Source organism: Epinephelus fuscoguttatus, linkage group LG9 (genome assembly GCF_011397635.1).
Source record: "Epinephelus fuscoguttatus linkage group LG9, E.fuscoguttatus.final_Chr_v1".
Taxonomy (NCBI): domain Eukaryota; kingdom Metazoa; phylum Chordata; class Actinopteri; order Perciformes; family Serranidae; genus Epinephelus; species Epinephelus fuscoguttatus.
This window is the reverse complement of record NC_064760.1, coordinates 26,868,257-26,929,204: the sequence shown is the minus strand read 5'-3', so window position 1 is coordinate 26,929,204 and position 60,948 is coordinate 26,868,257. Positions and strand designations below refer to the sequence as shown.

The 60,948-nt window shown below is 40.4% G+C and overlaps 3 protein-coding genes across 3 annotated transcripts; 1 reads left to right on the top strand and 2 right to left on the bottom strand.

Annotated features, from left to right (window-relative positions):
• Positions 1-768: 768 nt before the first annotated feature.
• On the bottom strand, positions 769-3,381 carry LOC125894659 (uncharacterized). The gene is made up of 4 exons (XM_049586218.1): positions 3,217-3,381; positions 2,942-3,007; positions 2,708-2,773; positions 769-2,463 (listed from the first exon to the last, which is right to left on the bottom strand). The coding sequence occupies exons 1-4, from the start codon at positions 3,352-3,354 to the stop codon at positions 1,351-1,353; spliced, it is 1,383 nt and encodes a 460-aa protein (XP_049442175.1). The 5' UTR covers positions 3,355-3,381; the 3' UTR covers positions 769-1,350.
• Positions 3,382-6,321: 2,940 nt separating this feature from the next.
• On the top strand, positions 6,322-23,203 carry LOC125894657 (NACHT, LRR and PYD domains-containing protein 1 homolog). Its single transcript, XM_049586217.1, has 11 exons — positions 6,322-6,336; positions 6,934-6,966; positions 15,232-15,484; positions 15,717-15,759; positions 18,086-18,210; positions 18,462-18,676; positions 18,772-19,022; positions 19,139-19,267; positions 20,094-20,226; positions 20,377-20,415; positions 22,292-23,203. Exons 2-11 carry the CDS (start codon positions 6,936-6,938, stop codon positions 22,570-22,572), a joined length of 1,500 nt encoding a protein of 499 aa, XP_049442174.1. The 5' UTR covers positions 6,322-6,336; positions 6,934-6,935; the 3' UTR covers positions 22,573-23,203.
• Positions 23,204-27,560: 4,357 nt separating this feature from the next.
• LOC125894920 (alpha-1A adrenergic receptor-like) lies at positions 27,561-43,006 on the bottom strand. Its single transcript, XM_049586612.1, has 2 exons — positions 40,647-43,006; positions 27,561-28,726 (listed from the first exon to the last, which is right to left on the bottom strand). The coding sequence occupies exons 1-2, from the start codon at positions 41,608-41,610 to the stop codon at positions 28,161-28,163; spliced, it is 1,530 nt and encodes a 509-aa protein (XP_049442569.1). The 5' UTR covers positions 41,611-43,006; the 3' UTR covers positions 27,561-28,160.
• Positions 43,007-60,948: the final 17,942 nt, after the last annotated feature.

The window sequence follows — 60,948 nt, the reverse complement described above, 5'->3', positions numbered from 1 at the left end:
CAGTTTAGTGTTTATATGAGCCGTATTTATTCAGTTTGGGAAATCTCACAATCTCTACTTAAGCAATAACGTTAGTTCAAGTTGGCTGCTGACTCAACAGGGACTAGAAATCCTCTGTTGCTACGTCGTTACTAAGGCTTGGTCTACTTGCTGGAGTAATAAACTAGACTTCATTACGTATTGGAGTCCACTGACGTGACTGATTGTGTTCCAGTTATTAGTCAGACCCCTTGTGTTTCCAGGGAAACGGAAATAACACTAGCAAAAAGTTAAGTATTTTGAGAGCAAATTTACCCAAAATATTAAGATATTTTGATTTATATCTTTTAATCTGTTAGTAACTTGTTGTATAAATCGCAATATTACACTTGAGGATGTGCTTTACCTCATTATTGTCACGACAGTGATGCGGCAAGCATCGCGGTAAAGCACGCCCTCTAGTGTAATATTGCTTAATTCCCTCAGCTGAGAATCTGACACATATGACGCTATTTTCAAAGGAGATGATCAGTGAGAGGCGCTTTTTAGACGATTTCAAGATGAAACTCAGAACATAATCTGGTCCGGACCAGGTTATGTTCGCAGCATAAATTACCATGGTGATCTAGCCATCTTAAAAGAGAGCTAACCTACTACTCTCGCTTTGTAGTACACTCCTCAGTTATCTTCTCAGAGATACATGATACAGATACAATAGTAATGTATGTAATGTATACAGATACAGATATAATAAAACACTTGACAGTTGTCATTTTACTGCACCGAGTATTTTTTACTTTTAATAGCCTACTAAAGTACATTTTTCTCATAATACTTATACTTTTACTTAAGGAGCTGTAATATATTTGTACAGTATTGATGTTATAACTCAAGTTAATATTTACATTTAATTTTACATTTCTTACACTTTCAATGTACATTTCAGATGGTTACTATAGTTGTTTATAATGTATGAAACGAACAGACTACAACTTTATACTCCATTTTCTTCAAATGTGGCAGTCATGGCACACATTGATGAAAGTTCCATAACCTTAGGAATCACAGGGTAACTTGTTCTGTGGTTCAAGCTGAATATTTGACCAAAGAAATTACATTTAGTGTAGTGGAAAACAGTTACGCATCAATACATAGAGCCCTAAAGAGTGTTATTCACTGTATCATCACTGTATCAAACATCTATATGTTGGCAAGAGGCCTCACTGCCAGAAAAAGGGACCCGCTTTAACTGTTGCAGTCCTTAAGAAGCACAACAAAACATCAATATTCGTTTCACAGCATTTAAGAATACTTTTGAAAGTACACTGTAATTGAGGCCACTGTTAATTATCTGTCCCTGTTATGCTGGGGTCACACATTGACAAGTTTATCAAAAACAAACTGCTGTGTTCTCTGAAACAACGTTTTGCCATTATTGTTGTCATTTTGAAGAGGGTTAATGGTATAATTCAGTTCTTGCAAATCTCTGTCATTTAATGGGGAAAATCCTCTTTGAGAGTTTGGTGAGGAGCGAAAAACTACCTCTGCTGTTGGGAGTTCTGGGTTGTGAAGACGAAGCAAATAAGTGTCCAGAGTAAAAAGCTGAACTGGTGTTCTATTTCCTTCAGATGACATAGAGTGATTGTTATATCCAGCTTTGAATTCCTCCAAAGTGCGGTTGATTCTGGGTAGAAAGACATAATGGAGACAAAATAGGTCTGTTGCATTTTCTAAGTCTAGGATACTCAGTGATTCCAGTTCATAAAAAATAGGTGCATAAACATGGCTGCAGTTTTTGTTCAAGTCTCGGTTGAAACGCTCAATCCTCTGGTTGTGCACAGAGCTTCCTGTTAAGACAGAGCCTTCACCCCTGCTCGCATGCATGTCCTCCCAGATCTGAGCGTTCTCTCCTCCATGATCAGTCCTGATGTGCAGTGGTCTACCAAACTGTCCAACAGCTGCGGTAAAGAGGTCTTTCACAGTTTCAGCTCGATTATTGTTGGAGCAGTGAAGAAACATCAACATCCTACTGTAGCTGTCTATTGCACCATGAACAACCAATTTCCACCTAATCAACTTATGATTTCCATCCACATGCCATATGAAATTTGGATGTGGGACAGAATATACTCGCCGAGCTATTGCTGTTCTTCTCCTGGCTAGGACACCAACTGGGTCCACCCTTCGCAGTGAATCTCTTAAACGTTGTCTTTGAACCACAATGTTTTGGGAGCGCAGATGCCCCATAAGCATCACTTCTCCAACATTTGGGTGTTCAGTTTTTATTTGTGACACTTTAAGATCCAATTGTTGATCACTGATGCTGATAAATTTTGATGTTGGGATATTATAGTCTTGCAATAACTTGTAGAAAGTTGGCCTCGAGATTGAAAGAATAGACGCAGCTTCAGTAAATGTGGTCTTCAGTGAAAGAACATGTTCAAGTTCCCCTTTAGAAATGTGATGCCTTCCTTGGTAGCCATCCTAGAACACAGCACAGAATATGACATTGAGCATGTTTCTATAACAAAGATGGGTCATTCAAGAGAGAGAATTCTAGACACTATAACAGATGAGCATTCACATCTACTCATTATCTTTCTGACTAAAGACAATATATAGATTGTACTGTATGTTAATTTAAGGAACGTTTAAATTAATAAAATGGACAATCAAAAGATAGTATCAACTCAAAAAAATATGAACATGAATATTAATGAATACTTACTGACTGACAGGTCACTGGGGCGAAGTCTGTTGCTGGTATAGATGTGGTCGCGCTGGTGCTGGAGCCCTGGGGAGTTTTAAAATAGAAATAAAATACCAAAGACGTTATTAACTTGTAACATGTTGGTGTTGTGTGTAATATGCCACCATGATCGGAATTAAAATCGAAATATTACACCACACAGATTAAAAACAAACAAACAGCTAGCTAGGTTACATGAGTATGAAAGTATACCGAGCGGTATGATGTCCCGGTGGAGGTGGCGGGTGTGGCTGCTCCAGGTGTATTGCTGGTGGAAGCCTGAAGAGACATTTACAAAATATTAGCGACATTTTCTTTAGTGTGTTTTAACGTTATTATGTCCAGCGGTCAAAGGAAACGAAACAAATGTGCTATGCATGATGTGCACTGATGCTAGTAGCAAATCTCTACTGTGCTAACGTTAGCTAGTTTAGTTAAGTTAGCCTTGGTAAGAACCTAATGCTATGCGAGTTGGAAAACAAACTTACCGAGTGTTGTGGAGGCTCTACGGCGGATACTGTCGCTGTCGATGCACTGCTAAAATTCTGTATTGCCGCCAGAACGGCCCGTCCAATGTTTTCAGCTAAATCGGACATGTCGACATGTTGGCAAGCAGCAAGGAGCATGGAGAAAGTGGCCGACAGTGGGTGGGTGGGGGCGGGGGTAGGATAGTGCTGGCCAAAACATCTCGATCGGTCCCTTGTGGCTGCCTGTAGTACAGGTCATAAGTCCCACACCCTCCATAGAAGGGACACTAACAACTCAAAGTACACGTCAAATAAAATTTCTCCAAACATGTTTCTTGTTATTTTAGGTAGTTATTATCACGCTAATGTATGTTCAAGTGTTCATTTCCCCCGATAAGTTGGTTTTAATTCGTTATTTGATTCTATAAACACAGTGTGACATCTCGAGCTTTTATTTTGGTACTTCCGGTGCCGACAGTGTGAATTTGCATATTAGCTAAATATTTAGTTTCACCCAGAACATTTAGATTTAACATTTAACATTTAGATTTAGATTTAATATTTAGATTTAACATTTAGATTTAGATTTAAATTTAATATTTAGATTTAACATTTAGATTTAGATTTAGATTTAATATTTAGATTTAACATTTAGATTTAAATTTAGATTTAATATTTAGATTTAACATTTAGATTTAGCATTTAGATTTAGCATTTAGATTTAGATTTAATATTTAGATTTAGATTTAGCATTTAGATTTAACATTTAGATTTAGATTTAATATTTAGATTTAACATTTAACATTTAGGTGCCACATTTAGTATTTAGATTTAACTATTTAATATATTTCTGAGTTAACAAATATTGCTGTAAATGTGGTAAAAGGTGACGTTAAATAATTCACAACACTTTTTTAAACATTGTTTGAAGCTAAATGTGGCAAAATGTTGATGTTATTTTCAGCGTGAGCCACTTTACAAACGGCACCCCATATAACACGCATAGCAAGATATGTCTCATACAAGCTGATATTTGCGCATTAGTTTCTGTTATGGGTAAGTAGCATTAGTTATTTAATACTGGCAGAACAACTGGTAGCTTCGTTATAACCTAATACGTGATGGCAAACTTAATGTTGTGATGTAAACACAGCCTTAGACATGGTTAGCTGTCGTTGGCTAACGCTGGTCGCTCACCAAGACACCTGCCCAGTTCTCCACTGGTTCTCCTCACACCACAGCTCTGTTTCTCTCCTGTGGCCGTTATTTCTCCTCACCCTGATCTGTTCCTGGTCTCTTGGACGCCTAGCAGGCTCATAATTATAAGACTGTGGGCCGTCATATGCATATGAATGTACATTTTCAACCTCTTCAGTCTCAAAACTAGTACTGGCATCCATGTTTATTAATAGGTTCGTTCGAGATGAGCCAGGCCTGCGCAGATTCGATCACCGGCGATCGGCGCACAGTTTTTAGAGCCAGGCGCTGCAGTTGCTCTCCACCGACTGCACCGCCTGGCTCTCACCTGATCTAACAGCTGATTGGTTCAGATGTCAACTCAACAAGATGACGTTTTAGATACAGAGTCTACTGTATATTAACACTGGACTTTTTAATTATTGAAGTATTTAGCAACACAGAGACTTGTGGTCAGTGGGATGTAAGGATTCTTAAAATAACATCAGATATGAAGCCCTGACTGTATCTGACTGAGCCTTAATGAAAGCTGTTGTCTTGTATTTTTTTTCCCTCTGAAAGTATTAACCTTATAGTCAAGCACTGTTTATTTAGCCTGTGTAGTTGAGGGGACAGGTCAAACTGATATGATGCTGATTTACAGGAGAGTTCATGTCAAATGGAAGATAAACCATAAACATAATAAACCATAAACATAAACTACAGATCACCTGTAAAGCATTTTAATAAATGAATCTATCATAATTAAAACAACTGGAGACTGAAAACAAACTGATATATGGGTCTGATCACTTTTTTAATGAATTGACATCATGCCAGACAGGATGTTAGTGTGTCTGTGACTTCCTGTACGGACTGAAGGCTGCTGGAAGCTGTCAGGAAATTGAAACTGTGGCCGCCTGCTCTCGTCTACTTTCCAGGCGAGGCACAGTTCATCTCGAACGAGCCTATTAATGTTACACTCAATCAAACTAACTAACTTCCGGTTAGTGGGTTTTAAGATGAGGAAGCAAAATTCTCTCACAAAAACGACCCCAAATGTCACTGTAGTGCCTATATGTTTTGTTTTGTTTTTTAAAATCAAGTTTCTACATCATTTTCCTTCACATTTATTCACCATGGTCTCCAACCTGCAAGTTGGGCTTTAAATAAGGATAAGGATATTTGAGCAAGAGGGTCAAAGTTCAAAGTGCAATGCTGACCAAGTAGTACGCCCCACCTGCATGCATCCTCCATGCAACAGTATGTACGTTGGGTACGTCCCATGTCCCTTAAAATTACTGCTAACCACCTAACCTAGCCACCTTACCTAACTGTTTAGTCTCTCCCACTTAGGAAAACATGCAAGGAGTCAGGAGTTAGGAGTGAGGAGCGAGGATTGCTGATTAAGGCCCAATCCCAAACCGGCCCCTATCCCCTCGCCCTATTCACTCCCCCTCTGTTTGTGCGGTCACGCTGAGCTTCGCCATACTAAGGGCCTTCCCAAACAATTATCGTTGAGTGCGAGTGGACTGCTCAGCCTTTAGATAGCGAGTGTGCATCAGTGCAGACTTCTGATGAGCCCAGCAGGAAGTGCAACATCACAATGGAGGAAACAACGTACAAATGTAAGAGTTCCGTCTTTCTACTTTGTAAAATATTTTAGATCAAACACACACATTTGTTTTCCTCACCCTGACTTTACAGTCTCAAACAAACTCACAGAATGTTTGGTGTCAAAAGATGAAAACCTCCACGTCCATATGCTTAAATAAACTATTTAAAACTGTCTAAAAAAAGTCCTCATCCCATTCTCATGATTTAAATAATAATAATAATAATAATAATAATAATAATAATAATAATAATTCTGTGTTCACAGGGACAGAAGAAAAGACAAAGCAGTTAATTGATCTACGGATTAAAAATGAGAGTCTCTTCACTAAAAAGAGGAATGGGATGGAGGTAAGATTGCCCAGATGAATTAATCTGTAAATGTGTAAACTGTGTCTAGAAAATATGAACAAGTTAATTACTTTGATTACACTGCACTGTATCTCTTATCTGACTTATCCAAGTTTATTTTTAATGTATCTCACTTTAATTAATATTTAAATATTTTTTTTTTTATAGCCTGTTGCTCTATTTTGCTTTCACAAAGCGTCTGTCGGTATCCATGGTTACATCTGCTTCCTTCTTCCGGTAGAGTGGCGAGGGCGTCCCATCTGTTTGGCTTCTCTTTCATACACTTCCCCTTAATCAAGAGTGCCCTGCACAGCTGCGAGTGTATCTTGATTTGGAGTGACACTCGGTAGTGAAGTGGTAGTGGGTAGGGAGTAGTTTGGGATTGAGCCTACGAGACATGAGACGGCCTTAAAGATGGCGGACCTCGAACGACTTCCGGTTCAAGTAAGGCGTTAGCAGTATAAAATGAAGGGACTTGGGGCGTATCCCCTGTCGTCAGTTACAACTGCAGCATGCACTGAAAGGAAAGAGAAAAAGAACGTGATTAGGAAGGCAGCTGTCAACATTTTTTTTAAAACATTTTTCTCATTTTGGCAGCCATGGGAGCATCGTCTTCCTATCGCGGAACGGGTGAGTCTCTTTTGTTGTTGTTCTCTTGAGACGTTATTTGACTGATGAAACTGACTGCACTGTTTGCACTGTAGTTGTGGGTTGCACACATTAAACATCATCAAAACATCACACCTGTTCCGTTTGTTTTGTCCTGCCGCTGGTCCCTTTTACCCAGACGGCTTAGAGGCGAGACAACTCTGCCCCCCCCCCATTCTGCAATTTTACCTTTTATAAAAAAAAAAATGGCGAGGCGGAATAATGGCGTAATATGCCCGCCTTGAACAGGTAGTGTTAAAGGGGCTATTGTTTTACCTCCTAATGATGTGTCAAGTGTAGCACTGACATACTTGCAAAGGTGAATGTTAAGAGGCATTCTTTTATATTGTGTACTCAATTTGCTATGTGACTGTTGTGTGACTGCTGTTTACTGAGGGGCAGTATTTTGTGTTCATCACAGTGAGGCGCAAGTCTACAGTATGCTGCGTCATCACATTTTTTTGTTTAGGCCATGCCATACAGGCTAAAGATTATTACTGCCTCCGTCAGATTATTCCCCGAGTTCAGTGCTGGTGAGACTGCGGATCTCAACAGTGAATAATGTTAGCTGGTTTGACTGCTGCAGAAATGATGTTGGCTCTGTGCTTGAAACCACCACATGCGCTCACAACCTTAAACCTGCAGCTGTGTGGCTGTAGTCATGGCCAGCTTGGCTACTCAGCACTATATAAAGTAATAGTGATTAGCTCCACCTTCACCAGCTGCAGCATTAAAGTGATATACACATCAATGCAACAATAATTTTAATTAAGTTATGTAATAGATATAATTTTGAAATGGTCCATTCTGCATAATGAGTACTTTTACTTTTGGTACTTTAAAGGAGCTATATGTAAGAAATATAAAGCAAATAGTCGTAAAATCCTCCTAATATGTCACAGAGACTAAGGAATAATGTTCATATAACATACTGATCTCATCGACAACAATAGTACAGCCAGAATATATAATATATAACAATAGAATTTAAAAAAAAAATTTACAGTCTGCAAATCATGTTTATGTTTTGAATTTGTGTTTTGGCCTGTTGCGCCACCCACCGCCGTCTACCAGTCACGCAGTCAGTAGAGTCTCAGCATCAGTTACAGTTACGACTGAGCTACAGCAGCACGGCAAGCAGCATTAGCAGGTCCCGGTACATAGCATTAGCAGCCGGCTCCTCCTCAGCTGTATCCCGGCAGCAGCGTCAGCAGTGTCCCGGTCCATAGCATTAGCAGCCGGCTCCTCCTCAGCTGTATCCTGGCAGCAGCGTTAGCAGCATGGCAAGCAGCATTAGCAGTGTCCCAGTCAAGCCCCAACCTCCGGGGGAGACGAGTGAGACCAATGTGGAAGTGCCAAAAACTGCAGTTCACTGACTGTCCACTTGAGGCTGGCTCCGGAAGTGAGTCAATTCCCATAGACCCCCGTGTTAAAATGCCCAACTTTAGAGCAGAAATAAACATGTTTACAGCCTGGTACAAAAAATGGTTTTGGTCTCTATAGTTAAGTTCCCCTTTCATGACAACTCTGGGGGTGAACTTTTTTCTAACTCTTCCGTTTAAATGTTATTAAGGTTTGAAATTGCGCATAATTAAGGGCGTGGTCACTTTGACTGACAGGTCGCACCATCACGGGTGGCTAACTAGCATGCTAACTAGCCGCTGGCTCTGCTGCAGAGCTGAGCCTCGACTCGGCCGTCTGCTCGGCGTCATCTCAGCCAATTCGTGCCCATGTTCAAGGCATTGAACCTGTACTCTCAGCCGTGTTTGCGCCTTCGGATAATTTTTCAGGCAAATATTGGAGTAATATGGCTTGCTGTTCGACTAATTATACCAACAGACCGTCCAAGAAGTCTGTGCTCCAGGTTTTCGGTAAGTGAAATTCTGAAATTCTAGTATTATTTTATTTATGTTTATATGTTAGCACTAATTAGCGGGTATCGGTGTCTGTGGTCACTATGGTCACCACCTAGCTTGTCAGCAGCGTGTATCGGTGTTTGCGGTCACCACCTAGCTTGTCAGCTTATTATTATATTATTAAGTCTTTATTTAATACATGTAAAATCACGTTGATACCGGAGGTCTCATTTTCAAATGCGACCTGTATCACAGCAGCAACATCCACATCAAGTTACAGAGCCACAGACAATATGATACAACACAAGCTTAGCTCGTTAACTAGCTAACCAGCCAGCTAACGGTTAGCCTTCGAGCAAGACGCCAGTCCGTGGATGTATCGAAGTCAGAGCCTGACAGAGAAGTGTTAGGATTTAGGCATTTAGGGGGAGAATATTTTGAACAAAAGGCTGAGGCTGTGTGAGGTTTGAAAATAAAGGTCCACCACGTTAGTTAGCTAACCTGTTGCAATGTTAACGTTGTCATATGAGCAGTGTAACGTTAACGTAACATTAAGGCTATACTTGTGTATGTGAATTAAAAAGTGGCGAACTGTGTGAAATTACAATAAGGTGTGTAACGTAATTGGGAAAAAAAACTAATGTGACATTTGACTGTCACATATAAAATATTAAGAAGATTAGTGTATGATATAGGCCTGTGCTTACACAACAATAGGTAATGCACAGACAGAATATGAGGACTGTGTTTTGCTAAAAAAAATTGATTATGATCTGTTAAACATTGAAGTAAGTTAAGTTGTATTGTTTGCATGTAATGGAGTCTGTTAAGTAGGTAACCTAACACATATATTACTTTTAATATCTATTTGTCTGTGTAAAGTTTTCCTCTAGGTGACCCAGACAGACTGGACCAGTGGACACTCAACACGAGGAGACAGAACTGGACTCCAAACAAGACTTCCCATCTGTGCAGTGAACACTTTGAGAGTCATCACTTCAGCACTGACTCCAGGATAAAGATACCTTTTTTCATACAGTACCTCACAAAGAGTCAAGAAACTTATTAGTTTGAAATGATGAATTATTGTCCATAATACATTTAAATGCATTACATAAATTACTAATTGTCATACATTACTAAGTACTCGATTAGGGCACAGCTTGCTCTGTACTATTCCTGATAAGGTGAAATTACTGACACACCAGTGCAGTTTAGTGTTCCCCTGATGCAAAAGGCCAAATGAAGATTTTATTAATCAAGGAACATGACATGTATTTACCAACTTTAACATTTTAGTGCCTTTTATGCAAAGACCCTTTATCAAAGTGAGAATTACTACCTTTTTCCCCACACACAGTCTGTGAAGAACCAATGGAAAAAATATTCTCATAATGAGACAGCCGAACATAGCATGATTCCACAGTGGCAGCTTTGGTAACAGTTCAGTTTCCTTTTGATAGCAACAATTATTTTAATGTGGATGAATTGCATACTGTACATTCATACTCCAGTTGTCTTGATAGTACAGTTAAATTTAAAATCACATTCAAATATAAAGTTGAATATCTACAGAACTTAAACACAAAACTATTTTATGAATGACAGCCACTTACTCAGCAATAAGATCATTTTGGTGGTGAGTGGGCTTTTAACCAAGACAGGCTGTAGTCAATGTTTTCTACCTGTGTTTTTAACCTATTATCTTTCTCTCATGTAGGACACTTGTGGAAAGTTACAACGCCTCGACCAATGTGATATTTACTCCACAGTAAAGAGGTTGTTTAACAAGAAATTGAGATTTTGCAAATTATGACACTGGGTCCTAATCCATAGGTTTTATAATTACTGTTATAAATCTTTTCATTTATTTCATGTGTACTTTTTGTAACATTTTAAAATGGATGTTTTCATGAATGCAAGCTTTGACTTAATTTTGTTAAACTGTTTGTGAAATGGTTCGAATTTTTGTGATATAAAGTGGATCAGACAAAATTTACTTTAGAGTAAAAGCAATTTTTTTGAAAGCTGTCTTTCATCAGTTTTCTGTGATGATTGGAAATATAGTGGTGATTTAAACCTTTAACAAAATATAATAGTTATTAATGGCATCTTAATGTTTTCATTTATGTCTTAACATTTACCCAAGTTTGCATTTGTCTTAGCAGAATGTAAAAAAAAAAAATGAAAAGCTGATGTTATGTGCTGGTTTTGTTTGGACATTTCTTTAAGACAAATGAAGAAAATTCACTGAGAAAGTCTCCTCCTTTTGTGAAAAACAAGGAAATATGTGCACACTGAATAGTTTTAAGTCCCGTAGGAGGTATTATTTATTTGTGAGGTTGTGACATATGAGAAGGTTCTGTGGGTATTGCTCGGTATTGAGACTTATATAGTGAGGCTAAAAAAAACCAGCAACACATAATTGGCTGATTATCTTTCTGCTTGCCTCACTATAAAAACGTCACAGTACCTTTGCCTGAGGAAGACCCTCTCAGAGTTGGCAACATAGCGAACAAGTGATACCTCCTTGGGGGCTTCAAAACTATTGTGTCCAGCTAATTCTTTGTTTTTCACTTTGAGCCCTTTTATCCAGTCACATTCTTCTGTGTTAAAACTAGACTTCTAACAGAGCAGCAAACAAAGGTTACTCTTCAAAATCTTCTCAGGCTCTGCTGCTGGGTGTAAGATGCTTAGTTATCTTCAAGTACAAAGTTAAAATAATCAGGCCCACACAGAAATGGACAGCTTAATTTTTTGTCAGTGACAATGTTAAACATTAATGCTTAATGTTTTGTCTGTAGTATATGATTTGTTTGTCCTTTCAATTGACAGATTTGATTGTGAAATACAACATTCAGTCAGTAACAAAGACAAAAGGAGTGCAAATGTAAATAGAATTTATTGAAATTTTAAACAAGTTATAGATGAATATCAAAAACTCAACATTAGCCATGACAGCCTGGGCTATGATCAGGCCTAACAAAATGTGTCCTAAAGGCCAAATTCAAAAGCAGTAACACTGCCAACTGTAAGCAGTTCACTGCGTTTGGAGGTGGTCTTTAAGACAATTAACTAATTTACTTAAAAACATATAATTTCCCCTAGGTGTGAGATGAATGTGTCTGATGTGAGGGTGCTCAATTATGGCACCATTTAAACTATGAACAAATGTAGCCATAACACACATTTCCTGGCCTTATCAATCTTTGCTGGATTGCCACCAGCCTCCCACCTGCACGTTTGGGCCAATGAAGAAAATATTATCTTAATGCCAGGATGCTGGAGGTGAAGCTGGTGCAGGTCCTCCTTCATCATGCTGACCAGCTTGACACTGCTGACCATCCCCATGTCATTGCCGCCACAGTGGATGATGAGGACATCTGGTGCTGCTCTTCCTCGCAGGGAGTGGGAGAAGAAGGAGAGAAAGCCTCCCCACTGCAGTCCACCCCAGCCAAACCAGCAGACATGGACGCCCGGCATGCTGAGGGTGCCTCCCAAGGTCTCTGCAGCTCTCTGGACATCACGCCAGACATAGCTGTCACCAATGATCCACACTGTGTATATGAAAGTAAAATGAGTGTAATAAATTATTAGCGTTATATATTAAAAAAAAAAGTTGAAGCGTTTTTTTTTTTTTAAGATAACAGCTGAATCATTGTTTCAAAGTTTGTTGTATAACGTTAGTTTCAGCTAAACTCAACTTACCTCAAGTTTCATGAGGGAGCTGGCACCAAGGGAGCAGCCAACACCACAGGGCTAGCCAAAGTAGCGTAGCTTCTTAGCCTCGTAGCTTCTTAGCCTAGCTTGTTAGCCTTAGCTAACTTAGCAGCGCCGAGCGAGGTGGGCGTGTTTAGGCAACCAGGCTTCCTTTGGCCCACCTCTTTGCCCATTTTTGATTGTCTGGGAGTTGGGCGGAGTCAGGCACTGCCAAGATGGCGACGTCCAGAGCGGAGTATTTTGAGCTTCAAATCCACTCTTCAGAAACGGACGGATGACGTCACGGTGACTACGTCCATTATTTTATACAGTCTTTGGTCCCAGTACAATGCAATAGCAGCCGGCTCCACCTCAGCTGTATCCCGGGAGCAGCGTTAGCAGTGTCCTGGTACATAGCATTAGCAGCCGGCTCCTCCTCAGCTGTATCCCGGCAGCAGCGTTAGCAGTGTCCCGGTACATAGCATTAGCAGCCGGCTCCTCCTCAGCTGTATCCTGGCAGCAGCGTTAGCAGCATGGCAAGCAGCATTAGCAGTGTCCCGGTACATAGCATTAGCAGCCAGCTCCTCCTCCGCTGTATCTTGGCAGCAGTGTTAGCAACAGAGAAGCCGGACTTACCCGAACGGTCTGCTGGAAAACCGAAGATCAAGGACGCGGCGACGCAGCCCTGCCACGGCAACTGCCCGTGGGCAAACAAATCAGTCTCCAGCGTGCAGCGGTCCAGCAACCTCAAATCTGTAGGGGAGGGGGGGCGGACACGACTCGCGGCAGTATTTTGAATTTGAGTGCAGTAACCGTTTTGGCCACATTCTTAAATACTGCGCCTTTAACTATATATTGATGGTAATAATTTTGTACTTTTACTTAAGTAAGATTTTTGATGCAACTTTGTATCGTTGCAGCGTGGGTGCTATATGCAAATGAGCAGTATTTGATTTCCCTTGCATTTTGTTGGCACCCAGAGCTACCCACTCGTTTGCCGCCAAAAGTCCGCCAGGTGACACAAAATGTTTAAAATTCCTTCTGTTTTCCTTTGCTGTTCTTTCAAAGGCTGTAATTTTTTTAAAGAAATGAGTCTTATTAGAAGAAATTAACAGAAGAAGCTCACCTCATAAATGTCTAACAACCAAGTTAAAGTATTAATTTTCTTTGAGCTTTTACATAAATATTACCAAGCTAAAGTTTTTTTTTTTTTTTTTTTTTTTTTTTTTTTTAAAGTTTAATGTTGGCTCTTTTGTTGCTTGAGGGTTGTTAGTACCTTTCACTTACATTGGAGCTGCTCTCATGTAGGATACCTTATGTTTGGTGTGATATTAGTGTTTTCATTGTTGATCATATCCTTCCTGAATTTGTTTTGTGCTCATCATATTTATAAGAGCAAAGGTACTAAAGTCAAGCCCTGCTGAAAATTGTTCTTAAAAGAAACCCAACAATATATGAAAACGCTTCTTATTTCAGACAACGTGAACGCAGTTATGTCATGCCCTCAGCATTGTACTGCATGGTCTCCAGTTACCTTCACCATGCATTATAGTATTATTATTGCCACAATAATTTTTTTTTTTTTCAACATTATAAGATACAGCCTCTTTTCATTCATACAATGTTTGTAAATATAAAGGCCTGCTGCATTATCACAAAAACAACAACAACAACAAACATACTTAAACGCAAACAAACAAAAAAAACAAACAGTTATGCTCCTGTTCAAGCCAGTAAAAATCTCCAAATGTCATGTCTCAAAATAGTACTCATAAAATGGAGTATATTAATTGTGACATATGTTAAATCCAGATGTCTAGAAAAAAAATTGCAAAACAGAATGATTTGAAAATAAATTATAAACTTGAAAACTGCATCGTCCATCGAACCTACTCACTCACCTCACCTGTTAAATCTAAATCCTTTACAACATCTATGAAGGGTCCCCATATAAATTCAAACGTATGCTGTTTGGCCTTTAATATGTAAGTTATTCTCTCTAATGGGAGACTTGATAACATCTGCTTTGTCCACTGAGTAATCCTTGGTCTATAAATCCCTTTCCATAATAATGCAATACATTTTTTTGCATTGAGCTAGCTGAGATCTATAATTGCTCGTTCATATACTGTAAAAGTTTAGGATCCAGAAAAATTTGTTTTGATTTGTTGTTTTTAAATTTATATCTTAAGTCTATTTTTTTTTTAAATCGATTATCTTTTCTCTTTCTCCTTTTGATTTTATTTATATGTTATTATTTCTACTTTTTTGTTTCTGTTGTATTTTTCACTTTTTTTGGGCTCTGCTTGATATCCCCTGGCATCTTCATGTTCTGAATTCTTATTAAATTTGTTTGTTGCCTGAAAAATGTTGTAGGAAAAAAAAAATCTTAACACAGTTTTGTGATGCACTTCAGTGCCCCATAGGTTAAGGTGCTATCTTGATTTGCAAAATCCCTGGTTTCAGTCCGACCAGGGACCTTTGTTGAAGGGTCTATTATGGGAAATGAAAAGTTTTTGAATTTAACATTAGGCTAAATGTTTGTACATAGATGCAGTTTTTTAACTCCAAAATTCAAAATTCACAGTTTGAAAATATTAGCCTACCTTTGTTCTTTCAAAAGTATGTTTAGTATTTTGCAGTGAATCCAATAAATCAACAATGAGTAATTTATCTTTGACTTTTTCTGCAGGGGAGATCTTTTTGAGAAAAAGCAGAGCTGAGCTGATCCATGGTGTGAGCAACGTTGAACCAATTTTGGATGAGCTCCTCACCAAGGGAGTCATTCAGCAGGACAGTTATGATAAAATCAGCGCTCTCCCAACCTCGGCGGAGAAGATGAAGGAACTCCTCGATGGTCATCTGAAAACTGCTGGACACAAAGAAATCTTTTCCAGCATCATTGAGAGACTGGAGTCGCATCATCTCACGGAGGAGACGTCACCGTAAATTCACAGGCTTTTACTTTGGACTTTCTTTATTTGCAATTGATACTTTGTGTGCATAGATTTTTTTTCAGATGTGTAGCACTGCCGTCTCTGCCTTGATCAGTGACGCTAATCTCTATACTTAAAATGAGTAAATGAATAAATAAAATGTATGTTTCCGTAAGCCAGCTGGAGAAACAGACTGCAAGGGCCATCAGTAAACATAGTCAATTATCCTTTATCATTTCAGACTTGATGCACAGCGTGGGATTATTGACCCAGAACCAGTCCATGTGAGTAGATCCTCAGCTGTCTAAAGCATCCTTTTTGCCCTCTGCAGCAGGTTGTTTGTGCTTTGCATCTACTTTTATTTTAATTTTGACATGCATGGATTGATGATTACAATCAAGAGTCAACATTTCAAATATCAATATATAAATACAATATTAAGACTCTGTTTCTGCATTGCCTGTTTTTCACCTCAAATGTTTTCAGGAACATATTTGAATGTACTGTTTAGCTGTAAAATGAGAGAGCTGGTCCGCCTAGTGGGCGGTGCTTGTGACTGCAGTTGACTATTTCCACCATAGTGGTCAGGTCATAAACTTTTATTTTACAGCTAAACAGTACACTAAAATATGTTTATGAAAATAGGGAGTAACAGAATCTTGATTCAGATTTGATCAGCACTGTCAAGTTTGACAGTTTGACTGCAGTTCATGAAGTGATTGACAAAATTGACAGCTACGTTAGAGACTCCAGGTGCCCAGTAGCTCAGTAGGTAGAGCAGGTGTCCCATGTACAATGACAATGTCCCTGCTGCAACCCTTTGCTGCATGTCATCCTCCCTCTCCCCTCTTCACAATTATCCTGGCCTGTCCAATACAGACAGACCCCAAAATATCTTTAAAAAAAAAAGACACTCCTTGGGTCTGATTTGTTGTTTTTGGTGCACTGTGGTAGATTGTAGCAAATGCCACCAGAGGCAATAGGAGGAGGAGGGACATAATCTTTTCACAGACTATCTGTCTCTAATACTTCGTATATGTTGTGACAGTTTCAGCCAATGTGACAACAATCTTTTCATGAAGTTACCTCCTATAGTTTTAGAGTCGTATGTGACACTCAGAGCATATCTGTGATTCAGGGTATTTTTTTTTTTTAAATTTATTTATTTGATTAGGACAATACACATTAATCAACATATCAGCAAGAAGCATCAATATAAATATGCCGGAGTTAGCACAGTTGCTAAATTGCATCCGTTGTCCTAAGGCAGATGTCATAAAAAAACATACAGACAATACACCATGACAAATGGATAAAACATGTAGAAATCTTACACAAAAAATAAGTCCCGATTCACATAAAGGTTAAAAGTCCATACACAAAATAGACAAGACAAAGAGGTTACCCATGAGAGCAGGTCTGGCTTGTTTTCAACCACTGTTTAAGGGTCTTTTTAAAGGTGGTGTAATTGTCACAGTTTCTAATATGAGCTGGCAGTGTGTTCCAAGACTGTTCCTCTGATGGACACCACCATTTGGCCAAATTTAGTCCTGCGCCGTTGTACATCACAGTCTCCTCTAGTCAGTGCTCTGGTGTTTACTCTTGAAGACTTTTTCTTGAAGAAGTCCTGTAATAGTGAAGGGGCTAGTCCATTCAAAACCTTAAAGATGAGACAGACATCCAAAAACAACCAGTGGCTATCAAAGTCCAAGATTTTGTACTTATTAATAATTTTACAAGAATGGTAATGTGTAGGTTTTTTGTCAAGAGTTTTAAGTGTTCTCTTGAAGAGAGACTAGGTTGGTTTTAAAGTACTCTCTGATGTATGTGACCATGTTGTATAACAGTAGGAAATGTGAGTAAATATCATTGCATGCATAGATCTTCGCTGACTCCATAGTCAGGAAAGGTCTTATATGTTTGAGATTTGATAAGTTAAATTTAATTTGTGACTTTTTTAACATGTTGCTTAAAATTAAGATTAGAATCGAAGATTACCCCTAGGTACTTAAAGTGTTCAACCACATCAAGTCTCTCTCCACCCACCATGACTGATGGTTGCTGTCCCTCTGTTGGCTGTCGGGAGAAAAACATACAGACTGTTTTGTCTGTCTTCACACAGCTGTGCTAACAACAGCAACAGTGCTGACAGAGCCACCTGTGTTAACATGAGGTTGGGAGGGTACCAGAGGGTGGGCATTACGCTTTGGCGACTACAGCGTCCCACCAGCGTGGTTCAGGATGGCATTGTCAGTGGTAAATGCTCTATGAGTGTTGTGCAGTGGCAGATTAGCTAGCTGGCATGATAAACACACAGGGCCCAACATGCATTAACAACAACCACAGCAGGACCATCGACCACAACAAAATACAGAGAAGCTCGAATAACAGCACACTGAGTGAGCGTGACTTCATTCTCTGCTCAGGACGTCATTACTCTTTAAAATCTTTACACAGCAAATAGTTGATTGCAGCTACATTAATGCTCTGAATGTCACATACAGAACCTTTCAAGACTCTTTTCATCTCACCACAACAAAAGTATCAGCTGTACTACTGTTTAGAATATACTGTGAATCTACAGTAAGTTATTACTTTAACCTGTTTCAGATGTCACACAATGATCCTCTTTTGAGTGTGGGGGCAACCGGAAGTGATCTGTTGCCTGAGCATGACTGGATTAAACTTGAGCCTGAAGTGAACTGTGTGGATGCAGACGATGCTCCAATTTACAGGTAAAAAAATGTCTTCAAATACTTTGGCACAGCAAACACATTTTCACAGAAGGAAAACTACGATCTTTTTCGGTGTTTTATGTTAATGCCAATACATAATTACAATTATTGTGGTATTGTTACATTTCACAGCAAATTAAAACAAGGCAGATTTTGTTTTCTGTTTACATTAACGATATTTCTGATCTTACAATATTCTAGCACAAAGGAGACCCAAACTTACAATACTTGTTCTCCCTTTCATGAATTAGCCTGCAGTCTGAAGCAGGTGCCTTTGAATGCAGTGTGTCTGGCTTGCGCTGGGTTTGTAAGGAAAAGGTCAGCTTCAAGTACCAGTTTTGCTCTTGGGAGGGGCACGCAGACAGACTGGAAACCAAGCAGTACATCCCCGGAGGTCCCCTACTGGACATTACAGTCATTGCTGGAAAATTAGATGAAGCACATTTGCCACACTGGATCTGCACAGGTAAGCAACATCATATGATAATAACAAGATGTAACAACCTCAGTAATGTTTGATGTATGTCTTTCAAAACCTTTATACACGTGTGTTTTGTGCAGAAGACAACCCTACAGTTTTAGACAAGTTTGCAGTCGTCCACATAGATACATGTGGAGACATTGTGGAACAAGTGTCTGAGGTCACATCATCCCATGTCAAGTTGTCTCAGCCAGCTTTCTCTCCAAGAGGAGTCCTGATGAGAGCCGGCTTCTCCGTGAGAATTCACTGTAAAGTGTTAATATACAAGACCACCAAAACATTCCTCACACTGCATGTCTATGTGATCCCTTGTGATCCGGCTCTAGAAGAGGTGATTACATATCTTACTGGCACCATGTTGATTCACACTTCAAAACACAGGCAGCAATGTTGGCTGCTGTAACCTTGAAGCATCTTTGTGCTGACAATGTCTTTTTCTTCCCACAGAAAATACAGAACAAGGAATTATCCAGTGGATGCAAAGTGATCCAAAAACCATACCCAGAAAAATCCCTGAAAATGCGTGACTATTTCATCCTCACAGCTGATATGGTCACTGCAGAAATTTACCCCAAGGTAAAGTTTGGACTGTATTTACTTATTGATTTAATTGTGGTCCAGAAATAAATAAAATGGACTAATAGGAAGCTAAAGCCAGGAGATAGTTAGCTTAGCGTAGCATAAAGACTGAAAACAGGAGGAAACTGCTAGCCTGGCTCTGTCCAAAGGTTACAGAATCTGCTGACCAGCACCTTCTAAAGCTAACTAACAGTCTGTATTATCTCTCGTAAATGACAACTTGTTAAATACACTGTGTTTTATTTAAGGATGAAACTCATGGACAAACATAAGGATTAACACGGTCATGCTAGCTGCTTCCCCTTGCTTTCAGTGTTTAAGCTAAGCTAACTGTGTTCTGATTTACCAGCCAGATCAAGCATGTTTTCCAAAAGGTCAACATTTTCTTAAAGATATTGTTAATCCCGGCTCTTAGGCTGGAACAATGATCGGAAATGAGACGAGTGAACAAATACTTATAAGAGCTCATTTATTTACAAAAATAAATACAATAAGTAACCGATCAGTGAAAACGAGGAGGGAGGCTCTGTTGGTAGATGGTGAGCCTCTATATCATGGCCAGGCCCTGATGTGGCTCATGAGGTTAATGATGACCCTCTTCCTTGACCCGCATCCTGAAACAGAAAAACAGCCAGGAAAACAGGCACACTGAGCAGAGCAGAGGCGTCATCATGTCCTGTCATTGCATTGTTTTGGTAAAATACAGCCCCTGTGGCTTGCCACCTGAAGATATCAGCAAGTGTGCAACTTCTCACATTTTAAAAATTGACCTCAGCACAAAATCTAACTCTGCTCCTTTCCCTTTTATATATTTCTGTCACAGAAATTAAAGCTCATATATGAATGGTGTGACCCAAACTTCTTCGAAGTGTTCATTGTCGATCTTGACAGTAATTTCGAGCTCGGACTCAGACACGAAACAAGTGGACAAGTGTGGACCTGTGCAATTCGAAAAGGTCAGTGGTGATGAAATGATATTCTGTGATGTGTGTATTTACGGCACCTGTATATTGTTCTTGTTTAGCTAAAATGGCTTAAATTAAGTGTCTTGTGTTGTGAATGCAGAACATAAAATTTACATATTGTTTATCTGGATTTTATTTCAGATGACTATCAAAACACTGGTGATGTTCAGGTGATGTATGGTAAGACATAATATATGATGAGTACTCAGTAGAAATACACATGTATGAAATATAAGGAAGGCAACGAGCACTAACAAATCAGAAAAAGAGTAGGGTGGGTCATGCCTTTGTCATTCTTGGAAAAAAATTGGCGTCCCAAATTAGGGCTGCAACTAACGATTATTTTCATTGGCGACTAATCTGCCGATTATTTCTTCGATTAGTCAACTAATCATTTTATCAAACAATGTGTTAAAATGTTGAAAAATGTCGGTCTGTCTCTCCCAAACCCCCAAATTATTGTCATTTAATGTCTTGTTTCGTACTCACGCCAAAGGGTTTTAGTTCACCGTCATGGGAGAGTGTGTAAAGCTGCCAATATTTGAGTGTAAGAAGCTGCAACAAGAGTATTTTGGAGTACTTTTATAGTACTTTTCTATGAAAAATGACTCCAACGGATTAGTCGACTGCTAAAATAGTCACAGATTATTTTAATAGTCGATTAGTCATCAATTAGTCGACTAATCATTGCAGCCCTTTCCCAAATAGCATTTTTTTGGGCTTTGGTAGTAATCAACAGGGAATATTTGAAACTTGGACTGGGGTGGAGGTGGGTGGTTATAACAACAGGCTCCAAATTTGAGATGATGTCTGACAAAGGGCTGTAAAACAGAAGTGCAGAAACAGTACACTAGCTCCACAAATGTAGGATTTGAGATCATAAGATTTAGCCTGTCTGTTACGCAGGTTAGACGCAGGGCTGAAGGAACATCTCCACAGCTGCTCTCCTGGCAAATGTTCAGTGTGTCTGCCCCTTAGCACAAGCTACCACAGCAGCAGCGGCTAACATCCAATACTGAGCTGTTAAACAGTCCCAACAAACTCACACCAACACTGAAATGGCTCATCTCTGCCGTTAAAGCTGTTAATAATCGTTAACACTAGGGCCCGCACACATCCTGTGTTTCTTTGCCCCCTTGAATATAATGTCAATGGAGACACGTGGAAGGTGCACTCAAAAGGGAGAGTGATGCTGACACAGCACACAGGCATTCTCAAGTGTCTGTTTTTCAGGGCGTAATGGCTGCACCCTAAGATAAAAAACGTTCCACCTTTGGAACCAGCAACACACACCCAGTGATGTGATGAGGAACAACCAATCACAGCTGTTAGATAGTGTCCCTTTCTTCCCTAAATATTGGTTTATGATTCATATGGAGAAGCAGTTGGTATATTTATTTATTTATTTTTTTATTTTATCAAGGCTACCCATATAACGGAAACAGCATTTTAGGCCTCAGAGACATTTAAAAAACAATGCCTGTAAGAAGATCAGCTACGAACTCTGGATCTCTGTGTATGGTCGCTTAGCAACTTCAGGTGAAGTTGGCACAGAGTGGCCACAAGAGTAGCAAGCAGTGATCGACATCGGGTTTTCTAGGTGGTTAAAAACACTGCATGTACCCAAGCCCTTAGCCATGTGATGGTAACAGTTAGCCCAACTGTCCCCGGTGCAGAGCTCTTGTGATAAAGACAGAGAGGGAGCAGGGCAAGGAGGAGCTGCGTGAATTAATATGCTGTGTGTAGCTCTACAATGAAACAACAATTTACCCATTTGAAATAGTAAACAAACAGAAAATATAAAATAGAATAGTGGCAGTCAATATTGATAAAGTAGTGGACCATCACAAATAAATCAATGTATGGGAAACCCTGTGATTTATTTTTATTTATAATTTTCTTTTTGTCGTTCCTCAGAAAAAAAGGGGAAAAAATCCCAAAATTGGAAACTGAATACCCACCAGATAAGTGAAAATCTGAACAATCCAATATTTAGGTCCAACCCCTTTTTTTTTTTTTTTTTTTTTTTTTTCCTTTTCCCACTTTTTTCCTCTAGACAAGGAGCTTGCCAGACTGAGGCCTAAACTTGTGGAGAGGGTGTCCAGAGAGCTTATCAACCAGCTGCTGGATGATCTGTTGGAGGATGGTGTCTTGAATGACGGGGAGACAGACTCGATACTTCAGGAGTACAGTACCAGTGCAAACAGGGCACGCCGCCTCATCGACATGATACGGAAGAAAGGATGCAAAGCCAGCAGGAAGTTGTTAACTCACCTTCAAAGCAGAGACCCTATGCTTTGGGCTGAGCTGGGGCTGCCCTCTGGCCCACCTCTGTAGTCAGGTAAGGTCTGTCTCAGCAGGGCTGGCCAACGTTCATGAGTGAGGGAGGCCTTGATCTTATTCAGGGGATATATTGGCAGAAATGGAATCTAATTCATAGAGTATAATCACCTGAAAATAGGTTGTGTTTTCATTGCCTGAATGAGCCATTTATATCTACATACAGAGTAGGTCCTCTTCCACAGAGTTGTCCATGTTGTTCTCCAGTCGCCCAGAACAGAGAAACCAAACACAGGCTCTCGTCAGGGCCATTGTGTGTTTGTGTTGGCCATTGTAGTTCTCCTACACACAACTAAGTGGTGAACACAGTGGAGCATTAAGCTTAAAACATATTTAAAAAGAGAGTATAATACTAACGCTGGATTTATTTCTTGTGTGGACTGAAACTGCGTCTGCTGATCATGTGTAAATGTAGATGATAAACAAAATTATATTATTCACATGAACAAAAAGGTAGGGCACTGTTTTTTTTTGTTAATTAAGGTCAAATTTGGATATTTACTGATGGGTCATTAAGTTTTGTCTTTACTATGTGTGGAAAAATGTCTGTGAATGAAAAGATAATTCATGTTGTTTCTGGTATTTGTATGAATCTTACCTGAAAGGTGAAGGAAAATAAAGTGGCTGCTAGTCTGTGCTTAAAATCTTCTATCTTCTATTGTGTCAACATGCTGACTGTGTTGTTGTCTCTCACTGATACGGCCCAGAGTAAGCAGATAAAAAGAAGCAGAATGGTGAAAGTTGTCATATTGAGGTGTGTTAACATTCCACCTTAAACATTGCTGGTACTACTGGTAGCCTCTGAGCTGCACAGTGAATTGTATTATTTTTTCTCAGTCTGAAGCTAACTGTTAACTAGTTAAGATGAAAAGGCAGCAAAACAATTTTTCATTTTTTCAAACTGCTTAACAGGTCAAAGTTTATGAAGATGCAACGTTAGTTAAACGATGATGTGTGGTGGAACTTTTGTCTTCTTATGCATACGCTTACATTGTTTCATTCTTCCTATGTGTTTGTAAGTGTGTGACCTTTGCATTCCCCTTTTGTAGACATCAGTCGTTACTTGACATCATCAAGAGATTTGCATTCACTGTAATCTCATCTTCAAAGACAGTCCATTGACTGTCTAACAGATACAGCCGATTACCTAACATGTTGCAACAGGTATGTTCCTCTGATGCAATGAAGAGAACATTTTAAATCAGGAAAGCCCAAGAAAGCTACAATTGATTTCTCATCATCTTGTCATCTGAGTGCAAGTATAAAGATGCCCTGTATTCACTGTTCTGGGCACAAACTCTGAGCTTTGAGCCTGACTTTGTGCCTTCTCTGTAGAGAATAAACTCTCATGCATGAAGCTATTCAGGCTTGTTTGCTTACTCCCAAGCAAATCAGCTAAAAAAATGCCACAACAAATAAAACCAGGCCCATGCCCACCTCAGACTAGCCTATGTGTTGGCTGATATTAGGGGTCATCCCTATATTCCCCGGGTTCTATGTTCCCTGATCGGGGAACATAGGACCCTTTAAAAAAAAAAAGGGTCCTATGTTCCCCGCTTTCCCCCAAAAGGAAATATGTTCCCTGCTTTGTATGGGACCGGCTGTTGCCGGGGAACATAGGACCCTTTTGAGAAAAAGGGGTTAGAGTTAGGGTTAGGGGTTTGGGGTTAGGACCCTTTTTTTAAAAAAAAAGGGCCTATGTTCCCCGGGTCCTTTTGGGGAAAAGCCGGGAACATAGAACCCTTATTATTAAAAAGGGTTCCATGTTCCCCAGTCCCATACAAAGCGGGGAACATAGGACCCGGGGAACATAGGTACGCTCCCCTTATATTAATGCTAGCTAGCTAACTAGCATTGATGACGATAACACAGGCCTGGTTCCAGAACAAACTGCATCAAAAATTAGTGGGGGTGCACTAGCAGCTACAGTATGGGCCAGAAAAAGCAATGACAAATAGTTAACTGCAGGTGTTATGGGTCCTGAGCGTGGTCCTCTGTGAACAGATTGTAAAAAGTTGTTAACAGTTTTAAGTTAATACAGCGTGACGTCCCCTTTCAGCAAGTTTGCTTTATGAGTCAGAATGGCACCCATATACCCAAACTGCGGTCCCCAGAGGAATCACAGCTAAATACTACCACTTACTAACAGGACATACAATGGACAACCTGCGCGATACCGCTCTGTTGGTCCCAAATTTGTTTTTGTTCTCCTATATAGATCAATCAATCAATTTTATCTATAAAGCCCAATATCACATATCACAATTTGCCTCACAGGGCTTTACAGCATATGACATCCCTCTGTTCTTAGGACCCTCGCAGCGGATAAGGAAAAACTCCAACTCCCCAAAAAACCCCTTTAACGGGGAAAAAACGGTAGAAACCTCAGGAAGAGCAACTGAGGAGGGATCCCTCTTCCAGGACGGACAGACGCGCAATAGATGTCATAGATGACTTCTGCAGGAACAACTGTTATAACCTTTGAAACAAGGCACAACTTAAAGGGTAAAGACCTCAGCAATTAGACCTAGTGTCTGAGCAGCCTTCCTTTCCTTCTTCAAAGAATATCTTTCCATATAAGCCTGGACTTGTGTAGTTAAGCCAGTCCTCATGTGGTTGATCTGAAGTTGCCCAGTTTGGTGACTGATTGCATGGATCCACCTCACTTGTCTCTGGGCAGCTCTGAAGGTTTTCCCATAGGCAGACAGCATGAAACCCTTGGGAATGAGGAAGAAATTGCAGAGATTGCAAAGGCGTAGGGTACATGAAACACGGCCAGACAGGTCTAAGTATCCTGTGTGCTGCTGCTTCCCACAGCAGGAGATGCAAATGGAGGAGATGAACAGAGGCAGGATCCAACAGAGTGGTAGCAGCATGGTGACACGTCTGGGAGACATTTGGGTAGAGTAGTACAATGGATCATATGCTGCTACGTATCAGTCTAATGCCACGCAGCTCAGATTAAAAATAGAGGATATACAGAAGGTGACCAGCAAGAACTGCGCTCAGCAGAAGTGGCGCCCAAAGTGCCAGCTGTCGATGGAACGCACCAGACTAAAAGAAGCTGTGTGTCCTGTGATGTGCACAAGACTCTTTGTGTGCAGATGTCAGGTATTGATCCTTTGTCAAAACAAGGTCTATCAGGAATAAATGATCAACCAGCAGGAGTCAGCGAGCTGTGAGATAAAAGAACAAGGAGCTGTTTAGAGTTAGATGTATAACAGTCAAGCTGGGATTGAAGGTCTCTGTCTATATCAGCAATAAACCCTCGGATTTACTTCTCTCAGCGAAATGTTCCTCGAAATCAGTGTTTCTCAAATGGGGGTACGCACACCCCTAGGGGTACTTTGGAGTATTGCAGGGGGTATTTGAGGTTTTTTTAAATGTTATTTTAAGCTATAGAATTACCACCTTGTGGTTGAATGCCTTGGCCAGCAAGTCAAGTTTAATTTTACATTCTTGATTGTTCAGACTCACATGTAGCCAAGACAGCAGACAATGATTTAAACATAGATGTTGCTGCAAAGAAGCTACAAATTCTAAAATGTGGATGCTTCACGCACATCCTCAACACGGCAGCGCGGAAGATCTGTGCAGTCAGCACAGTTTCAAGGTGACCACCCAAATTTTGTGTCACCAATTCATTATCTGTCTCTCCTGCTGTTCCTGAGTTTTGAATAATGACCAAAAACATGTTTTTGCCGAACATTATGATGTTACAATGAAGGTGACCTTTGACCTTTTGGATGTAAAACGTTGTCATAGTTAGCATACGAGTTATGGCCTAAACTATGTTTTGTGAGATTACAGTGACCTCTGACCTTTGACTACCAAATTCAGTCATCTAATCAGTTCATCGTTGAGTTGAAGCGGATGTTTGTGCCAAATTTAAGGAGTCTTAATTTCAAGGCCTTATTGAGATGTCATATTCACTTAATGAGACTGACAGACACCCGAAAACATATTGCCTCCAGCCATGGCTATGTGAAGGCATCAAAATATCAGTCACACATAATTCCTAAAAAAAAAAAATTGCAGTGCAACTTTATGCAATGCCATTTTTGCATGATGACAAAAATTTGTTTTGCTGTGAATGTCTTAATGGATTCTAAACATTTCATATGTAGCATTTAGGTGTTATTTTAGTTACAAGGTTGTTTTTATGTAAAGTCCCTGATAGCGCAGTGCTGTGTTGTACCTCATCATATTGTTTTTTTTATTTGTTCCACCAAAATAATTTATGTTGTTCAGGGGGTACATGGCTGAAGAAATATTTCAAAGGGGGTACATTATTTCAAAGAAAGGTTGAAAACCACTGCCCTGAATAGTTTGCTCTTCACCTTCGACCAGGGGTGTCAAACATACGGCCTGTGGGCCAGAGCCGGACCATAGATTCCATGCTGACTTCATGTAAAATTCTACTTCAGAGGCTTTTCCACCCTGACAAGAATACAGTTTTCTGATATGACAATAAACACTTACTGTGACCATGTTTAAAGATATTGAACACTGTGCAAAATAGTCAGCGGCTTCAGTTCAAAAGAATCTGTATCAGGAAATGTATGAATAAATGCACATGTAATGGAGGTGAAATGTAGACTGAAATTGCACCTATTTTTCTTAAGACGTCTCAGGCCGTTCAGCTATTTTGTAAAAGGATGGACCACTACTGAATGTAATTCTTTACACAGAAAAAGGGAAAATATTGGAGATGATGTTACTGACTATGCAATGGATGATTGGTCCAGCCCATCTGAGTCAAAATTGGGCTGTATGTGGCCCATGAACTAAAATGAATTTGACACCCCTGCCTTAGACGCTTGAACTATGCCCCTCTCTTCAATCAGCACACAGTTTTGCTTGAAAGAAGCAACACCCACCTCTGGTCTTTTCTCATCAGATTAACATTAACATCTATGATCGTACATACCGGCGCAAGTTACAGAGAGAGACTTTGCGTCCAAGCAACATTTGATCAACGGTCTGTGTTTATTCTTGTATCAATCACATTTCTAATACTGATATTCAGAACTTTTTGAACATCAAACATACAAACAAGATGATATCCGATGATTGTGCGCACAGCAGATAAACCAGGTTATACTTTATTTCCACAACATACCATGAAGATATCAAGTGACTGCAACAGCAAGGTGATCATTTGTCTTACCACACATTTTACACGAGTCTTTTTACAGGGCAGACATGGACTGAATGGAAGGCTGTGTTGGGTTTCTGAAAATGTGTCCTTTTCCCCTCCAATGTATTTTAATGTTTGATCAGGATGCATGCAGTGGTGTCTTTCTGGTCCCAGAGAGGGCAGGGAACAGTGATTCTGATGAACTGTCTTGAACCCCTAACTGTCCATTAAAGGAAATTCCCCTTCTATATCAACCACAGATACAGTAACATAGGACAAAATACCTCTGATACAGCAGCATAGTCAATACTCAGTTACCTTCACCTTACACTGACCACTAATGACAACGACAATGCACTGACTGATGAATGATCATGGGACCATGTACAGTGAATGCAGCAAACCTGTGAAATCCTACATCCACGCTCTGTTTGTGACTCAGTGGTCACACCTTGTCATCAGGCACCATGCTGTCCTTGTTGATCCCGCCCCTGTCTTTATTCTTCCCAAAGGAGAAAGAGAAAATGCCACCAGTAGTCTCCTCAGCTGGTTTCCCTCCTCTTCCTTCCCCTCTTAGAGCTCCTGCCTGGCAGTCTGCAGGGCTGCCAGGCAGCAGATTGGGTGTGGAGGGAGTTGGGGTGCTGGCCCCCCAGATGTATAATGTTTCCCCTTCAGGACAAGGTGGGAGACCCTGGCTCAGGTAGCTTGGGCTCGGACTGGCTGAGGAGGGCAGAGTGCGCTGGCTGCCATTCAAGCAGCTGGAGTTATGATCCGCTGAGCTTTTGCGTGAGTGTCCGGAGGAGCTGAAGTTGGAGGAGCGATAATTGTAGGCCCTCCAGCCGGGACGTTTGCGCTGGGACCACTGGCATCGTAGAATGCGGATGAAGGCCAGCTTGAACTCTCGGTTGTAGCAGGGGTAGATGATGGGGTTCAGGCAGCTGTTGAAGTAGCCCAGCCAGAAGATCACTTTGAAGAGGACATCAGGTGGACGCAAGTTCACATTAAAAGACCCTGGACACAGTAGAACAGAAAGAGAAAATGGAAATGCTGGTATTAGTTGCCAATGGCTTCGTACGGAAACACTTAAGATTTTAGTCCATGTGTTTTGGATCTTAACAGGAATACTGCAACATTTAGGGAAACATGCTTGCTGATGTTTTTATTTTTTATCAACAGATGAGACAATCAATTCCACACTCATTCATATGTGCTGAGTATGAAGTGAAGCCAGGAGGCGTTTAGCTTAGCTTAGCATAAAGACTAGAAGTAGGAGAGCTAACAAGCTAACCTAGCTCTTTCTTAAGTTAATAAATACACCCACCAGCCTCCCTTACGCTAACACAGTCAGTCTTGTTTGTTTCATTTGCACAAAGAAATATAAGAATGAAAAAATGGTTTTAGGAGATGTAACGTGCTGTAGCTGTTTCTTGGGGTTGCCAGGCAACCAGCTGAGACTCCAGAATTGCCATCCCCTGCTCTCAGTCTATGATAAGCTCACAGACACAGGAGTCACATTGATCTTCTGAACTAACTCTCTGTAGGGAAACTGATTATATGCACCACAATGTCAGACTTGTCACTGATTAAACACTAATCAGTCTTGGCACCCATCAGCTATTGTCTGACGATGATAAAGCGTCTTGGGGTGACGGCTAATATTTTGGGCTGATCCAGTGTAGCCAGCGGATGTCTGAGTCAAAATGTCCTCTCATGTGGACAGGGCATTTTGGCTAATTTCTATAAACAGATATCTACATATGACTGCAGATGTGAAATAAAACCTGACATAAAGCTTAATCGTTGTCAGATGATAGCCAGTAGGGTCTGAGATTGCATTTCATAGATTGTTTACCTGCTGTGTTCAAACGTGATTGGTCAATTCTGCTCAGACTACAACCAAACTACGGATGGAAACCAGAACATTTGTGATACCAATATCTTGTCCTGATCCCAACAGATTCTGCATACAAATGCAGGATCTGTTTGTAGAAATTAACCACTGACCTGCTGGTAGATCTGTCATTACTAACACATCTTCAGAGATACCAAATGTGTTGGGCAAAATTTGGGGGAAATTTGTATAAAATGACACACAGGACATATTTATATTTGATGGAATGGTGCAGCCATAGAGAAACATGAATAGTGTCGTGTCTGAATATTTCGCTGTTTTTTCCAATTTAAAAGCTACTAAAAGGGGAAAATACCTCATAATTAGGGAAGCACAGATCCAACATTTTTTCTCCTAATACCAATACCTGAGTGATGATGCAACACCAGTGCTATCCTTATCTCAGTTTTAACATTTGTACGTCTTAAAAGTTGTAGGAAAAATTTCCATGTAAAGTAATGAGGCCAAGAATTGAAAAAAAAAAAAAAAAAATATATATATATATAGAGTTGCCAGCCTGTTATGACAGAATGAATGTAACTGATAATCGAAACACTCAATTTTTATAGGACACTAATGAAGAAAATTAAATCCAGATCGATTACATAACGGCCGATATTCGATTTAGTTAATCATGGTAGTGCTGGATCAGTGCATCCCTGATCATGGAAAATTGACTATGAGTCATGCAGCTTATATTTTACCCAGTAGGTGGCAGCATTAATTAGAAATACATAAGGCTTTACAGTCAGACTGCCTGCAGAGAGGATGTGAATCACAGAAGACACCATCCAACTCCACGTTATTTTTCATCAAAGAAAGACCTTGTATGTAAGAAGGCCTACAGAAGCAGATGAAGTGCTCCCTTTTGAAAAACAGATTCAGCCGTTTTTCCACAGTTCATCTGGAGATAAGAATACAGGGGTTGAGAGTGGGATGACCCTGGATTCCCCTTTTAGATAAATACACTGTGCAAGACATGATTTCCTCCAAGCAAAGGGTAGACAGCTGTAAAGAAATGGCACCTTTTCTCTGACGGTTTGCAGGGGTCTCCCTATCACAGAAAACTTTTTTTTCTTGCACCTGCACCTGTTGTCAGTGCAAAATATTTGTATGCTGTTATTGCAAAAGTTGTGGCTGCATATGTTTGCATATGTTGTCAGTAAAACTCAATCAGGCAATAATGATGATGGAAACGGCAACACTATAAAAGAGGCAAGTTTGTCATGGATGCTAATGAGTTGAGTTTGGCATGTGTTAAACTGCATTAATCTCCCCTTGTGGTGCCTTTTTCTCCTCCTGCTCAAACACAGGAAGAATATCTTACAAGCTAATGAGGTGAGAGGGGAAAGCCTGCAGATAAAAACACAGCAAGTGTAAGATTAGTGCGAAAGAAAGAAAACTTTGTGTTCGTGTGTGTGGGAAGATACGAGTAAAACTGTTTCTTTACACCAGCCCACATTCTTGAATTAATATCACATTCCTGGAGAGACTGAGGATGCACTATAATCTCAGGCTTTCAAGTGTGAAATTACCTCTGGTAAGATATTATAGGCAGACACTGACACCCCAGCTTGCTTCTTCATGAACATCACATCAACAACTTTAACAATTATCGCAAGCGTTTTAAAATGCATCATGTAATAAGCAGCCAGCGGGTGAAATGTGTTATTGGTCGCGAGTAATGATAACAGCCTGAGGGGAGTTGTGTCCACTTTTGGAGGTGGAAATAATCAAAAACCTGCAACTATGCAAAGTTGACATCACAGAATTTTTTTTCCATTTAAGATCCAGAGAAAATACACACACACACACACACACACACACTTACAATGCTTCAGTCAATTTTCTACCTCGACAAAAATAGTTGGTGTTACAATATGAGGAAATGTCACTTCCAACTTTGATTTAGTGGCTCCTGAATGACAGCATAACAATCTGTGTGTGTGTGTGTGTGTGTCTGGTTGCCAGACTGTGAGATGAAACTAGAGCCGGCTGTCTGAATGTGTGTTGGCCTCCTGTTCTTTAGATGAATGGGTCTCTTCTCAGTGGCTGGTATTTTCACATGCTATTTTCGCTTTGGGACGACCACTTAAATGCGATTACATAACCCTGTGAGTTATGCCTGTGATTGGGATACAGAGGAAAAGGAATTAAAAACTGGTCTTCCCGTCTGTCTCTCAGTCTGTCTTTGATAGTAGTTGATAACCTCTCTGTTGTTCTGCTTTGGCAGATGACAGCCAAGCATTTCCAATTATGATGACAAAATGACGATAATGATAGTGATCTTGAGCAGTGAATTAAGGTTATTATACAGCACATTGGTTGACCGATTAATAACTAATTTTTTCAACAAAACGATTGTAAATGAGTATATAGTAAACATAGCTGTAATGGTAATGCACTTGAGTACCAAATTTAGTTGATTAACTCAGTGGTTCCCAGCCTTTTTCTGTCATTGCGTAAACTGCCAACCCTTGAGTAAGTGTTTTATGGATATATTTATATGGCATTTAATGCATAACAATAACAACAGTACATAATAACTGGTAAACTGTACAATTAACACAAATAATGAACACAATAGCTGCAGTAAGTATTTAATTAGACATGAGTTTTCTTGAAACTTTTAGGAAATTTTTGATGTATTCATATTATTTTAAATTTCAGCAATCATACACACTTACTAGGCTTCTTCTCCCACAAATTCTGTGTCTTATCCATGACGCTTGGTCATTGTCTGTGAGCTCTACGTGTACTTTTCTAATGCAGGACGAGGCTGTTTTGCAGAGTCAAGGCTCTGTGATTGTAGCTTGTGTTCACGTCTTCATGTGTCCCTATTCTGTGAGATGTTTTGTAAGTTTACATCTTGATTAATAATCTAATGTTTTAAAAAAAATCATTTAGTTTTCTTCACAGAAATGAATAAAATGCTGAGATATAGGCCTATGGTTAATTTTCTAATAAGTTTTCTTACACCCCTTTAAATTAAGAAGGCCTTGCAGCCCCCTGCGAAGCTTTGGGGACCTCCAGTGGGGTCGGGACCCTCAGGTTGGGAACCTGTGGATTAATTGAATAATTTTATTAGCTTCATCCCGTGCTGGGACAAATTAACCTATCTATTTCTTTATTTGACGTACAGAATGATAAACATGTATATTTGCATTGAAATTGGTAAGCGGCTCTCTTGGTTTAGTCAGTAGTTGAGACACTTAAGAAAAAAAATAGCGTATGGGGAAGAAGGGTACGCAGTTAGAAAAATGTTGACATTCAAACCATAATCGAACACAAGGGAAATGGTGGAGAAGAGTGTGAGTGGAGAGCATTATGAGAAAATGAATAACGCAAAAGCCATCCAGGGCGCAGTACAAAAAACAAGAAGAGGACAAAATTTGCTAATTTGCACATACCATATTCTCTTATTGTTTTTATTTATTAACAGTTTATTTGTCTTGATTGCCCATTATCTCTTGTCCTCGTTAATAATAAACACTGCACAGGCAAACACAGCTGTGTTGCTCTGCCTGCTTCCCAGGAAGGACCCTCTAAACACCCCTGCAGAGAGCAAAAGGTGGGACTCTGCCAGCATGTGTCTGTGCCTCTATTCTACACAAGTGCCGAGTAAAATTGAAGGAAACACAGAAATAAATCTGGCTGACATCCTACCTTCCTGTGGCCAGATGTGGTACATGTTAATGTGTTTAAGTTTTGTGTGAATGTGGTCCATTTTTGTCCCTTGAAGAGTGTTTATGTTGAAAGGAAGTATAAATAAATAATATGAAATGTACGAACAGCAGAAGATGAGAGACAATGGTATAGAGATAAACGTGGGAGGGTTCTTGTTCGTGGTCTCGGCCCTTCTGTTAAGAGAAATCTTAGCACCTCCTTCCTGAGGACAAGCACACGCACACAGACACAGACACACACACACACACACACACACACATACACATCTCACTGTGAAACACAGGAACATCTTAACAAAACAAGGCATCCTGTTATTCTCACTAATTGGACGAGGTGATGCCGATTCCGCTCCATGTAGAGCGCATGCATACACACACAGACACAGACACACACACACAGACACACACACACACACACACACACACACACACAATCTGCTCTTCAAAGACTCGCGCATCCTGTTTCATAACACACCCATGAATATGATTAATATCTCTTAATCTAAAAAGACAGAAGTTATTGCCCTCGCAGATTGCTTTCAATGAAACCATAACATGAAGCTATTTTTGGAAAATTGGTTTGACATCCCAGGGACCCACACTTTCACCCGCGCTGCCCTGTGGCCCCTCCAGCTCAGATCTGCCACCTTCTTTCTTCCCCATTGCTTTGACACTCAACACTGCCATTTCTTTCCCCTTTCAAAAACCATTTCAATTAGCCCCGAGCGCAGGGGTCGGCCAGCTCACGGAACAAAAACACACACGCATGTTGAGATGCACACATGCACAGTATCTCTTCCCAAAATACTTCTACATGGAAACAATTGGTTAACACCTCAAAGTGTTGGTTTCTCTCACACATGGGCACACTGCTTGCACCAGTTGCTAAATGTGATGCCTTCACAGGACATTAGTGCCGGCGCTGGGTGTTAAAGAGCCGTGGGACAATGTGTGCAATGAAATAAGACACATATCTGCTGAGGACTGGGGATTTTTTTTTGGGCTAAGTTGGAAGAGGAGAACAAGAGAATGACTCAATCAAACACTTAAATGTAGACGAGTCCCTCCACTGAATCTTCATAATTTAAAGTAAAAATACTTTATTTTACACTGATTTTCAGTGCTTTAATGCTCTTAAGAATTTTTTGTAGATGTTGTTTTGTTGTCTTTGTTTACTTGAAGTGTAGCTAGAAACACATCACATTTCTTCTGTTACATTTACTTGAGTAATATCTTTAATAATACATTTTACAATAACTGTACATTGATACTGCCTTTACGTACAAAAATAGATGCGTCCTTTTCAAACAGAAACATTACTGTCTTCAGACTTCCATGCGTCCATTATGCTGGGATAGACACAGCCAATAGATGGCACTAGAGGGCAGAGTCAAAAGTTTCAGACAATAACAAACGAAGCGTAGGTGGAGGAGGCTGTGATATTGGACCTTTAAATGGTCGCAGTGTGGTAGACAGTGATGGTTTGTGCAGCCATTATGTACATCACGAGGATTCTTTTGACTATATTGCCTATTTGTTCTGTTCGGCCATTATTTAAATTTCTTCGATGTCTCCTGAGGTCATATCTCGATTGAAATTTGGTACACTGCCTCCAAGATCTGTGACGGTACTACTCGGTTTCATCCGTATCCATAAGCTCTTAAAGAACCTGCACAAATATGGACACAATGAATGCAGAGTACGGACAGAAGCGTCTGTCTGTCTCCATATCTAAAGTTGAGCATAAATGAGCACTAACGCCTCATTGCCACTTATATGACTGGTGTCTATAGATTCGTAAATATATGGATGATACCTTCAGTGTCCAATGCAAGGAAGTGCATTTCTTTACGGATGGACAGAAACCTGATAGAAACTACCTGTAGCCATGGGAGGAGGTTAATTTTGTCAGTGTTTTTCCGCCATCCAGTAGTTTGGAAAATGCGCTTGAAACATTACTGCGACAAAAACAGAACCTGCCAGGTACATGGCATGTTTTGTGAAATATTTAATTAAAAAGAAGTATGAACAGCTGAATGAGTCATCATGACAATCTGACTGTATGTAATGTATAACCATATTTTAGCAGAATAACATTACTCAGATTCATAATGTGTTAAAACTGGATAAACAAGTTATTTTTAATAAGACAAACTCACTTAACAATCAACACAGGCAACTGGTTTGAAGTAAATAACCTGTTAGCCAGTTAGCAGCCTGTTAGCTAAGCTAGCACACTGTCATACGGTCTCTCTGAAATCCACTGCAAAAGTTCAGTATCTTTTTAACACAGTCGAGGCAAACTCCAGACCTAAATATTACGAGAGAAGGAGTTTCACAGGCACTCGTCTCTGTACACACATGAAAGTGGAAACGAGGCTTAAGAGTAGCCTACTTGTTTTGCAGATTTTTTTTCTCTTGCACAAGTAGCCTACATTTGCAATAAATATGTCCTATACTCTGCTACACACTTCTCGCTTTTTTTTACCGATACCTTCTAAGATATGTCTTATAAATTCTTATATTAAGCTAAGCTCACATGCATGACAACGACTGTCCAACAGCGAGAGATACGACTAGCCCATCAAAACACCGCAGATGGAGCAGAGGTGTTTTGAACAAGCGGCAACGTCCAGGGCTGAAAAATGAAGCCAAAAACTGCAGTTCCCCTCCTCCAGAGGGGAGACGATCCCCATAGACCGCCATATTAAAACTTAACAGCTGAAATAAACATAAACAACAATAAACTCCCCCTTGGTATGGGGGATATGGCACTTAGATGAATTTCCGTGCACTTCACATTTGTTATCATCTGTTGAGGACCTGTGAGAATGTAATATGCTGATGAAATAAACTGCATCTAATGAAGCTACTAACCACTTACAGGATCGGTTTTACCCTTATTTAAGTTGATTATTTTTATGAGTACTTCTCTACTTCAGTCAATATCATTAAAAAGTAACAATACTTTTATTTAAGTAGTGTTTTTGTTTACTCTACCTATCACTGTTTACCTGTATTTAGTCAGTAAATCAATAAATTGATGAACAGGAAATGAGCTGGCAGTAATTTTAGTAACTAATTAATTGTCAGTTGATTTCATTTTTTCAAGCCAAACTGTGTGACAATACTGGTTGCAGCCTAAAAATGTAAGGATTTCTCACTTTTACTTGTCCTACACCAAACAAACAAACAAACAAACAAACAAAAAAGCATTATTAAAACATCATCTTAGGCATTTTTTTTGCTACTTTCTGACATTTTATACACCAAACCATTAATCAGTTGAGAAAACAACTGGCAGGATAATAAATAACAAACACAGTTAGTTGCAGCCCCAGCTGTAGGCCTATGTTTTCTTTATACATACATCTTCCTGTACTGCACATTTGTTTTCAGCTCTGTGTGCAGATGTAGCTGCCGACAATTTGAGTCTAGTCCTTCAGTGTGTCAAGATGAGCCCAATTTCATTTACTGACTTTTCTGCTGTTTCTTTGAACCAATGTTGTGCTTGTAGTGAGTATTTTAAAGCTAATCTATGTTTTAGGAATCCAATAATTTATTGTGTGTGTTTTTCGGTTTTGCTTGTTACTCATAAAAGTCAAAGTATCATTTTGTGACTGCTCTTCAGTGAATGTATTTATATCTTGTGCATAATTGCCACATACATTTCCCTGTCAGTCTGCAGTAAATACACTTAATGTGTGGAAACTTTTCTATCCGGACTAGAATTGTGTCTGAAAAATGTTAAGCTGCTCAATAGATTAGTTGCAGGGGCAGAAATCCCGGGGGGGACAGGGGGGACATGACTCCCCCTTCAGTAAAGCTGTCCCCCCCTAGAATAATTTGAGACACAATTAATAATTTTTAAAAAATGCAGTAGTATTTATTGAAAGCACAATGTAAGCAGTGCTCATTTTAATCGTGCAATTATGTGCTATTTAAATCTTAAAAGATCTTAAAAATTTGTAGGCTTTCCACCTGTCAGTGAGACAAACATGAAAGTCGTGGAGTCTAACGGACGAGGAGCAGTTATTACACGCGACTATTACGCACAGTTGTGAGGTGCGCAGCGGCAGATCTCACAGCACACTGTTTATAAACCAGTTTACCAGTTTAATTGCAGGAAATGTTTAGTTGATAAGCCATTTCTCAGAAGTATAGACATTTATTCTGCCTGTTGGAGAGATAGAGAGGAGATTAGAAGAAATAGCAGAACAATGGCGTCCTGTGCAGAGGATCTGTGGGATTTGATTTCCGAGCTTCTCTGTGGATTGTTGTTGTGGCCTGTCCAACTGTGTGTGCATGTGTGTATCCCACTGGCTAGTTCATCACTGCTGCTTTGCACTGCACTCACGCGGCAGTCACTGCTGATATCAGGACGGGGCCATTACAGAAGCGTAGCACCCACCCTCTGGTTCCCTGCTGGTTAACACTGTTAACTCTGTCAGCACTGTTTAGGAAGTTAGCAACATTAGCTGCGAGCTGTTGGCTCAGCCACCCCCACGTTGAGAAATGTGTGCAGACAACTCATTCACTCTGAATTACACACAGAGCCCCTTTAAAGATAAGACTGCTCAATCAGGGTTGTATATTGTGTATATCATGTGGTGATTTTGTTTTTTGTGTACCTGAATATTTTGAAAATTCAATACAGAGATGTTTTAAAAACCTGCTCCAATCATATAGAAGGTTTTATAAGCATTTTAGTACAACTCTGACTGCTTTCATTGTGTCTGGCTCCTCAAACAGCCTTTTATGGTCAATTCCTGCACTGTGATTATTGCAGTGCAATTAAATGTTACAGTGTGTTTTTTTTCATAATGTGATACAAGAATGTTCTGAAATAACTTTAAGTTTAGATATGTCACCCTTACTGACAAACAGGCTACGTTAGACAGCTCTCAGTGAGTGTGTGTGAAATTTTGGGCTGCTTTTTGTCCAAGGAAGCTTGCCTGGAGCAACACTAACTTAAAAAACTTTGATGTAATGTTTATAATCTTGGAGTCTGTATACCTTACTTTGCTCCAAGTTAAAGGCGTACAAGGAGACACGATAATTCAGAACCTGAAAAGGACTGACTCAAACTTTGGGACTGGTAGCTGTATGCTTGCCATTTATGTGCAAAAACAAATACAAGGTGTTTACAAGATTTAGGATCAGATAGGTCAGATCAGCCGTGAACAACAGAATTCCCATGTGTCTTTAAGCTGCAGATGTTCTCAGGTTGAGACCTCAGAGGTCAGAGGTTGCAGTGGATCTTGCTGGCGGCATCCAGCCTCAGTTTCACCTTTTCTGGCTTTAAAATTGTTCAGAAAGCTGCAGCCACACTGACACAATCACTCACAACACACACACAAACATGCTGACATAAACAAACATACAATTTCCAGCACTCCACACACACACACACACACACACACAAACAAAACACATGTGCCGTCCGCAGCCACTGGTACGCACACACCGTCAACCAAAAAACCCCCCACATACATTACATATCAGTGACAGTATGCAGAGGAAGGAGCAGGGTAATAACAAGTGTGAGACAGGAAATCCCACACTGTGGGTGGAGGCTAATGAATACTCACGGAGCAACATGAGCGGAGAGCTGCTGCCCTATCACACTTAGAATATTTAAGTTCTGACAAGAGTTACACAAGAGAACAGGGCACACACGTAAACTGAACAGCAATATCACCACAGATACCCCTTTGCAAACAGACGAGCCTGTAATGTTGAGAGCAGTTTCAGTGTTTTGCTTTGACATGGCGGATATATAAATCTATATACAGTAGATGCATTGTGTGGAATTCTCCACCAGAAGATTTGTGGACTTCTTTGTATGTCTGTCTTCCATGCATCTCTGAGGCCAGTTAAAAATGAGCATGAAATAAGGTCGCATGGTGCTCTGTGACAATGTATCAGTATGCTACACCAGAGATTGTACACAGAAACGTACCCTCCGGGGGTTTCTTGGCAGTTTGTTGATTAGTGTTACATAAACAGGCCCCTCCTGAACCTCAACTCCCTCCCTGGAATCTGCTCTCTGAAGCCTCTCAGATCTGAAAATCAGAACTTTGGAAAATTATATTTTGTTACGTGCCTTTGGTATCTCACCAAGAACGCCTCGAAGCAAAATAACCCCAGCTATGTGACACTGCGTAGTGATCCTGCCCTAGGTACTGATGAGTGTGTGTCCATGTGAGGAGGTGATGAGCTGCAGACTGATGCCAGGGGCATCAACACATTCCCATTTGACCACAGTAAATGTGTACACACACAGGCACACGCCGATACACAAACACATGGTCACAAATATATATAACCATTATCTACAGTGTCATAAGGAATCATCACCCTGCCAATCAGGGGAACAATCTTCTAAAATGCAGCAGCCATGCTTGTAGCTGAGACTTTATTCCGTGAGCCCAGACTCCATCACTAAATAAAGACATTTTCTTAGCCTCCTCGCCACAACACAGCCCGCAGCGTGAACATTTCACCACAGAATATATTGTTTAATTTCCTTTGCAGGTTTTTAAACAGCCATGACAGCGGGGTGTTGAATGCTTGCCAGTCTTGGTGGCATCAGGGAGCCCAAGCGGGCCCCACAGGCCTCTGAACAAACCGACCAGAGCAGAGGGGGGCCACCTACTTTTCACTTGGCAAACTCCAGCTATTTGTTGCACAGCAGATTAACTGAGACTCAGGGAATCAATGCAAAGATAACACAAATAATGTTTGGATAAGACTGTAAAGAATTCCTTCTCAGCCTCTTGAAAACATGTTCTATCCCATATTACAGGCTCTGAGTTTAGAGATCACAACGCCAGTGTTGGCTTTGGCATTGTAGAGTTGGAACATTTGAAAGCTGGTCCAATTTTAAAGTCTGTGACATAAAATATGATGCAATTGAACTTACTTACATACACAGAGGCTGTGAAGTCATAGAAATAATATAGATCCACTCCTACTGCGCCATTTATATGAAATGCTGCAATAATAAATGGGGGATGTTATTTTTTACTCCTGCAGTAGGCCTATAAAATGACCACTAAAGTAAATCAAAGCCCACTCATAGGTTTGGTGACAATTCAGAGCAGTAAATTCTACCCAGGAGACTCTCCAAGTGAGAGCTATAGATATGATTTACAAGGCCTGCAGCTTTAAACTCCTCAGTTTAACTTGCTACAGACATTTAAATGGCTGAAATGCCTTTTTCTGGAAGTCTCATTAGCTAATTGAATGTAATAAAGTTTAAAAAGTGGGAGTGTGTTGTGAGGAAAAGGAGGTGGGGGTTTCATTTATGACGGTGTAACAGACCACAGTATGGACGACCTGTTGAACCTACCTATGGGTAAGGCGAGGAAGAAGGGCAGCCAACAAAGCGTAAACATGCCGACCACAACTCCCAAAGTTTTTGCCGCTTTCTTCTCCCGGGAGAATTTCAGAAGTTTCACCGTGAGGGAACTCCTCGCTTGGTGTGCGCGGCCCTTGCCGGTGCCTGAACTACCGGGCTCCTCGTGCACCTGAGAGCCCTTGTGGATCCTGAGTGTCAGCTCACCGGAGTTCATCCTCTCGCGCATCACACCAGCTTCCAGGTTCTTAGTGGTCCGTTTGGCGACTATATACACCCGGCAGTACATGGCCAGAATAACGATGAGAGGGATGTAGAAGGAGCCGAGGGAGGAGAAGAGCGCGTAAAATGGCTCCTCGGTGATGGGGCACTCCGTGTCGTCCGGCGACGGCGGCTGCTTCCACCCGAGCAAAGGTCCGATGGAGATGACCACCGACAGCACCCACACCCCGAGCATGGCCAGCAGAGCCCGCTTCTCCGTAACGATACACGGGTACTGCAGCGGGTGGCTCACTCCGATGTAGCGGTCGATGGATATTACGCACAGGCTCATGATGGACGCGGTGCAGCACAGCACATCCACCGCCGCCCAAATGTCACAGAAGATCCTGCCGAACACCCAGTAGTCTAAGATCTCCAGAGTGGCGGACACCGGCAGCACCGTGGTGCCCAGCAGCAGGTCGGCGATGGCCAGGTTGATAATGAAGTAGTTCGTCGGTGTCCGCAGGTGCCTGTTGCACATCACCGAGAGGATGACGAGGATGTTGCCTGCGATTGCGAACACGATGAAAGCCCCCAGCACCAAGCCGAGCGGGATGGCTCGGGTGAGGTCCACCTCCGTGTGGTTCCCCCCGGAGCTGTTGGTGAAGTTGACCGGGTAGGACGCGCCCGGAGTCCCGCCGAGTTCCGAGGAACCATTTTTCCACAAGTTTGTGACATTGTCAGTGCTCAGACTCATTTTGACTCAAGAGGTCCTCCATAGCAGGCTTCAGATCACTTGTAACCGCAACTCAAGAAAGAGCTTTACATTAAAAAACCTGTCTGAATGGTCTAAGTCTGCATGGTGTGACTGCGTGTTTGCAATTTCGTTTCCAAATCACCGCTGAGATGTTTTATCAGAGAAAACCGCTCAGTGTGCAGTCGTACAGACCCCATGAAATCCTTCTCCCTCCACTCTCCTGAGGGCTCAGTGGAGAAGTGAGGGGGGCAGCAGTCATCTCCTGCCTCCTCTGCGCCACACACAGCTCTCCCATGCACTGGCCAAACATACCTAAACACGAGTCCGTGAAGCGCGCATGACGCATCATTGCAAGAAAAACCGTGCGCTCCACAGAAAACGCATAACAAACTGTACATTTGCACCATTTTACGCAACTGTGCGGGAAAGAATTGCGCGTTTTGGGAGAAGCGCCTCTGTTTTTCCTCACCGTGGGAGGGTGCTTAACTGGACAATTACAAGCGAAAGGCTTTTGTGCCAAAACCACATTAACTTTGTTGTCAGTTTTTTAGGTTTCTAAAAGGAGCACTATGCTTCAATGGCATTGGAGGATACTTTGTAATGGAGAAAAAAATGTGCTTGAGCATAATGTCTCAGTGTAAATCCCTACTGACATAAGATCTACTCACTTTCTGTCTATGTGTGGTCCTTGAAAATCAATCAGGAGCTTCAGGCAGGCAACTTAAAAGGTAAAGTTAAAAAGGCCAAATTGATAAAATTCAAAAGTGGATAACAAAATCACACACCCCCTCTGCTGCAACAGGTATTTCTTGTGAAATATAGTTTCCTATTTTGGTCAAATGCAGGAGTTCCTCTCAAGTAATCTCATTTTGGAGCTCTGTGACTGATTTAATGGGCTGAGTTCAAACACAGGCACATTCCTAAAACTGAGGTTCCTCCTGTTTAAAGGCTTTTCACAACACACGATGTAACCGGTGGAGATAGTAAACAGCTTAAGTCAATGACTGATTTACAGTTCAATGAAAAAAACCCTCTCATCGAGTGTTTAAAGCTCCACATCTGCAGCCTTAATCTGCACTGACTTCATTCCCCAGAAATGTTTGTAGCTTCAAGTTATAGTTTGAACAAGGTTATCATGAGGTCTATGATGTCATCAGAATTTGAATGAATTAATCCAAAAAAATCAGCATGTTTGGTGTATTTATTCTCAACATTCAATCCTCACTATTTATGTAATAATACTGTCTATAAAGGCAATCTTGTTGGGTGGAAGATGTTTGTCTTTATCCAGTGAAAACCTTAGTCTTTACCCTCTATTTCTCACTTTTACTTTTTCATTATTTCTGTTACTTTAGTTTGTAACCCTTCCATATTATATGTAGGCCTACTGTAAACTATGGAGAAACAAAAGGTGGAAAAACTAAGATGCAGTTCTTTGAGATTGAAGCATGCTTGTCACTGATGATTGATGGTGTATGTAATAAAAGTTGACTTGTCATAAAATCTAACGTCGACAGCTTCTTCACAGCTACAGTAAACTATAAATTGACAGCTTCCATCTCTCATATTTTCAGAAGACTTTAGAGCGTCTGGCAGTTCTTATTCTCACCGAAATCTAAAGCCGTTTCTCCCACTGCAGTCCAAGCTGCGCTAATTTGCACTAGTTTCAATGCATCATTCTTAACCATTGTCTCTGTGCTTCAACCACAACAATCAAATATAATAATTAACATCAATATTAACTCATGATTCACCCCGTGTTGCACATGCACATGGGTCATGCGGCAACGTGTAAATGTTTGCATCTTGTGACCAGTTTGATAAAAATACTGTTTTTCTTTTAGAGGCTGAGCAAAAGTTTGGGTCTGAAATAAACTTCCATGCAACTGCAATGCAGCTATGTGCAGAATGTGTGAAGTAATTGTGAATTAACATTTTTTAATTGATGACCTATCTATAAAGTCATAGTGACTCTATCATTTGTTAAGGGCAGCTCATCATTAGTCATGTATTAGTTAAGCATGACTTAAGTAAATGATATGTACCATAATAAAATGTGGCCAAAAAAGTCACATTGATCTTGATCAACACCCGGTGAGTACGTCAAGTGACACAAATCAAACACGCCTATGTCACGTGACCAACAGGTGCAACCTGGGTGTGGCAACTTCGTGAATGCAATCATATCCTACACGTGGTGCATCCTCTAGCTGTGACCTCAGGAACGTTTACCTTCGGTGAGGTGTGTGAGGCCTTTCTGCTGCTTTTTGACAATAACCCGCAGAGCCAGGGAGCAGAGAGGCTGAGCTGAGGGGGCTGCTTATATTTGACACCGGAATGAAGGAACTGAGGTTAAAGCTGGGGCAGGGTTTGGAGGACTTTGCAGCGCGGGAGACACATGCAGTGGCGTGCAAACAGGTGAGTCAGTCACGTAGCTCACTGTGTAGAGGAGCGCTCAACTATCACTGAGTTGCCTAGAAATGTTACTTTGTTTGTTGGTTCATATTTGTGCAGCTTTCTTTTTGCTTTGTGTGTTTGTGGCTGCAGCTGCTGTGGAGTTTATATAAATACATGTGTTGTTTGTCTATCCTGGGGATGTGTATTTTGTTGTGAAACTGTCAGGTTAATTAATTTATGTGGCTTGATAATGCTTGTTGCATGTCCATAACGTTTTTTTGGTATTATTTTGGTGGTCATTTTTGTCTCTGGTTAATATTTTGAGAGGCTTCACCGAGGGAGGTGGTTGTTTATTTGTAACTAATAATCAGTCAGCACAGACTGCAGTTAATGTCTGCAGAAAATTAATTTATTGTTGGTTTGGAAATAAAGACTCTGTAAATAAGGTTTGATGCTGTCCCACTAGTGTAGATGGGCATGTGTTTTAGTTTTATCATATAACATTATCATCATCATCATCATCATCATCACAACCCCCACCCCAACACCCCTTTCAAAAACTAAGGCAGTATAGCAGAGTTCACTCACAGTAGAGTAGAATAGAATAGAACAGAAACCCTTTATTGTCATTGTACAAGGAGTATAAAACGAGATCAGGAGTGCTGCATCTGATGTCGAGCCAACTAATAAAACAAGCATGTAAAAAACATCATCATCTTTATCATCATTCCTTAAAATCAGAAATAAATAGTGTAAAAAAAGAAAAAAAGAAGAAGTTGTTGCACACTTTGATACCTTTTATCTGATTACACTTTAAGATGTTTAAATTGTTCTTTTTATGACAGCAACCTGCAGATCCAGGGACTCGAGAGGCTTTTATATTTTGCATGGGGAATAAACAAGATAAAATGTTCGGTTTGGAGCAGACTGAGGAGGATGTCCTGCCTCACAGGACTTGCAGAATAATGTTCAAACAAGCAAGTATTAAAATACACTCAGTCATGAATGTAACTCGGTTGCCTAGAAATGTAATGCTGTGCGTGCATATGCTGGTGCAACCTGGACTCACTCCAAAGTCGTCAAAATCCGGCACTTGGTCAGTGACTTCCGGCATCAGACGCTGATTAAAGAAAGCCAACTTTCACGTCGGCATGACACCTGGCTGGTTGCCATTATTGTTTAATGGCGCCCGGCAGCATCAGGGGGAAACGTGGCGGGACAACAACGAAAGTTGAGGTGGCAGAAGTCCGGGTTGGAGGTAGCTACGTGATGGGTGGTGGATAGGTCCAGCAACCACTGACTTTCACCTGTAAGGCCAGTGGTCATTTCCTGTAAGATTGTAAAGCCAAACACTGTTCTTTTTTCCTAAACTCAACCATGTGCTTTTGTTGCCAAAACACGTGTGTGTGTGTATGTGTGTGTGTGTGTGTGTGTGTGTGTGTGTGTTAGGTTAACGTACCCATGTGCCTTTGCTGTTGAAGGAAGGGTCTTGTACCAACGTAGTGCTTATGTTTTGAAAGAGACTGTATGCGAACTTTACGATTCCTGTGAAAACAGAAGTGTATTTTGAAAACAGACAATGCATGTCACAGGCAGAATTTGACACAGCATCACAACATCAACAACTGACACACCCACTGTACCTTGCATGTGGTATCTCGACGTGGAAAGTCTGTGACCAAATGTCGATATGTGACGAGGGTGGAGTGAGAATGTGTTGGCTGGTGTGAGACAATGTGCTTTCTTTTTGCTTTGTGTGTTTGTTGCTGCAGCCACTGTGGAGTTTATGTTGTTTGTACATCCCTGCTGTGTCCATGTTCTATTCTACTGTTAAAGTGTCAGGCAATTTCATTCATGTAGCTTGATAATGCTTGTTGCACTCGCCGCGGTGTCGTCAGCTGTTTTTTTGTATATTGTTTGTCATTTTTGTTTAATTATGAGTTTTGTTCTCCCCGCTGGTGAATTCTTAAGGTTACGCTAAGACAGGTTTGTTTACAGTTGATAATAAGTTGTATGCACACAGGCTGCAAATGTCTAGAGATCAAATTAATTTATTGATGGTTTGGACAGAAGGGCTCTGTGGCTTGATGTTGGTCCACTGATGTTAAAGCACTTTATTTTGTTGCCTAAAGATGTTTTTTTATTCTTATTTTAATATTTACTCTATCTTTCTAACATTATCATCATCTTCATATAACCTACCCTAAACCTTCTTCTTGGTGTCAGGTCTGGGTCAGGCACAGGTGGTTATGAGGTCATAATGTAAATACAGTAGTAGTTCTCTGGTGTGCAGTGGGATTTTGTGATAACCACACATTATTATTATTATTATTTATATTATTATCATTATTGCAATATTCAACTGCGTCTACACAAAAAGTTACAAATGAATTTTTGATTGATTGTATCAGTGTGTTGTGTGCACCCATTTCCTGATGAAGAGGCAAACTCTAGCTAAAAAATGTAATTTAATCGAATTGAATTTAAAAGTCCTCCACGGGGAACCTAGTTGTTGAGTTCGTGCATGGGAATCATATGTGTGTGACACATCAGCAGCCAGTGTGAGGGATGGTAATATTTAAAAGGAGAAAGCTGTGAGTGGGACAATGGATCGCTTTATTGGACGGAGCAAATTACAGCAAAGCACCAGCGATGATGCCCTACCATCGAAAGAAAAGACAAAAAAACCCAACCTGTCAGTCAACAGTATCAAGAAATCTACCTGTCTTATTTTTATTGTCTTATGTCATGATAAGAGTGCTAACACATGTTATAGAAGCTATTGTGCACAGGAATAAATACAGGTGTGCCTCGAGATTTTGGCTTGCCCTCTGGCATGCTTTGGGGAAAGAATATTTGATATATATACTATATTTATACAGTGCAAAGCTATAGGCTAGGGCGGGATCAGGGTATTTTAAAATCCTTAAGGTTTGTTTTTCAATACCGTCAAAAATATAGATGCTCTTCTCTCTATTAAACTGATACAGAGATGCTGTATTGGGGAGATGTATTGTAGTGCATGACATATGCCACCAGAGGTCAGTGTCTACTGATGGAACAGGCAGCAGAGCTGAGAAAGATGGTGACTATGGGTGATAAGGATAACGTTACAGGAGTGGTAAAAAGCTGGCCAGCAACAGCAGAGAGAGAAGGCAGGATAAAACAGTGTATAGAGCCAGTATATTTTTACATTTGACTCTGTGAATTAAGGATTTATTTTGACTAAACCAAAGTCAGTGGTTGCTGGAACAGTGCAAAGATTAACCAAGATGCTTTTGGTGAATTTTATGTTGTTTCCTTTAAGTGTGAATGAAGTGTGTTTTATTGTGAGTTAGCATGATGAGGTTAAGATAGTCATAGGGTGTTTCCACATGTAGTCCCTTTAAAACAAACCACGCTCAGTCCTCTTAAAGTGCACCAAAAAGTGGACCAACACAAAAGAGACGCAGTTCTTTTTGTGTGCACATTGTCAGTTCATTTGAAAACGGACTCGGTTCTCTTTCTGGTCAACTTCAGCTCTGATGGGACCTCAGTCCTCTGTCTGTTCACACTGTATATAATATATATTGATATAGTTTTGTTTTCACTTTGAAGTGGCACTGCAGTGCGGTTATGAAGCCCCTCGCTTTCAGATGGACTTAAAATTGGAGGAAGACCTATGAGTTGATGTATTCTACATTCCACATCTGGAGACGTGCAGTATCTTCCGTGGACCAAACTACTCCTTGTCCTACGTCCTTGTAAGCGTCTGTTTTTCCAAGCGTCCCAGTGCATTAGTATGTGATCTAGAGGGCTAAATACAATGGCAAAGAGCAAAGCAAACCTGGAGCACTTTGTGTTCACAGTGCACATGTTAAGTGAACCAAACTACCAAACTCAGACCATCTTGGGAGGTGGTTTGACTTGGATTTGCTTTAGTCGGGTTTGAGTTCTCTTGGAATTTAAAGTGTACTGTTTTTTTTTTTTAATAAAGGAAAAAAATGTTGGATGATATTTCCTTTCCTGACACTTGAGCTTGTGGAATTTAGCAAACTTTGCTTTTACGTTTTTTTTTTCTTTTACACAAACGCTGTCATATTGCAAACCCAGCCAAAATGTCAGAAAGGTATGATGGTAAGAAAAAACAGATAGCGCCTAAGCCTACAGGACAGCATTCCATCAGAGAGGATCAGGCATCAGACACACACACAGTCTTTCAACAGACTTCAGAGTTCTCGGGTATTATGAGCATCTTTCTTAAAAGATGAATCACCCGGAATTATATCATTTCATATCCGACCGGATTGTAGTGCTGGGATGAAGTGCATTTCACTGCTCGTTTCACTTGATTGAATACACTGAGCTTTCACATAACATAGACGCTTTTGGTGCTTTGCCTGCTGCCAAGTGCTCCGGGTGAGAGAGAAGTTTCATATCTTTTGCTGGACTTCAACAGAAGCATCCTCCATCTTTCTGTGTGCTTCAGTGGGGAGGATTTGCCTCAAGTTCAACAGTATTGGCTTTTCTTCTTGGCAAGGCAGATAATATAAAAATTGAATTACATAAGACATGGGGCAATTTGATTTATTTTTAAAGACATGGCTTCTAGTTTTGTGCAGTAATATGTCATGATTTGAATCCATTCAACATAAGTCAAGTGAAATTGGGAAAGGAGATGTTTTGTGTAGACTGCAGATAAAAACATTTCCATGTTTAGAATAGTTTGTTTTGTTATGTCAGGGATTTATTTATTCTGTTAAACATTTATATTAAACGGGTCTCTGTCAAAGTTGGGCGACAGGAGCAGGTTATCAGTTTGGCATGGCTCATCATAAAACAAAAGTTAATTTAATTTTTGGACAATGGCCAGATCTTCTGCTATAAACTGTTTTGGTTCAATGATCTTGGTTGAATGTTTTTCCTGCTGTGAAGCGTAAAGAGGTTAGGGGTCAGAATCTCTCTTTGACCTTGTGCTTCTGTTAAAAGTGGTCTGGTCACAGCAATGCTGTGCCCACTGACATCACATGTTCAGCATTATCCAGTTCAACAGGAGACACAAATCTTTTTTATCATCACACTGAACACACTGGCCTATTTTAGGGGCAGTATTAAATATTAAACTGTGCAGAAGAAGGGATTTAAAAGTATGACAGATAAGCTGCTTGTCAGGTCTCAAGCAGATGATAAAAAACAATGTAGCATTTGGGTCCTTAACTTAAAGGGATACTTTGCTGATTGTCAACTGGATCTGTGTCACTGTGTGGGTAGATAAATGGTGTTTGGTTCCCCCCTTACCGGTGGTGCTGGGAGCTTCCCGCCCATGCAGTGAGCAGAAATCTGTCGCATGATACGAAAGATGTAATTTTGTGTCATTAGGTGGATTCTGGCTGGAGGCACAGCTAACACCTGAACACCGATCATTTACACATTTCCCACACCGCATTGACACAGATCTGCTTTAAAATCAGTATCCCTTTGAGTAAAAGCACCAATACATTAATGTAAACATACTCCATTATGAATAAATCCCTGCTTAGGTAAAAGTACAGAAGTATCATCAGTAAAATGTACTTTAAGTGTCAAGTAAACATACTCCGGCCCCCTTGGCTTATTAATGGTTGAGCTACTTTTAACTGCTTAATAGAGTTCAGGGTTCAACGCTAAGGTTTTTTTTCACTTGCCCGGTCAGGCAAGTTGGTCAGAGATCTACTTGCCCGAAGTCAGTTTTTACTTGCCCTATAAAAATTGTTTAATTTAAGCGGCTATCAAATAACAAAGACTGCAGTTATTTTTATGTTATGTAATCTTTATTCACACTGTCAATCGTTCTCTGTATATAATTTTGAACCCTACTTGAGCCATGCCCACCTCTATTTATTTTTCACCCCTCTCTCCAGTTCTGCTGTATTAACACCGGGTTTAATATATTTTGCTTCCATCTCTCTGCCCTGCTCTACTCTACTTCAACGCTACTTAGCTCTCTCTCTACTCTACCAGTAGACTACCACTTCCACCTGTTGCACAAAACGCACACAGCAGTGTTTTCCCTAGGATGGAGTTGTAGCAGCAGAGGTGAAGCACACTCATGAAAAATAATTTTCACATACGTGAAACTTTTTTGTATGCTTGCAAAGCACAGCCTGCTGGGATGTTTCTATGTATCTACTGGCACCAGAAGGGCTCTTCAGGACTAAGTACATACAGTACATGTGTGCACAGTAATGAGCAGGTGAAATGTCTGTCTAGCTTACATATGAGGTGTCTCAAGATTTAGGAACATACAATTGTATTGAATATAATAAAAGTAAAAAGTCACATGACATGCTGCTGTTTTGTGCTATGACCTATTTAAGTGTTGGAAGTTGTTATTTACGTGACAACGCCTGAACGCAACACAAGCTCAGCACGAGTGTTGTGCTGCGCTGATGTGCGAGCAGCTGTTTGTCTGTGCGTAACAGCAGTCTGTTGATGGTTATTTACACAGTGTCCATAACGATAACTTTGTCAGCTGACAAACTGCACCGGGCTTGGGGTCAGGTTTGGTCAGGAAAATGCGGCCCGAGCCGCTCTAGCGTGCTCACCTGTGTGTGTGGCGGAACTCCGCCGTGCGCAATACAGAGAGCAGAGGAGAATTGTTAACGCGTGACCATGTAGAGACAGAAATGACACGATGACATAACACCATAAATAGTATATTGTTATGTTATTATATGAAGCGTCTGTCGCGCAAAATAATATCAGTGGGGGCTGTGGGCAGGACATTGTTACACAGCTGTGCCTGTGACTTCAGGCAGAGAGACCGCTGCATCAGAGCAGAAGAGCACGTTTTAAAATACATTTATTTTATCAATTAGTTATTAACTTTTACTATTTTTAGCAACTTTCCTGATTGGGCAAGTGAGTTGTTAGTTTACATGCCCGACCTTGAGTTTTACTTGCCCCGGGCAATTGGGCAATCCTTATTGTTGAGCCCTGGAGTTAAGTAATTAAGTCCAGTAATCCCCAACCTGAAGGTCAGTCCCCCTCATGCAAATGTCACAATTTGGTGGAAAGGGATAGAAATGAGAAAAAGGCAAAATCTTGCTTCTCAAATGTGTATTTATATTTGAGAATTTTGTCAAATCTGTGCTGTTTTTGTGAAATTTCACCTCTTTGCTCAACAGTTATTTAAGTGAAACCTTCTCTGAAATGGTCTCTGTTTCTGAAAAGGTTAGAGGTCATCATCATCAAGTGAATCATCTCATGGTGGAAATGCTGACAACTCATACAACTGAGATGTGACAAAGGATCAGTGTTTTGATGATGCTGGAATTTCTAACTTTGATACACTACCTTGAAAAATGTGGATTTTTGATACCTCATGTAGATATTGAAGGCACACAATTGGAAATTTTTTTTATCAATCTGTGCGCACTCTGAGCTGCACCACTCAGCAGTAGTATCAAATAAGGACAGGGCTTGGAGATTTGTAAGCGAAGCCACACAGCTACCTGGTGAGTTCTGAAAATATATATATGTGTCTTGTGTAAACTGTTTTGTTGAGTTGCCTCTTAGCAAAATGCTCTGAGTTGGTCTTTTAATGTGGAACGTAAACGGACGTCATCTGCTTCTGTGGCAGTGTGAATGTAATAGTGTTGCCGTCTTAGTTCACGCAGGTTCAGAGCATGGAGCCTCTTTTAACTGTGTTCACATCACTTTATTTCTGTTATTAGTTGTCCTTCACAGTTAGCTGTCAGCAGCCTGCATCAGTTAGTTAGCACAAACGTTAGCGCCGCTGTTAAGGGTGAGTATACACCAGTTGCAATATACTCAAAAAAACCCCACTTGTATACGCACAAGTTAAGTTCTTGTAAGGGTATCTTTTTTTAAAAAAAAAAAACTCTGAAGAACTCTGAAGCTGGCAACGGAGCTCTGTGGAGCCGCCAGGTTCAACTTCAGACAGGATGCGGAAGCACCCTGTAGCCGGGAAGCCAGCCAAAGTACTTAGTCGACGCTGCATCCGCTTACCCACCAACCAAAACTATTGCTGCAGTGCTGATCTGCCGCAATAGTTTTGGCGCCTGGTCTATGTTTTTTTCTGTATTACTACATTAATAGCCTCATATCACTGTTAGAGAAGCAAGCACACACACACACACACACACACACACACACACACACACACACAGAAGATTAGCTCTATCTGTAATCAGAAAAAAGCAGAGAAGCAGAATTGCTTTTCAGTCTACTACGTCACCCCTGCAGCTTTGTCAAAAATTTAATTTTTGTTACTACAGATAAAGTTGTAGCATTGGTTCCAGTTGGTACTGAGTTCCAGGTACTGGAACTGGTACTGGTTTTGGTTTAAATGTGAACAGTATCTGACCCTACTCAACACTGAACTCAAACTCAAAAGAAGTACAGAGACTTTCTTTTAAATGAATAACACTGAATATCTTAAGACATAAAATCACTTTCCAGTAGCTGTTGACCTGACAACAAATCTGGCACCATGGATGGAGGCAAACAAGTGTAGAAGTGGTTTGCCATCAGCGTTTATATAACACAAACATTTTCTCATTTTAGGTCAGAACTCCTCTTATAGTTGTTTTGATTTTTTTTATCCCATCGATAGGCAGAGAGATGCCAGCTGGTAGTGAAGCCCACACGCAGACCTAATCTATAGCGGCCCACCTGAATGAGTGGGCTGCTGCTGCCTGGTCGTGTAGTCTCTCCCACACCATATATGGATGATGTTGCGTAATATGTCGAGACCCAGAAAATACTTTTTGTTGTGTAACTGGTTTTTGGGATTAGTAATATGATTTTGTAAGGCCCATAAATAGACTCAAGGAGCCAAGATACAAAGATAGAGATCACGATTACCTCTTCCTCTTTTCTCTTCAAGCACTCATCTCAGAGTGAAATTTTGGCCTTTCAAAGTCATAAATAACAGGATACACTGAGTCATTGTGTGTCATGAAAGGACTGAAGCTTTCACGTTCTGAGTTTATCACTCAGAGGAAGTTTTATTTCAGCATGCTTTAGAGTAACGTCTGTGAAAATAACCTTTATGCGTGCACTTGCAACTATGTAAGAAAACAAATTTTTCATCAGCAAGGTCAGTAATAGCATTTTGCAGCACTTCCTCTAAATTTTGTTCATTCCCTAAAAAACTGCAGCAAAAATATCAGCTGGACCACAAGTGTTTTGTAACTTAAACATTTTGGTTACCTCCATCTTTATTTGCCTGAAAATGAAAATACCTGAATTCAAGAGAAACCATATTCAGTTTCAGAGTGTATCATCTCCAGAGCTGGTGTGTTGACTCTTGGCAGTTTGGACCTACACATTATATGTAATACTGAGCACAGAGGGCATGACGCAGAGAAAATGAGAAAAACAGAGCAGAGAGCCGAGCTAAAAGACATTGGGTCAAGGAAGTGTCCCATTAGATGAAACCATTAGCACACACTAAAACAGCATCACACACATGGTCTGTCTCTCTAACTGACTGAGGCCTACGTGATCCATCAGACCAGGACCATAACCCACCTTGATGACCCTGGTTTAAGCACTGTTTTCTGTCTGCTCTGCTGATGACCCTGCTCACCTCCTCAGACAGAGTACAAGCAAGAAGGGAATGGGATCTTTGAAGGATGACTCGTTGTGTGTGGCAAGCTGGGAACTGAGATGGAAATGGCTTTGTTGTGGTTAGTATCAGCTCCTAATGATCAGAGGATCACTTTGAAAAAAGCTCTGATAAACCCACAGCACACAACCTCTCCAGCATCAACTGGCAGACAGACACAGTAAGCAACTAAAGTTAGCTGGTGAACATACAGCAGAGCATTTAGCAGCTATCTCCCTGAGGAGTTGAGGGACCAAAATAGGCTTGCTGCGGCAGTCAGTGTTACACGGTGTTTGGGCATACGTGATTACATTACTTTCCCACCGCCCCCTATGTTGTTTTGCTTTCCTGTTTTATCAATTAATGCAAGGCAGACAATTATAAACTGAAAGTGTCTCTACAGTAGAAGTGGCAGCACACAGTAGCAGGAGTCAGTGTACGCTTGACATGAGAGTAAGGAGAGATGACCGACAAGAGGGTGGTAGATGATTTGACGTCCGTTTGGCAATAGTTTGGATTCAATCTTATGCTAACAGGGAACCTGATAACGTTAATGAGGGAAAAGGAGTTGGTTACACTGCTAAGAAGTTGGAGTAGTACAGCTGTTGCCTGTCAGTGTGAGTTTGTTGGGAGGATTTAACAACTCGGTGTTGGATGTTTGCTGCTGCTGACTTAGCTCGTGCTAACTGGGCAGATTTTAAACTGTTAGCTGAGAACAGCAGCTCCAAAGATGGCTGCAAGGAGTCGGGACGGGACGGGATCAGACCTGTGGCACAAAAAGGATCAGATGTAGTTATCATTTGACTGGAGACATTAGATAGTAATTGGTACTGGGTTATTTCAGTCGATACCTTTAAATGTATCGACTACCAATACCCAACCCTAATTTCTGGTGACTACTTCATAAAAAAAGCCAACTTGTGTTTCGCCAGTAAAATGCTTTAATGTGAAGCTGCAGCAGTAGGAAATGCTCAGTTTGCATCAGCAGTAATTAAATACAATTGATACAGTATGGTAGGTAGGAAAATTTCCTCGCTGTGGCATTCCTAAATCAAAACAGAGATAAAAGTATGGGGTGCCGTTTGTAAAGTGTCTCACGCTGAAAATAACATCAACATTTTGCCACATTTAGCTTCAAACAAAAAAGTATTGTGATTTTTTTAACGTCACCTTTTACCACATTTACAGCAATATTTGTTAACTTAGAAATATATTAAATAGTTAAATCTAAATATTAAATATGGCACCTAAATGTTAAATCTAAATGCTAAATCTAAATCTAAATCTAAATGTTAAATCTAAATATTAAATCTAAATCTAAATGCTAAATCTAAATCTAAATATTAAATCTAAATCTAAATCTAAATGTTAAATCTAAATGCTAAATATAAATATAAATATTAAATCTAAATCTAAATCTAAATGTTAAATCTAAATGTTTTGGGTGAAACTAAATATTTAGCTAATATGCAAATTCACACTGCCGGTCACCGGAAGTACCAAAATAAAAGCTCAAGATGGTCAGACAGTTTATAGAATCAAATAACGAATTAAAACCAACTTATCGGGGGAAATGGACACTTGAACATACATTAGCGTGATAATAACTACCTAAAATAACGAGAAACGTGTTTGGAGAAATTTTATTTGATGTGTACTTTGAGCTGTTAGTGTCCCTTCTGAGGGAATCACCTTGTTGTTTACAAATACTTCCAGGTAGAAAACCAGCGGAGTTTAGCAACATATATATATGCACATCTCACGTTTTTCACGTCACTGTATCACCGTTTAGACTAATCTGGTGTTTGTAAAGCCTATAAACACTATGACTGAACAAACATTACTATCACGGTCTGAAATTAATAACATGGTTATCGTAGATTAGCGAGGCTAACTGTTAGCCCCGTTAGCGGTGTCTGTAATGACTCACTAACTCTAAACGGTCCGTGAAGAAAATATTTTTTCCAGCGGATGTCTTAGTTACAACATGATTGAGCTAACTGGAGAATTTAATGTCGTATCCGACAACGGGAGACATTTAACAGATGACGTCCTGATAGCTTTGCTGCTGCTGCGGCCACTGGTGCTTTCTAGACATCGTGATTTCCCAAAACTGAATAAATACCACACATCGCAACACAAAACTGCTTTGCTAGCTCAATCATGTTGTAACTAAGACATCCGCTGGCAAAAAATATTTTTTTCACGGACTGTTTAAGAGTTAATGAGTCATTACAGACACTGCTAACGGGGCTAAGAACTGACGGTTGTTAGCTTAGCTTAGGTTGTTAATCCCTCAGAAGGTAGTTATTATCACGCTAATGTATGTTCAAGTGTCCATTTCCCCCGATAAGTTGGTTTTAATTCGTTATTTGATTCTATAAACAGTCTGACCATCTCGAGCTTTTATTTTGGTACTTCCGGTGACCGGCAGTGTGAATTTGCATATTAGCTAAATATTTAGTTTCACCCAAAACATTTAGATTTAACATTTAGATTTAGATTTAGATTTAATATTTAGATTTAACATTTATATTTATATTTATTTTTAGCATTTAGATTTAACATTTAGATTTAGATTTAGATTTAATATTTAGATTTAGATTTAGCATTTAGATTTAACATTTAACATTTAGGTGCCATATTTAATATTTAGATTTAACTATTTAATATATTTCTAAGTTAACAAATATTGCTGTAAATGTGGTAAAAGGTGACGTTAAAAAAATCACGATACTTTTTTAAACATTGTTTGAAGCTAAATGTGGCAAAATGTTGATGTTATTTTCAGCGTGAGACACTTTACAAACGGCACCCCATATAAAAGTGGACAAAAAAAGAGAGGAAAAAAATCAACTGCTGCTGCTTTAGGAAGAGTCAGAACTTTTTTTGTAACGTGATAAAGGCTATGCCATCAAAATCAATCCCAAGCTACTGTCATTTTTATCTGTGACTGTCAACACCTTTGCTGCATAAAACTTTCCATAGACATTTGAGGGAAAAATAATATTCCCTTGTGTCTTTCAACATCTCATCTTTCCTCGGAAAATCAAGGTAGATCCCATCTGGTTTCCATCAAATGAGCAGAGGATTCACACTTCGGCTCATGGAAGTGACAGGCATAGCCACCTGGTAGCACATTTCCCACCAACCACAACATAGAAAGCAGATCCCGGTCAGCAGAAGCTGAGTTCATATTTCAGTTTCCCTGACAACAGACATCTGGAGCTGCTGCTGAATGTTTCTTATTTGGGACAACATGAAATATTTTGGACAAGAAATCCACATATCTGTCCAAGTCTCCACAGATTGTCACTTGAAATGGGAAGTGAAGTTAAACTGTCCTTGGGGACTTTGCTGGGAATGAATTTGACAGGCAGTGCAGGATAAGAATGGCAACATCTAAGAAACCTAGTCAGAAAAACTGAGCACTGACTGAATGTACTTTCTTTTCTATGCCTTTTGCATTTAACGGCTTTATATGTTGCTATTTCCATTCTTGCGTACGTGTCTTCATCTCCCAGCTGCAAAATAGATTCTTCCTGACTGTCCACAGCAACGTATCATCAGACTGATCATTGCAACGCTAAATTGCTGTGGAAGAAGCCTCAAGGTTTTCAGCTCAAATGTAGAAGAGATTAATAGAAGCCATTTACCCCCGCGCCCCATAAGTCAAGCTGCTGATTTTAGTGGTTAGCTAATGTTTTATGAATGCAGATCTGCTCACGCTGCTTAGCTGCAAATGGAAATACCTGCAGAGATGGTGGGTGTTGTTACAACACAGCCGTGACTAGCTATCATTTAGTATACTTAATAATGCGTGCATTAGACATTACCTTCTCCGCACACCTTATCCAGTGTCATATTGGAATTTTTGTGTGTGAAGCAACCAGACAATCTTCTTACATTTCACACTCCTTATCCAGTTTCTGGGTTTCATCAGCTGCATCTCAGTGGAGTTAGAGGGCATGAGAAAAGTAGTGGCGAGGATAAGAATGGACTTTAAATGTTAAAGGGAGATTGACGTCAGTTGTGTTGGCATAATAGTGAGTTGAATAGTGTCAGGTTACTTTCAGTGAACTGCTGAGTAAACCATACACACAAACATTTTTACATAAGCTGCTCTGACGCACAGGAGTATCCTGCATATGCTTCTCTGGCCCATCTTCCTTTTTTCCTACCTTTTTTTTGGTTTTATTACTCTGACTAAGGTTGTCACTGACAATATTTCTGACTGATGATGCATGTCAGTGCGAGATAGGTTAATTTTGCTGCTCCTCAATGTAGAGTACAGGACCGGTTTGGTGGGTTTGGTTACCGTGTTAACATGCGGAAACATAGTGCACAGTGCCTACCCTCTGGTCTCAACTAGTTAGCAAGTGTTGGTCGCCACTACACTCCAGCCAGGTCAGGTGGGAGCTATTGCTAGCGGCACTGCTCATTTTGTGCTGCTAGCATTGCTGTGGAAACACTTTGCCCACTGTTTGGCTGCCCAGGTGTATAAGCGGCTCAATTTTGAGCCTCATACCCCATTAAACATTATTAGCTCTGTTTGCACCATTGTCAGCATGGCTAGTGTTGCTAACATAGTTAAAAATGCTAAAGGAGTTTTGCAGCTAAAAATGAAGCTACTTATTCACTGGCGCTACCTGGGGGGAAACCTGTTGGCAGTCACCATATTTCTGCAAATGAATGGTGCCGCTAGCTAGCTCCTACCCATCCTGGCTGGTGCGCCGTGAGGAGAGTCCAAGGCTAATGACAGCTAACCAGTGGAGACTAAAGGTGGGCACTATGTTTTTGCATGTTGATGTGACAAGTCAGCTGTCTGTCAGCAAAGCCAACAAAAAAAGGCAAGACATTAAGCCTATGTCATACAACATTGCAGTTTTGCTACCTCTAAATCAGGTCCCCAGGAAAGCAGCTTAGCTTTGCAGCACATTTTCTCAGTGGCCACTTGTGGCATTGCAGCAAAAACATCCCCTGCCGCCCCAAAAGCATTTTCCCTGTAGGCCACCATTATAAAAGAGATGCCTGTAACACTGTTGACAGGACACCTCCAGCTGGAAACAAGGTAAATAATGACTCTGTGATTAAATTTTCTATCTATTTAAATTTTATATTTGTAAAACTTTACTGGAGCTGTTTTAAAAATTTGTCACATCATCACAAATAAAGTCTATGAGTCAAGTGGGAACTCACGGGCAAGGCCAGAGGCAGAAACACTGTTGCTGATATTCAGAGGGCTGCAAACGGTGGAAGTAAACCTGGAGGCTAGAAACTTTACTTTGGTGTATGTGCCAGATGAGCAACTCCATTGGAATTAATAGATGCTATCTTGGAATCTGGTATCTAGGTATTGTTAAACATCTTTGCTCAAAATGGATGGTGCTTTGCTATAGCGTTGGACCAAAAGGAGAGGCCTCTTGTATTTCACTTCATTTTGCATTTAAAAAAATGGGTGTTTGGCTGCTGGAGGCAAAATTAAGCAAAACTGACATGCCTAATTCTCATAGAGTATGTATATCTATGTGCACAGTTTGTTTAATTATTGCTGGCGGTTGCTGGTTGTTATGTTTGATTACCTTGTAATGTGAACTTCCTCTGCAAATTCTGTGCTTATGCATGGCAATAAACTAGAACTCCGAAATCCACAGCAACAGCACTATTGACACAATGATTGTTATCTGTCTGATCGGATCTGTTCATTTGTTTCTGTCTCATGTTAACTGAAGCAGTTTGAAGTATTTGAAACCCGTACTTGTGGATCTTGGACCAGAGTAGAACAATAATTTAAGGACAACAAGATCCCGGTGGTTACATCACAGCTTCAGGGCGGCTCAGCAGCAAGCATCAGTCAGTAAAGAGTAATGAAAAGAAAAGAAAATGGATTTCATCAATGCTGTTCAGCTGCCAGTGTGCCAGATGAGACCAAACTGTTTTGGCAGCACAAAAGAGCAGATGAATAGCCTTTCTCTTGCTTGTAAAGAGCCCAGGGCGTGATTGAGCTTATCTGGTAGAAGATACCTTAAAACACCATCTTTTAGCTCAGCTTCTCTCTGGTTTTTACTTTGTCTCCTCTCCCTCCCTCCCTCTTTCTTTTGACATTACTGGCCATGCAGGATAAGTTATCATACCTGCCCACACAGTCACAATGACTGGTCATACAGTTTTATACACCATGCAATGGGACATTTACCGCCACGCATAGATATGGTACCTGCCCTGCTGGAAATGCACAGCTGGCAAAGAGGTGATTTCCTCCCTTAGTGGGAAAACTGCAAGTCCAGCACTTTCTTAAGCACTATTTTTATTTGACAAAAGGGAATCGGAAGCAGTGAAGGTAGCACCGCATCACTTAAATTTGATAAAGCTCTGGTATGGTTCTTGGCTGACCCCATTGGAAATGCTCATGCCTGCAAAAATCAGTGTGTTAGTGCAGGTTGTTTGACAAAGACAAAAACAGGACCAGGGCAGGGGTGTGTGCGTGAGGCTGATGGACCGTACTGTAGGAAGGTGCGTTCATCAGAAGGGATTCTTGGCTTATGGTGCTTGAGGCTGGAAATGGCCTGGCAGGAGCCCAGGCTCTACGTACAGAGTGCTGCTGAGTGGACACTTTAGCAGTGCGGTGAGCCCCAACCATTAGATGATTGCCTGTGAGGTTTTGCGAGGAGAGTGAGACTTGTTATGTTCAATGTTTCCCCTGCAGGATCATGACGATGAGGTCTCTGATCCACCACAGCATCCTTGGAAATGTATCAAAGTGTCCTCTGCATGTTTTCTGACCAGTGTGGAAGAAATACCAATAGATATTAGGCTGTGGTCTCAGATGAGAGAGGCCTTCAGGTGATTGTTTGGTTTATGGCATGTGAATGAAATTGCAACATTATATCCCTATAAAATTTAGAGAGAATAGTTCCCTCTTTAGGGATGTGATGATTGGCTCTATCAAATAGTATGTCTGTAGAAACCTCAGGCTCTCTAGCATCTAAAAAAATGTATAGTGATTTTTGCTCCGCAGACAGGCCTCTGAGCAGCACATCATCATTCCATTTGAATAGCAGCAATCTCTTTGAATGCCATCTTATTCCACCTGGAAGTAACAAGCAATTTGTGCTTTGGGAAATGTTTTGCTCATATTCAAAGGACTGTGTGTGTGTGTGTGTATTTGTGTGTGCCTTCTTGTGTCTTTAGGACTCAAGATTGATTGTCACTTAGGCACAGGTTGTGATTAAAGAGTGTATAGCATGTAGCATGAGGTTTTTGTGAGAGGTGCTCAGTGGAACAAATGAAGCTGACAAACTAATCTTGACTTGACAATAAGAACAGATCAGATAAATTATAGTGTTTCA

Coding starts and splice junctions, on each gene's coding strand:
- LOC125894920 (XM_049586612.1), bottom strand. CDS start 41,610: ATGAGTCTGAGCACTGACAATGTCACAAACTTGTGGAAAAATGGTTCC. Junction 28,727..40,646: donor CTTCCTCGCCTTACCCATAG/GTAGGTTCAACA, acceptor TACTGTGTCCAG/GGTCTTTTAATGTGAACTTG.
- LOC125894659 (XM_049586218.1), bottom strand. CDS start 3,354: ATGCTCCTTGCTGCTTGCCAACATGTCGACATGTCCGATTTAGCTGAA. Junction 2,774..2,941: donor CCGGGACATCATACCGCTCG/GTATACTTTCAT, acceptor AAAACTCCCCAG/GGCTCCAGCACCAGCGCGAC. Junction 2,464..2,707: donor CCCCAGTGACCTGTCAGTCA/GTAAGTATTCAT, acceptor GCTGTGTTCTAG/GATGGCTACCAAGGAAGGCA.
- LOC125894657 (XM_049586217.1), top strand. CDS start 6,936: ATGGGAGCATCGTCTTCCTATCGCGGAACGG. Junction 15,485..15,716: donor CTCACGGAGGAGACGTCACC/GTAAATTCACAG, acceptor TTATCATTTCAG/ACTTGATGCACAGCGTGGGA. Junction 18,677..18,771: donor GCCACACTGGATCTGCACAG/GTAAGCAACATC, acceptor TGTTTTGTGCAG/AAGACAACCCTACAGTTTTA.